This window comes from Stegastes partitus, unplaced genomic scaffold, assembly GCF_000690725.1.
Source record: "Stegastes partitus isolate 25-593 unplaced genomic scaffold, Stegastes_partitus-1.0.2 Scaffold1058, whole genome shotgun sequence".
NCBI classification, from domain to species: Eukaryota; Metazoa; Chordata; class Actinopteri; family Pomacentridae; genus Stegastes; species Stegastes partitus.
The window spans coordinates 13374-78718 of NW_007578789.1; the positions used below are offsets into that span (position 1 = coordinate 13374).

At 41.9% G+C, this 65345-nt stretch overlaps 1 protein-coding gene across 3 annotated transcripts; it reads left to right on the forward strand.

The window, feature by feature from the left end:
- The first annotated feature begins 5183 nt into the window (after window positions 1-5183).
- On the forward strand, window positions 5184-57453 carry slco3a1a (solute carrier organic anion transporter family member 3A1a). Of its 3 annotated transcripts, none has more exons than XM_008295549.1 (11): window positions 5184-5195; window positions 13874-14564; window positions 20000-20456; window positions 48554-48652; window positions 48741-49013; window positions 49956-50120; window positions 50215-50413; window positions 53767-53926; window positions 54414-54589; window positions 54703-54767; window positions 55641-57453. In XM_008295549.1, the coding sequence occupies exons 2-11, from the start codon at window positions 14403-14405 to the stop codon at window positions 55991-55993; spliced, it is 2109 nt and encodes a 702-aa protein (XP_008293771.1). In that variant the 5' UTR covers window positions 5184-5195; window positions 13874-14402; the 3' UTR covers window positions 55994-57453. The 3 variants fall into 3 exon arrangements, with proteins under 3 accessions (XP_008293771.1, XP_008293772.1, XP_008293769.1); XM_008295550.1 differs by having other exon boundaries at window positions 5188-5195; window positions 14394-14564; XM_008295547.1 differs by lacking the exon at window positions 5184-5195 and having other exon boundaries at window positions 13854-14564.
- The last annotated feature ends 7892 nt before the right edge of the window (window positions 57454-65345 follow it).

A 65345-nucleotide genomic window follows, 5' to 3' on the forward strand; every position in this document is an offset into this window, starting at 1 on the left:
TGACAATCAAAATGTCAGCGACTAAAATATCTCCTTTGCAAAATGAGCGATGAAAACTGCTGAGTGAAGGGATGAAGCCTGCAGAACTGCTTCACTGTTTACTATGGACTGCTTCATCCGCCGAGGCCATATTGCAGACTGCTGGTTACTGTTTCTCATAAGGGCGGCTGTCAGATCTCACCATGTGGATTACTCCACCCATCTTAAACAAAGCTTTGCTTTAACTTCCCCTCCAAGTCCAGAATGGTGACATCTGATTAATGCGTGTATTCCTCTGTAGTTACCAGTTGTCGCTGAGCTATAGCAAGAAGGCCTTAATTAAAGGGATTATAGGCTTGTGGTGATTCACATTTCAAAAAAAAAAAAAAAAACTGGTCACATGACAAAATGTATGAGGCCTGCACTCAAAGCTTTCCACCGCTACACTCTTAAAAATATCTCTCTGGTCATTGATTTAACCCCTAAAATGTTATTTATGTGCATCAAAGGTACACATTTAGAATTTGTTTCCATGAAAATATTCCTGTCCTGCCTTTAAATGTCTAAGCGGTAACTCTACACCATTGCTTTTTCTAGAATGAACAGATCTATGTAGACTCTTCCACCCCTCCCCACTCACACAGCTCAGCTCAAACACTAACGTTACTCTTCACAATGCAAAAAAACTACTTTATGCTACACAAGAGCAAGCTGGGATATTAGGGCTTATTCTACTCGTGATATGTCATCAAGCACATAAAAGACACCATATGTACAAGTTAATAATGCATAGTTGGTTTTTTTAACACAGCTGCTGATACGTGAGGTGTTTTCTCTGTGGTCACGATTCAGACGTTGGAACCACGTCAGTGCTGCAACTTTAAAGAAAGAAAGAGACTCCTAGTATGATGACATGCTCTAGTCGGTTATCAGTAGCTCCCAGTGAGGACAGCAGAGGTCATATCTCGTCATTTTCCTCCGTATTCTCCAGTAAAAACACACAGAGAGGTTATTTTTAGACTAAAGAGAGACACACAGAGAGAAACAGAGATGAGATTTTTGGAGTCCGACAAACAAAAATGCACTGCAGGTGCCAGCCGATGCAATGTTGATGATCTCACAATAATTTTTGGATATTTGTCATTCCAAGAGAATTACAAACTATTACACATATTCCTGTTATGAAGTTATTCCAGATACAGAGTGTGTGTGTATGTTGGCTGTGAAGTTACAAAAACTGCAGGACAATGTCTAACACACTGAAGTCATCAATCGCTGCTTTTGGAGGAGTTTATTTTTCAACTGTCAGGACAAACAGTATCGTTGTCACCGCTCATAAAAACTAATGTTATCCCTACTGAAAATACAGTAATCCTAGCATGATTGTTGTAATGTTTCAAATATCAAAATAGCGCTAATTCTTCTTGAGACGAAAATTAATTTTGAAATAGTTGTACACAAAAAAAAAAAAGCTGCCGTGTCAAAGTCCAAAAAATGAGTCTGAGGTGATGTTTGAGGCCCAGAAAGCCGATAATAAAGCAAATGTGAATGAACCCAAACAAAAAGCTGAGCACCGGCAAATGGGAAATAATATGATTATCACATACAAGCATGTGGACTTTGCACACAGTGAGGGTCTCCTCCGGGCTCAACGGTAGCAAACCGTGGTAAGAAACACATCCAGAGGCATGTGACTGCCGCTTAAGGTTACATAAGGTGTTTTTGCTAAACTTCTTAACATAAGCTACACACTATACAAATAATTCTTATGATAATCTCTTTAACGAGCTCTGCATTCAAGTGTTCTGATCTGTTTGCCCTTGCTCTCAGGACGTTTCGGTTCGAAACAGCAAACACACGAGATTATCCCGCGACAATAAAAAAAAAAAAAAAAAAGGCCGCTTTGGGGTATTTTTAGGCGACATTTGTACATTTCTTGCTCACATCATTATAAAGCTATAAAGTGAGGCTCATAGGGTCATGAAAGCTCGAAACGTGAGTCGAGTCATCAGTCGCTCCAGGTTGTACATGTCGGTGACGTCGCCGTGCCTCGACTGGGTGGTTTCTCGCTTTGGGAGTGAGTTGTTCGTGTTTGCAAATATTGTTTTGACAGACAAATGGAGGCCGACGTGGAAAAAAAAAAAAAACTAAACAAACTGTGACTAGTTGAGATCTGACTGAAACGTCCTCTCCAAGACTCCCCTGGGCGATCTATTCTGTCCTGCCATTGTTCCCATCTCGCTCCACTTGTAACTCAACACTTTTTATGTGCATTTTTTTTTTTTTTTTGTCCCCATGCTCTCAGCTGGCTCGCAGTGATTCTTCCTTCTTTGTGTGCATGCCATCCAACTCGCCCGTCTGGTTTTCGGCAGCATTGCATTTTGTCCTCTTGCATTCAAGGCACACCATGAACTATCCGTGACATTCTCATGAAGCAGGTTTGGCTGGTGTTCAAAGGATCCTCACGATGGTTTTGAGAATCCCATCTGGGGTGACTTTTTTTTGTGTTTTTAGCATCACATGTTCCAAAAAAACATAATTTGGAGTAAAGGTGAGACAGCAGCAGTCTCTTCAGGTCTGTAAATACGCACGTTGGCTTTATTTAGGGAGGAAACTGGACCATGTTGCTTTATACAGTATGTGAAACCCTCTCCAGAGAGATAACATTACGCTATTTTTAAAAAACCCCACACTGCCCTCTCTATTGATGTAAAAATAGAGAGCAGTGCAGCTAAATGTAAAGCTGGGTGCTATATTTAAAGAGGACACAATTAGAAAAAGTGCCTCAGCTCTTAATTGAATGGCATTTGACTGCAGTCCAAACATTCTCGCTGTATTTATGTGGCCTAAAGATCTCCTCTAAGGTCTGAAGAGAAATTCGATTTGAGGTATAAGTTTACTTCTGCTTACTAACTGTAGGCACACAGACTATGGCATTAGATACTGGTGGATAAATCTGCACTTCCTCTTGCATTCGATTACTCTTCCTTTTGTCAAGGTTGCAAGAAATATGGGATAAAATAGAGAGAACGGCATTTACAGTTTGGTATAAAGTGTATCAAGTGCCACGATATGAATCCAGTTAGAGGTAAATCAAACACCTAAACATGAGTCCTGCTTACAGGGTTTCACTTCAGCAGCTGAAGTTGTATCTTTAAGCTGTGCTTTTGTTGTTTCACTTGGCACATGATAAAATGTGAGAACGGCTGAAGCCACAAACAGGTTTGTGAACGCTGTCAAGTTACGTGAAGGAGACTTGATCCTGCAGGAAACATGTTGTTGGGGGGGCTTTCCACTGAAAATATTCCTCCAGTAACGTGTGTTTTAAGTGAGCCACGTCCTCTGCTGTGCCAAGTCCCTCCAGGTGAAATTCCAGCTCAGCTCCTCAGCGCTGATTGGCTGGACGCTGCAGCGCCTGAGGCCAGGCTGACAGGGCATCAGTCTGAAGCAGGCGGCTCTGGGTCCAGACTGGAGGAGGAAGCTGCTACAGGCTGCCTGAACATGCAGAAAAATTCATGACCGACTGGTTCCACTGATAGAAATGAAACACTGTGTAACATGTTTGCTCTTTGCATCATTTGGGTCCTGAAAGTTGTACATTTATAGATGAATGAAATGAAAGTAAGAGTCAACTTCAGTCATCCCACTCAATGTAGTAATACTGGTAGTTAGAATTTCTGTTCCTCAAGTTAGATTGTCAAAAGTTAAGGAATAAAGGAAGAAACAACACAGGGGCTACTAATAAATCATGAGAATGAATTATGTCAACTTAAAGGAATAGTTTAATATTTTGGGAAACATTTATTATCAAGAGTTTTGTGCATTATCTTGGGCCATGTAGTGAATAGTTTAGCTCAGCACTGGAGGAAACACTAAGTCTGCGTCTATCATTAAGCTGCCTATCATCTCCTCTTACGTTCACCACTTGCGACTATATCATGTTTGTTTACTCCTTATCAGAATCTAAATGTAAATATAACAATATAGGGATTTTCCTGACAACCTCGAAGTGACCAGAGGAATCTGGGAAGTCACTGCACTTGACCTGTTTTTGCTTAAGAAACAAAAAAAAACACAGCCACAGCTTGTAACTCCACAAAATACCTCAACTTACTATTTTTAAAGATTTTTTTTTATGATTATTTAACCTTTATTTACTCAGAAAAGGTCCACCAAGACAAAGAATGTTTTTTCAAGATCATATGGACCAGTAGCATCACAAATTGACGTGTTACAGGCGTAAAAAAAAACCCATCTTAAAGATTAAGAGTGCATAAAATTGCAAAAACATATGTCACAAGTCATAAAGCAGCGCCAGTAAGAGTCAGTCATAACACACACATTCAAATGTGTGTTCGTGAGATCAGTTCAGATAGATTCAGGCAATTTCGCGACTCATTCTGAGCAAAACCAGCACCATACTTAAACACATTTTTCCCCATTCAGCAACAAATAAGTCCAGGGAGCAAAAACAGAAAGAAATGAATCCATAGACATGATGGAAGCAGACCAGGAATAGCTTTACAAACAAGAACATGTCAATGACTGAGTCTACAGGTGAAGAAGTTGTGTTTATTTGGGAGCTTTAGAGGTGGTTATGGGCGTACTGTGTGCTTTAGACAGAACCAGGCCAGTGATTTTGAATCTTTATGGGAAGCCAAGCTAATTGCTAAGCTAATTGTCGTTTACTGCTGAACGTGAAAGACAGGATTGAAATATGCAGTTCAGACCATGACGTCATCTCTCGCCTCAAAGGAAACTCCTTTCCAAAGAACACTTACGAGGAACTGTTGAACTCGTAATCGGGTTCCCACGATAGAGATGCATTTATCAAAAGCTAGATAGCATCTCTGTGAAGCAGATGCAGCATCAGCAGTTACCCGTAATGACCACTGCATTTCACCGCATGTCACATCTCATTTCCAATTAATCTCTTGATAAGTTCACAACATAAGCACAAAGTCCCTCCGCATTGTGCCCGCTGTCCGTATCCGCCAGGAACTGTTTCCATGGCAACCAGCGTGGCACACAGGAAAGGCTGGGGGATTTTTTTAGATGAACGCCGAGAGCTAATGACGGCCGAAACGAGGGCCGTGAGATGATAGTTTGACTTTGTGCGCAAGCTGACCTGACGACGATCAGCCTTGGATCGAGCCGAACGAAGCCGGAGAGCTCCAGGTGTTCAGATGCAGCTCGTGTCTGAATTTGTGTTTGAGGTTTCGGTTGTAGCACTGAGACGAAAACTACTCCTGACAGCTGCAGGTAGCAGACAGACAAGAAGAGACTGTCCTGAGCCTTCCACTGGAGGTGAAACCTGTGTGGGACCAAAAGTGCAGTGAACCATGAAAAGTCAGAGAGCGTGTTGGTTTGTGAAAGTAATGGTTTATGGCTCTCTCTGCAGTGGATCTGTGTAAGAAAAAACACTGTTTGCAAAGGAAATAAACGCAGAGAAAAGATGTGTCCCAGCCAGAGCCTCCACAGTCTCACTACTGCTCCTGCTGCAAACTTTAATGTGAAAACAAATGGACAAATTCATGAATTTAATGTGTAAATAAGACCAAGTGCTGAAGGGATGGTTACAACTAAATACATCTGGAGAGAAAAGGAGTCAATATAGTTGGATCATTTTATTTAAAATGCTTGGTTGTGAATCTATATGTCCATATATTTGACCCCCAAACGTATACATTTATCACTCAACTCTTTGAATACACAGTAGATTCTTTATTTTGTAATTGTTACATGCGAGATGACATCATCTAAACTGTTGCTGTTTGTCAACTCAATGTAAATGTAGTTTTAACCTTTTTGTGTTTTTGCAACTTGAATACCATCCATTCATTATCTACACACCGCTTAATGCTGACTTAGGGTGAAGGCAGGGGACACCCTGGACAGGTCACCAGTCTATCACAGGGCTACACTTAGAGACAGACAACCAAGCACACTCACATTCACACCTACGGACAATTTAGAATCACCAGCATTTTTTTGGACTGTGTGGGAGGAAGCCAGAGAGCCCGGAGAGAACCCACGCTGCACGGGTAGAACATGCAAACTCCACGCAGAACGTGTCCTCACTGGGACGCGAACCTTCTAGCTGCGAGGCAACACTGCTAACCACTGAGCCACCTTGCAGCCCAACTTGAATACATGTCAGTAAATACTCGACTACTTTCCAGGTTTACTGTGCTCACGTCATGTTTCAAATGTAACATCTGGTTTCCTCGGCATGTCACAGATGCATAAATGCCATAATGCTGTAAAAAATGTAAAAGAAATCTAGAATATGGAATAAAACTTTGTCAGATAACATTTGTGATACTGTCCAGTCCAGTATATAACAACGAACCAGAGTTCATGTACATCATGATGGGTTTTCTGCAGAATGCATATAAAAACAAAAAGCTTTATTTTTAAAAGGTTGTATGACTAAAAAAAAGAGGCTGCTATAAATATTATTTTTGGCAAAGTTTAGCGTTTCTTTGATAAATACTATGAAATAACAGGTAGCGCAATCACTCTTCCACAAAAGTTTAAACAGGAAATGTTACAGTGCGGTATTGTTTGTACTCCCAGTCATTCCTTCGACTCCTCCAATTTTCCCAATGTCTCCCAGCAGATGGGTTGGGCTTCTTTTCCACAGTCTGCCCTATAAATAGCAGCTGTTTCAGAGGGCAGAACAATACTCTGCAGGCTTCTCCATTCATACATTCCTGGCGCCGGTCCGAGCTGTCTCCACCCTTCGCCTGCTACTACCTGACTCATGTCCCTGCACGTCTACTGTATGTAAACAGTGGTGCACACAGACGCGCACGTTTTATGATCTCACACACGCAGAGCGGTGAGGGATTTGACAAAAACACACACACACACACACACATTTCTGCATTACAATCTACTATTGTTGTTAAAGCTGATCTGACTCACGCAGTACAGACAGATTTGCTACAGCAATACCAGAACTGTGTATTTTTAAACAAGGTCCACTAACATTTAGCAGAATCCAACGTTATTTTTAATTTTAGTTTGTCCTGAAACACTTTTAGAACTCAACATTAGCTCAAATGTATCTCACTGATGTAAAGGAACTTCTACAATCCTCACTGAAACGCAGCATCACATCTAAAAAGCACATTTCTGTACTCCCTCGTTGTCCTGCACAGCTTGGACTGATGGCTATTCAAAGGTTAGAACAATCATTTCTAACCTGGGGGGTCAGAACAATCCTGGATGAGACCCAGGATGAATCTAAGGATCATAAAATGATTCAAACTTTTCTTTAAATCATATATTAATTTGATCATAACAGTAAAAGATAGGCCTTTCAAACACTAGTCGCCTCTAGAAAGTAAAAACATTTTCCTTTTTCACACCTCATGCAACACTTGACTACTCTCCAGTTTTGTTTTGTTTTTTATTTTGTCTTTTTTCTTGTCTAATTGTGTAATCGCCTCTAAAATCCTTCAATTAAAATGGAAATCTGAGACAGAAACTGTTTTCTTTCATGTGCACACATTAGGCCAAAGTGTCAGATTCAGATCACACAACACTGGCTTGAAAGTAGCCCAGTTGGATGAAGGCGCCGGGCCTGAAAATGAGCATTAATTGTTGTCTGGCACAATATACCATAGTCAGATGTAGTAAGTCTACCACTGTCTGAATATTTTTCACTTTCTTTTCCATTCTTTGACAACTTTCACAAAGCTTGCATGATAATAAATGGCCAATAGGAGCCAAAAGAGAAAGAACGGATACTGTTCTCTGGCAGGTCCACTGTAAACGTATCCAGAAGATCTCACAGAACAAGCAAGCTAGAACTAATCTGTAATAATCACAATAGCTGAGTTGCTGTATAGTATTGTACATGGCCTTTAATATATAGCATATTTCTTAGGAAACTCAAGCAACTGTGAGCATCTTGATGTCATGCAGGGCTTTGTTGGTGCACAACCTGAGCTCGTTCACTTTCTGTCTGCACTAACATTGTGGACTTTGGGGTTGCTACTAAATTACATGCAGCAGAGCAATGACATCACACAGAAACCTTCCTCCTCCTCCTCAGTAAAGTACAGCCTGCAGGATGGATTTCATGTCCCCCTGTTTGTTTTTATTGTGTGAAAATATCCAGTTGCTTGTCTTCCATTATGTCTAATTTATCTTTAATGCGCCACAACTCTAACTGAGCACTTTTGAATCAGCCATGCAGCAGTTGGCCAAGAGTGGCTTTAAAGCTCTGGTTAGCATTAATAATAAAACCTTAATATATTTGTGAAGGCAGTAATTGGCTAATTTTACCCAACATGTCATGCCATTTAAGGTCAAGCATTCCCCTCCTGTCTTGCCTGTGTCCTACTTTTTTTTTTTTAGTTTAACTTACTGTTTTGCTTTTATTATTACCCAGACAGATAACAAATCAGGTTTTATTGTGTCTTCTGTTTATCTGAGACCAAGACTGTGTATTTTTATGATGCTGCAATGACTTTCCCACCAATTCAAACCAGTGTTGTTATTATTAGTTCATAGATTTTGGTGAAATGATGCAGCATATCAGTACCCAACTTTTAAAATCTAGTCAGATAGAGAAATTGAAACTATCTGCGTAGGTGTGAAGGGTCTTTAAGGTTGGGGGGTAAACTGAAAACTGGTGTTGTGAAGAAAGAAAAAGAAAGAAGCTCCAATCCTGAACTATACATGAGTGGTGTGGGCATAAATGTTGTATTTTCGGTTTCAGAAACTTGCAGAAGTTGTGGCTCCAGCATCAGTAAGGTGTAACAGAGGGATGTTGTTAAGCCACCGACGGGCATATTGGTTGAAGCAAAGACAAGCTAATAAGGAACCGGGGTTAGAGATGCATTACTCTGCAGAGACAGTGGCGTGATGGTGTCTCTGCGGCTAAATGATTATAATATTCAGTCAACCTCACACACACAGAACCACAGGTTACTGCTGTGTAGGTCACCAGGTCCCTCAACCCTAATCTTTGGTTTTGAAACGAACGTGCGTCTCAAACCGCTCTACTGTACCATCTCTCAGTATTTACATGCTCTCAGTTCTGGCACGTCGCTGCTCAGTTGGAAGTTAACGCCGTAGCACAGCTTGTTTGATCGAGGCATCTGACACTACAACTGCCGGCCTGACAGTCAACGGTTTGCTTTTCCCAGCAGGCTGCACGTAGGAAGCGACGTTCAGAAGTGTGGGAAGGATCTCTGTGTGGGAGTGTGCTGCGCGGTCAAGAGTGAGGGAGCGTCTACGATTCATGATCATTTCGGTTTGGGCAGCTGCCAAAGCTGAGTCCGAGAATGAGGAGGCTGGCCTGAATCACAGTGGACTTTTAAATCTCGCAGTGATCATTTATAGTTTTCATTGTGCTTTTGCTCCTTGTTTGTGCTGAGAACGCCAGTTTCAGGTCCTCTGGGTTTTACAATAAGACTGGAGCTGTTTGTTAAATATAATGAATATTGTGAAAATTATAATTTTGATAGGTTAAATGTTTTTACGGCGTTCACTGCAACCAGTTTAAACTGTTTATTCATGCTCACTTTGCTGAGTTTAATAGTTTTGAATGTTTTAATAAAAATGCTTTTACATATTTATCACATCATGTCTCCAAACATCGAAACAAAATCTTCATATTAGCATTTTTTGATGATACAGAAACAGCAATATATACTTTGGTTCTACCCCACAAGATAGAGTTGTGATGATTAAGAACTTTGTGTCCGATGCCTCAATTAACCGTTCAAAAAAAAGACAATTTAACCCAGAAGTAGTTTATGTTCAGGCAGCAGCAACATTTAATTCTTCAACCAATACCTGTTTTCATTATCAGTTAATTTAACAATTGTTTGATTAATTAATCCGTTCGTCTATACATTCTAAAAATAAATAATGAAAGACATCCATCAGCAGTCAAAATACTAAAATATTCCACCTGAAATGTAATAAAACAGACACAAATGAGCAAATTCTTAAAGAAAATGTTGTACTAAATCTAATAACAACCCACTAAACCATTTGCATGTCACTGACTAGCTTTTACTTTTTTTTTTCCTTCAAAAACATCTTTCACAGTTCGTCAATTACCAGCTCATCTCCTTGACCTTTACATGTCCTCATGTCGCTGCTGCTGGATCCAAAACTGTGCATACAGCTGTGCAGAAAAAAACCCCCACACAGCCTTTACGCAACATTTGTGTATCACCCTGTTTAGTTCCACCCCATCATCATCACATTATGTGGTTACATTACATCATAGCCACTGCAATACCTCACGCCAGACATTATGACAACACGTTAATCCAATAATAAATGCTGGAAACACTGTGCAAACATCACGACTCCCGCTATACGTCTGGCAAGGTATTGTCAAAGAGAGAGAGCTGCGAGCAGTAGTCGGTTATTTTATTGGTCGAGCGACAGATTTAACTGGCAGCTCGGCTGTTTTGAAGGAACTGTTTTGAGAAATATGATAATTAATTTCTTGGTATGAGTTTGATGGGAAGATTGGTACCAGACACGTCAGTGCAAAAGGTATGAGACTGGAGACTGGAGCCAGCAGCTCGCAGTTAACTTAGTTTAACATGAAGACTGGAAACAGTTAGTCTGGTTCTGCTCAGTGGAAGCAAAATCTGCCGTCAGCGCCTCTAAATCTCACTAATTAACATTTTGTTTTTGTATATGATACAAAACTGAAGTGTAAAAACATTAAGCTGTGGTTTTATAGAAGGTTGTATGAGAGACTACTTCTTGGCTGGATGACAGTTTGGAGACGTCACCTTGACATTTTATAGAGTAAATGATTAGCCAAGAAAATAACCAGCAGATTAGCCTGTAATAGAAACCTTCTTCAGTTGCAGCTTTAAATGCTCTTGCTGTCTGAACACGAGCTATTTCATGGTTTCTTTCTTTCTTTTTTTTTTATCCATGTTTGACTTGTTTATGCAGACATGCAGTTAAAACAGACTAACTCACTAACATACAGATGATGCTGTACTCGTTAGATCTGTGCTCCAATCAGGTTTCAAGTTTCACTCTCTTGATTTAGCCCATGGATTTAAAGGCAAACTGGATATCAGATTACAAAATGTTACCTCATTCATTCAACAAGATTGCTCAGTGGTGTATAACAAATAAAAAAAAAAACTTCCTAAGTTTGTGCCATGATGTAGCCCATCTGGTTGTTCCAGCATCCTTCTCTAGAGTGTGGGACAATGTTATTGGACTGAAAGGATCAAACCGATATATATATATATATATATATATATATTTATTTATTTATTTTTTTAAACGTATTTTGTGAGGTTTGTATTGCTCAGAAAAATAGTCACTTTTTTACAGACAATAAAGCAGGGACTGACAGGGTCACTAACATATCGGCTAAGTCAGTTCTCAGTCATTTATCTCTCTTTCATTACGTCTAGTTTCAAAAGACCAACAAGGTGATGGGCAAATTCCAGACTTGAGCACCAATGTGTGAGACATCACAATCGCTACATCCATTTTTTTTTTTTCTTTTAAAGATTATTTTATTGGGCTTTTTCGCCTTTATTCGACGGGACAGTGTCGAATAACCACCTCAGAGATGCATCATGGGAAATATATAATATACTCTGTCCAAAATCATCCACTCACTCCCTACTCACTACATAGACACCTATGATAAGAACTATGTAGGGAGCACCTCGGCAAAGTAACATTTTGGACACTAGTTAAGCTATTAATTATGTCACTCGCTAGCTGCGATTTGTGCCGTAGTAGCGTAGTGCAAACACATTAAACTGATATAGGGAGTACATTTGCAACTTAACATTCAGACAGCACTACAACATGGCAAACACCCTCTATGTCGGGTATAGTGGGTGATTTAGGACATGAAAAGTAGTGTACAGGTGATGGTCAGTAACCGAGCAAAATGGATCATGCATTGCGCAAAAGGAAATGCGAATGAATGAGAGCGTGAAAACTTGTCATTAAAATGTTCGTAGTGTCCCGTTTATGTTTTGTTAAATTTTATTTTACCAATTTCTTAGCTATGCTGTGAATTTGCGTTTATACTAGCTGCTACGGCGCAAATTGTGGCTAGCGAGTGACGTATAGCTTGAGTAGTGTCCGAAATGTTACTTTGCTGAGGTGCTCACGACATAGTTCACTTTACAGTGGTCCCTATATAGTGAGTAGGGACTGAGTTGATCATTTCAGACACAACCAATAACTGGAAGGAAACTATCCATCCATTATCTATACACCGCTTAATCCTCACTAGGGTCATGGGGGGCTGGAGTCTATCCCAGTCGACTCAGGGTGAAGGTAGGGGACACCCTGGACAGGTCACCAGTCACACCAAGCACACTCACATTCACACCTACGGACAATTTACAATCACCAATTAACCTCAACATGTTTTTGGACTGTGTGGGAGGGAGTCGGAGAACCCGGAGAGAACCCACGCTGCACGGGTAGAACATGCAAACTCCGCACAGAAAGATCCCGGGTGTCCTCACAGGGACGCAAATCTGCGACCTTCTTGCTGTGAGGCAACGATGCTAACCACCTATCCACCTTGCAGCCCCTGGAAGAAAACAACTGGGATAAATTTGCTTTTATTTATATATTTATTTATTGTCTGCCAGCACGCTTCCAAACTATTCACCTATAGGTGGCGGTATTTCATCTGCAAGCTGCTTTTTTTATCAACAACGAAGAAGAAAAAAAAGCGCGTCCAATTAATAAACTGCTTGATTAGCCTGCTAGCTTTAGCTTAACTTTAAAAGAAACCTCAGCTGCAGCTTCCGTAGCACTAAAACCCGGGACATCACAATCGCTACATCCATTTATTTATTTTTTTTTAAAGATATTTTTATTGGGCTTTTTCACCTTTATTCAACGGGACAGTGTAGAGAGACAGAGAAACGTAGGGAAAGGACATGTAGCAAATGAGTCATTGGCCGGACTCGGACCATGGACACTGCGTCGGGAACTATAGCCCCTGTACATGGGTCGCCATCTTATCCAGTTGAGCTACCGAGGCGCCCAGCTACGTCCATCTTTTAAATGCAGTCCATGCGTGCAGCACATGATGAACACGGAAGTTGAACCAACACAGTTTGGCCACAATGCCGAGACCAGCGGTCTTGGCATCCCAGTCGACTCAGGGTGAAGGCAGGGGACACCCTGGACAGGTCACCAGTCTATCACAGGGCTACACTTAGAGACAGACAACCAAGCACACTCACATTCACACCTACAGACAATTTAGAATCACCAATTAACCTCAACATGTTTTTGGACTGTGTGGGAGGGAGTCGGAGAACCCGGAGAGAACCCACGCTGCACGGAGAGAACATGCACTCCGCACAGAAAGATCCCGGGTGTCCTCACCGGGACGCAAACCTGCGACCTTCTTGCTGCGAGGCAACGATGCTAACCACCTAGCCTCTGGAAGAAAACAAACTGGGATAAATTTGCTTTTATTTATATATTTATTTATTGTCTGCCAACAAGCTTCCAAACTATCCACCTATAGGTGGCGGTATTTCATCTGCAAGCTGCTTTTTTATCAACAACGAAGGAAAAAAAAAAAGCGCGTCCAATTAATAAACTGATTGATTAGCCTGCTAGCTTTAGCTCAACATTAAAAGAAACTTCAGCTGCAGCTTTCGTAGCACTAAAACCCCCCCAAAAGGCGGGTAAATGACAAGTGAGAAACAAGCAGTAAAGTCATCCTGAACTCCGTGTGAAGCTCCACACACACACACACACACACACACACGGAGCCCCACAGGACTAGTGGAGTGGTTTCTCCAAGTTGAGCGGAGTTGTGATGCTGCTGCCGCACAGCGCCTCTAAGGGCCGAGCAGCAGCTGACAGAGGAGGAGAGCCGCGGCGGGGAGAGGAGGGAGCGCAGAGGCACGGCGGACGGAGTGCGCGAAGGACCGTGACAGTCCGGAGTTTAACAAGAAGAAGAAGAAGAAGACACCAAAGTGGAACCTTCACCTGCCGCCGACAAAAAAACAAAACAAAACAAAACCCGCCGAAAGCTCCTCCGGTGCAAACATGCGATTTGCCAGACATTTGCGCGCCCGTGCTTCACTTGTGCCTTCGCTAACACCTTCAGGGAGTTCACATGTTCCTGCGCGTCGACGGGGAGGCGATGTTTAGAGCCGCACGGGAGTTTGGATGCGCGTTTCGTAGCTTTCTCTAAAACGGGGGGTAGGGGGGGAACAATTTTGTTGAATTCAAAACTGCGCCAAGGAGAGCAACCGCGAATGTAGCCTTCAGGGGGGCAAAGAGAGCGACAGAGACAGAGAGAGAGGAAGCGAAACGCGGCTACCTGGTTGTGTCCTCCTGCGGTTATCCTCCTGTGTTCGCCTTTCGCTTTCTCGCCTTGCCGTGTGGAGGAGCAGGAGGAGGAGGTGGGGGGGATGCAGGTGAAGAAGCACCGGGACTCGGACCGGAGCGGCGGCGGGGACATGCTGGAAGGAGACGGCCTCCGTAAAAACTCCTCATGCTTCTCAAATATCAAGATATTCTTGATATCGGAATGCGCCCTCATGTTGGCACAGGGCACCGTCGGAGCATACCTGGTGAGTACGACACAACAGCGAGGACTCTTGTTGCTGCACACTTGTGTTTCACCGGCTTGGAGTCGAAGAGGGGTTTGCTGCTAAATTAGACGCAGTGACAGGACACACAGAAAGCTTCAGGAAAGTGCAGCCTGCAGGACGGAGTCAGTGCTGCTGTCTCCTGTTTGTGTTTATTGTGAGGGGAAATATCTTCATTTAACTTTTAATGCATCACAGTTCAGCCACTCTCCACCAGCCATGCAGCACTTCCCAGAAAAGTGCCTCTGGTTGACATTATTGCTAATACTATATTTAGGAAGGCAGTAATTGGCTAATTTTACCCCAAATGTCATCCAAGGTCAAGAATCCCCATCCCTCCTCCTCACTGTTTCCCAGTTTTACTCACTCTTTCACTTTTACAATTACTCGCTGGTATCACAACTCGTATCTTCTTCTCACAACTTCTCTCCCCCCCCACAAAAGTGTGTGGTTTTGTGACGCCCTTGCAATGAAAAATGTCAAAACACAGCAACGTTTGAAAGCGCACAGGAACTCCTAATATAGATTTTGTGGAACAAAGCTCCCCGAAGTGCTCCGAAATCTTCCTCAAAGCGTCCCAGAGGAGCTCCAAGCAGCCTCAGGCAACCACTGTGAACATTTATGTCTCCACGTTGGCCGTGTTTATTCTCCAAGAATCGCACTTGATTCCTCAGCACCGCTCCCAATTAATGGACTGAACCCTTAAATGCCTCAGCCATATTTGGAGTGGAACATCTTATCTCCGCTGCTAGTGGACCTGCTGAGCATCAAGCATCCTGCAGCTCGGGGCAGCGACAGAGCACAGCAGTGCCCTGTGTGAACCAGTTAGGATAAAAAAAAAAGAAAAGAGGATCTACTTCTTTGTTGTTTATTTCAGGTAAAACAGACATTACAGGGTTTTTTTTTCTCATGGTTTGGACACCTGATCAAACAGTATATGAATCATATGCTGGAGGCGACGTTCCAAATCACTGACTTAGACAAACACATGCGGCTTTTTGGCCTTTGATTCGTCAGACCAGCAGAGCTAATTTACACGGAGCTTTATTTACACGGGCAGGACATCAGGTACCTGGCTCAGTGACAGCCTGATGAACTGGTGTCCACCTACATGAGCCGCTGTGGTTTCACTAATTGGATGACGCTACTTAAGAGTGTTTGCTGGAAGCGGAGGGGCCAGAACTCGACTATCATGGCCCCCTTTTTTTTCTGTGAGCTGCTTCCTGAAAAAGACACTTGCTGCGTGTCCTTATTTTGCAGCTCGACCTCAAGCGCACAAGCGCAGCAGAGATAAATCAGCGCTCTCTGATTGACTTGGCCGTTTTTCGATTCTCAGGAATTGCATTTTGTGTTAGTAATGAGAGCGAATTACCGGCTCCTTGTGATTTTAGATGTACATCAGATTGGATTGGATTCAGTGGCACTTGGACTGCAACTAACTTATATTGTCATGAATAGGGATGTCGCCATAGTAGGGTCCACACATCAAAATCCCAAAGGTATTCAGTTTAAAGTGATATTTTGCAAAGAAAAGCAGCATTGGAGAAGCTAGAACCTGATTGATGATACTAATTCTCTCTGCTTTTGTTTGACAAATAGCTGAGCTGAAATAATTCGTCTGCCAATGCGTTAATCGACACGTCATTTCAACTATAATGGGCATAGATTTGTCATTATAGAACCAGAAAGCATCACATGAGAGGTCAAGTGAAGCCTCATCTGAAGTATGTGAACACATTAAGTCGGTCAAGAGACAGAAGTATAGCTGCAGATGTTTCGGGTCGGTTCTTTTTTATTAAATCTCTATACCAAACAAGCATCTTGTTGCCCGACTCCCACCTTTGTGCACATCACTGTTTCCATTTGTGAGGCGAGGATGCTATATATTAATCCATGGGAAGTGCTGTTTGTGACTTGTGTGTTTGCGACACCTGAGGGTCTGAGATTTGTCGGTTGTGGTAACACCTTTCTGATAACGAGTAAATCCGACACTTCGGAGCTCGAGCTGCAAAGTGCAACCAACACCTGAACCTGAACTATGTCGCACCGAAGAGTCGGCTGCACGTTGCAAAGAGAAAGAAACTATTCCACTGAGCCTTAAAATCTCAGTCGATATGTTTCATTTTGGCACGGATATGGGGTCAAATATAATATATGTTGAGTCATTTTGTTCACTTTGCCAGATCATTTTTCACTCCTTTCAACACCTGGGTTATTTTTCATCGGTGTCAGTCAGCCCTTGGGCCTTTTTTGTTAATTAGTGAATAGGAGTAGCCTTTAACAGAGTACCTGACGTCATGATGTTTGAAGAAAAGCTACAGGGAAAAGTGCTTTGGTTTAGGTGTCGGTTAAAAATACACGTTTTTAAAAATTTACGGTTTTGCAACACACATATGCAGTCGCTAAAAAGGTAAAATATGAATGGCTGTTAAAGCAGTAAGCAATAAAGTGTGTGGCCGTGACTGGATGTAGCTTCTTTTAGACTCCAATAACACTTACAAAAAGCTCATTCAGTGCAGTTAAAGTACCTTTAGCTAACCTTCAGTCAACCTTCAGTAAGTTACACCTCATAAAACAGAGTGGAAATTATTCTAAATAGCCGAGACTTCAGTTATAAACAGCTGCTGTGCCATCACAAATAGCACCATTTCAGCACTTTCACGTTAGTGCTAAACCTTAATGTGCTGAAGTGAATGTCAGCAGTGAGTAGCTTTTTTTTTTTTTCTTTTCCCCCTGCGTGCTGATAATACAGCCCCGTCTGTACGTCCTGGAAAACGTCTGTGGAAGTTGCGATGTCTTCGCTCAGACAAGATGTGCTCTACTGTTCGGTGACGGCACGTCATGCAGCGTGATGGGGTTTGTTTTGTTGCCGTGCAACAGATTAAACATTTCCACAGCGTGAGTTGTGAGCCGGACAAAATGTGGCTGTGACTACTGACCAGTGTGTACTCCACTAAGTTTTTCCTATATAATTTACGCTGCTTTGAGTCCTTCTGGAAAGCTGCCTGTTCAAATCAGAGTGGAAGAGCACATTCATGTTGAACCTGCAGATGAGAGCATAACTCATGCAGAGGATTTCTGCTGCAGAAGCTGTCGGTCACACGCACTCGCTCAGGCTTCCCATAACGGGATGGGACCTGATTGGATTGGATAAGGGCTTCGATTTCTCTGGTGCAGTGTTGATGTCTGTGTAGGGCTAAAGCTGTGGCGTCTACAGGTTGTTGGGGCTCGCTATTGTTTCTCAGAGCACTATGAGACATTGTTGTGATCGGATCCCAGCCGGGCGGAGCCAGCCAGGCGTAAATGCAGCCCGTCCAGTGTGTTCGCATTTAGGAGAAAGAGCCACCCAAGGGGCAGAAACGTCATGACTCATTCTGAAGTTTTCCATCCACTGAACTCCGCTGAAGGACTCGGGCACGAACCGCTCCCAACAATCATCCTCCCTGAGCTTTGATCTGTAGTGAAGGAGTCGCCGCAGTTGTGTTGAGAGCAGCTGCAAGAATGAGCTGCTGTCACTTGTGACTCCTAAAAGTCACAGGAGACAACTTATTTTAGACTCATGACAAACCAAATAGATGATGCAATATTTGCTTTTGTGGACAATGACAATCGACTCACCTGTTCTGTATTAAAGAGCCCATATTTTGTTTTTGGGATTCCCTTTAGTGTTGAGTGACTTTTTGTGCATGTGAAAACTTACGAAACCCAAAGTCCACACCAAAGGGAGTCACTCTGTCCCACACAAAGCGTTGCTCTATACCTTTTTAGGAGGCGGGCCTTAAAGAGACAGGAGCTAAAACGGAGCGTCTTAGTTACTGGGTGAGAAGAGGCGTGGCAGCAATGTACAGTATGAGAGAGTTTTCTGAACATTAAAGCATCTAAACATATTCTAGTGGACCCCAAAAATAAAAGTGTAAACCTGTGAATGTGCATCATATGGGCTCTTTAAGTCTGGTGTGTCAGAGGAAAGTACAGATGAAGCTCATTAATATCTGGTGAAGAGGTACGGGGTTGCTTTTGTGGCATAAAATGTCATTATCAAAAAATATATCATTTTTGATATCCTTCATTGCATTTTAAAATACTGAGCGGGTTTCTTAAAGCAAAATAGCCTCTCCCTAAACTGCTTCTAATGAGATTTAGTGCGTAGAAAGTATGACTCCTAATGACAAGTAAAAGGGAGGATTCAAGTGTATTTGAATGGAAAAAAGCAGTCAGTTCCACATTTGACCCCTAAAGCACTGAGCCTCATGGAAACACAAAGGTCACCGCTATGTTCAAACAACCACCAAATCCAAATCAGCTGTGTATGTACATTAAACTACTATAATTGAGAATTCAATGGAAAACTGTGCCAAAGGCAAAACCACAAGCTGGCTGGCGTTGCCCTCTTTTTTTAGAAGAGGATGTTTGTGCTGGTGGGATCCTTTTTTTTTTTCATTTTAGGGCTCAATCAAAACAGAGCCAGTTGGGAAATGGAAAATTGTGATGCCCTTTCAAGGACAGTTTGGGCCAAATATATAAATAGCATTTTTACTGTTTAAATGTGACATTGTGCTTCACGCCGCACACAGACACACTGTTCCCACATATCACGAGCAACGGAGCAAACGTATCCTTGCTCCACTTTTACAACAAATTCAGCATGATTTAATAAAGTCATTGCTTTGAAATGTCATAACATACAAGTGTCTGACTAAATATATAGTCTTACTATCTGTGTTTGAATATCCTGAGAATAAATGCGGCCTCGCTGCGTTTAATCACAGACCTCTGAGTCACATCTGGCAAACTGCGTTGCAAACAAACTGGCCCAAACAACCATTCTGCTGTGTTTGCTTCGGCTCGAAGTTACTGGTAGGCTCTAACTCTTGTGTGGATGACAGCTGGTGAAAGAGAGAAGCTCGTGATGAGCCGCGCTCACTAAAGGCATGGAAGTAAACGTTGCTGTGCCCGACTAATAGGAAACAGAGGCCCGTTGGCAGGGAGGAGCCACAGTGTGGAACATCTGAACAGCTCGTTATTCGGGATATTCCGATGGAAAGGCACAGTTTAAAACAGCGTGACTAGTGATGATGAAAACACACCATTTGGCCAAAAGCATATCTGACAGAATCACATGTAGGCCCTGTTTACCCAGCGCTAATGTGTGATCTGTGTTTGAATACAGTATCCGGATAGTGACATATGATGCCTTTTTGTTTACAGCTGGTATTAATTCATGCTGTCTCCATTATGTCCCTTGTTTTTCCTTCTATGGATTCAGTAACCAGATGTTATACACACATCAATTATTCATACGCTGAATTGGCGACATTACATACCCACATACTTGGTTTTATATTTGTGCCACATTTTTCGCTCCATTCCACACATTCTTCCCCTGACCTTTCATTTTTCTTGCTGCTGTTTTTCAGGTGAGTGTGCTGACCACCCTGGAGCGGCGGTTCAACCTGCAAAGCGCTGACGTCGGAGTGATAGCCAGCAGCTTCGAGATAGGCAACCTGGCGCTGATCCTGTTCGTCAGCTACTTCGGGGCCAAAGCGCATCGGCCCCGTCTGATCGGCTGCGGGGGCATCGTGATGGCGCTCGGCGCTCTCCTTTCCGCCTTGCCCGAGTTTCTCACGAAGCAGTACGAGATCGGGGAAATGTGGAGGACTGACGCGGGTCGGGACGTTTGCGCCAACACCAGCAGCAAGGAGGCTCAGCTGGCCGAGGACGCTGTGTGCGCCAACAAGGCCAGCACCAACATGATGTACCTGCTGCTGATCGGTGCCCAGGTCCTGCTGGGGATCGGAGCCACGCCGGTGCAGCCTCTGGGGGTTTCCTACATCGATGATCACGTGAAGAAGAAGGACTCCTCACTCTATATAGGTGAGTCATATTTGTAAGACTGCAACGGATGAAATGCTAAAAATAAGCATTTCACCCTCTTTAATCAAAGATAGGTTACATGAAGGAAAGCTGATAAAAAAATGACTGTTAAAAATAAACAGTGTGCAGGAAACAGATGATTATCACAGTGGAAATTAAAAATCCATTTGCCGCAACACACTGATTTCCCAAGGCAACCGAAACTAGTCCAGCGGAAAGTCAACCACAAACGTGTTCATCGCCATCAGGTGCGATGTTTGCATAGTCTGAGTCAACACAGCAGACGTGTGTGCTCTTCTGCCGCACACCATTTCCCTTTTGTTCCGAGCGTGCTCACGTGAGTGCCAGGTGAGCACATCTTGGAGCTTTTTTAATCTCCATTACGGCGGTTTAAGAGGGGAAGAGGCCAGATATGGCTGAAATGTGTCTGCTCAGTGCTCTCTCAAAGGCATGATGCTGCTGATGTGGCTCTTCGAGGGTTTCAAGGCGCATTCAAAGTGCTTTCTGGGCAAAATTCTGAATGCACAGTGGCTGTTTAGGGATGTGTATTAGCAGAGACACGTATATTTTTGCCGTATTGATATATAGAATGCAATTTAATGCTTTGCTGTGCCTGAAGGTAAAAAAAAAAAATCAACCCACTAGCACATTTAAAACTCTTTTATTTACATGTTGCGTCTTGTTTGTGTCGCTGGTGCTAAAACTGAAGTGCAGCATCAACAATTTCACCGAGATGATAGCGGCATTGATGTGCTCGTATATCTCAGCAGGAAAGTCATTAGAACATATGCCAAAATGTCAAAGTATTCCTTAAGGAAAAAAGAACTTCCATAAACTAATGCTTCTACGTGTTCAATCTTTCCTCTTTACCTGTGAACCACAGCCACATATCATATAATCGTATGCTTCCTAGTTGTGGCTGTGCCTGTAATTTGTCGTCCAGTCTGCCACATCAACCTTTTATGGACTGGATGAGATGTGTCTGCGTAGTGCGTGATGTTTGTTATCAGTGTGGAGCAGAGACAATGAGAGGCTGAATGTAGGATGAGTTCAGGCTGGCACACACCCTTCCTGATACATTCGCACAGCAGCAAGCTGTGTGGCTGCCTTTTGTCACTCACATACAGATGTGACCCGCGAACAAAGGCAGCAGTGTGCTCCGTAATCTCAAGCCCAGAGCTGATTTTCTTAATTGCCAGTCATTGTGTTTATTTGTCCTGAACACGAGCTGTTTTTACACACAAAAAAAAAAGCACCTCGAGCTTTGTTTGAAACAATAAAGATCCTGACAAAGTACCACAAAAGCCTTTGACATTTTCGCACCACCGTGCAGTGGCTTGTTAGCGGTTTATGGTGGGAAGTGGACTGTGAATGATTGAAGTTTGGCAGGCATAAGAGGGAGAGATTTGGTTCTGTCCTCCTCTGATAAGCTGCAAGGAGAGTTGGAGGAAAAACAAGCGGTGAGCAGCGAGGAACAATGTGGTATTGAGTCGTGCTCAGCTGATCGTCCTAATCCTTCTGCTGCAGGCATGTCATGTGCCCTCAGCTGCATGAATGGCGTAGATTGTCTGAAATTCTGTGAGATTTCCTTTCATATACTGTTATGTATTTGGATTATTCATCAGTTTACGTCAGCATTAACATTGTTACAGCGCAGACGCCGAGTTGTGCTTTGAAACGCTTTGTTGTTGTTGCCAAGAATTTGCTTATTTCCTGCAAGTTTTGAACAGGTTCTGTTTGCTTTGTCCTCACTTCAGGCTCATATTTCATTTTTAACTCCCCGTAGACACGCTCGTGAATAAATCCCATAGTGTTATCAAGTCCACATCATGAGTTTATTTAATTTGCAATATTCAGCACATGAAAGTAATTCAACTCATCACCCCTGCAGAAACGTTTGAGGTTTTGTGAAAGGTTCTGCAGGGCATTTTTGCAGCGGTGTTGGAAAAGCCGTTAGAGAGAAATTAGAGAGGAAGCACCTTTACAGACTGAAAACAGAAACTTTACTCTGACGCGTGCCTCTCACAACAGATGCCAGCAGACGTGCCGTATTAGCACGTAGAGTAAAACTTCCTCCGGTGTCGTTCTGCCAGATTAGTGTGTATCAACATGCGGTGCGGCATGTGGACTCTTCCACACCTTCAAGTGTCGAAATGTACTAAATGCAAAACGGGGATTTAAAGCAAAAGCATTATTTAATTCACTTTAGTCATTCACTATCGCGTGATTAGAAGTTCAGCGCGAGGTTAAAGTTGTCAAGATTAAGCCCGGTTAATGATACGCGACACCAAGTGAAACTGATGCTGTTTTTTTTTTTTTCTTAGCAGGACTGTTGCCCGATGCTGTTGTCAAAGCACATTTTTACCCGGCGATGAGTTATTGTTTAAATTAAAGCCCGAGCTACAGTCTGAGCATCCAGGTGAAGAGTGTACGCCTTCTGAGGGAGGCAGGTCCCACCCTGTAACATTACGGCGGTGCAGGCAGAGCATAGCACAGAGGCCTGGAGAAGAGCCATAATTACAGAGTGAGGCAGGAATGCCAACCAGCCAGCCATGAGGTGGGTCTGAGTGGGCCGGGACGCACATGCATACCACACAGGCCTGTGAAAAACAACTCCTCCAGAGGCTCCGACTGCCTGCTTTTACTGTGTATACTGCAGCAGACATGTCTCCCCGCTGTTTGAACAACTGTAAAACACACTCAGGCGAGGTCTGCTGCGACTCTCCAGAGAGCTTTTTGTCTCTCTCTGGTTCACTGTCATTGTTTGGGGTTTTTCGGAGCTTGTATTGTTAAGTGCTACACGTTCTCGTTAAAAGGAAGCACTTCTTTCAGCGTTCTCAAGAAACCGACTCGAGTGCCACCGCCGCCGCCGTCGCACTTTAAGAGCAGAGTGGAACATCAGCGCGCATTATTTGGGATGGTGTTGTTTTGGTTTCCCTGAGTCTAGACGTAGGCACTCATCGCTGGCCAAAGGAAATAAATATGATTGGACAAATTGCGTCAACAGGATCTCCATTCCCACTGCTCTATGACCTTTCACTATCCACTGCTAATTCTGGCTCTTCCCACAGGACCCCCGACTGCATAAATATACTGTACAGGACACTCATAGAGGGACTCGGAGCTGACGTTGTGTATCATTCAGCACAAACTTAACCCAGCTGCCTCTCTTGGTTTGAGAAGCTTTTAAACAGCCTGGGATTTCTTCATTAAACTGTAATGCAAAGTAGGTAGTGCCTGCAGTACTGTACATACAGAGGTAGACTGAAAGTATGGCATTAATTAATCAGGGTCAAGACTTGTTATGTAAAAACCCACAGATTTTCACATGTGGATGTTTCTTTTTGCAAAATAAATATACCATATAACTGCACAGATACAAAAGGGTTGAGGGACTGGAAGCTTTTCAAAGCACTTCCTGCTGCAATAAAATGTTCGCATCATCGGTACAGACAAGTTCAAAGTCTAAATTGCATTTTTTTTTTCCATGTTGAAACAATATTGTATCTGCTATGCAAATTATATTGCAGGACTAAGTCTGCAACGAGGGCAAAGCGATAGAGCTGAAACATTTCTTATGATGAAATGTTATAATAATTTCAGGGTATATTGATAGTTACTGATTTTTTTTTTTAACAACTCGTTGTTTATGAATACCTGGAATAAAATGGTTTAATTTGAATTAACCACTTTAGTCGCTACATGCTGCTTTTATCTCATTTCTCTATTCCCCATGCTAACATGGCCACAGTGACAATACCAGCATGCTGATGATTTTGACATATAATCATGACCATGTCCCCCATCTTAGTTAAGTGTGTAAGGATGCCAACATTTGCTTATTATTATTATTGCAAAAACATTTTGCAGGTGTTTGGTCATAAACATAGACTAGATAAATAAGATGTAGCTTACAGATCTTAGAAATCACGGCAACGCAGAAGTGCTGTGAACTTGCATTCTCTCTAATGACCAGCAGGGGGGTGAATCTGCTGCTTGCAAGACAAGTCCAATTTTATACAAGTCTATGACCAAATGACACTACTTCTCACTTGATCTGTCACCTCAGTGAACATTTTTGTAGTCAATTTGTGGTCTCAATTGATAGTTTTACGTCTCCTGCAACACGGTGTGATGTTCAGTTTGTAAATCGTGGTAGCATTTAGAGTAAAATAGACGATAAAACAACCAAATTCCACTTCATACCAATGACTAATGCCACGATTGCGGGGTTCATCTTTTATATACAGACTAGGATCATAAACCAAAGTGTTGGACGAAGTCTAGTTTTGACCTCCTGGTGGCGCTACAGAAAAAGTCATTTATGAAGTTAGTAGAATTTCTCCTGTGAGCACCATGGAACTCATACTGATGGTTGTTGAGATATTATAAGTAGTTGACTGATCAGCCAGCGCTGCAGTGCCTGGAGCTGGACATCTAACGTGGCAGGTAAAATTCTCCACCTAAGGGAGGAAATTATTATTTCATGTTTAATGACTTCATGTCAGTGCCTCTTATATAATGTCTCCATCTACACAGTCAGTCTTTATACGCCCGATCGCTTGTGTCATGTTTCTGTCACTGACTCACAAACCACTTACACAACAACAACAAAAAAACAGCTGACTTGGAACAGCCCACATAAGCTTTTTAGCTAATATCTCCTTCTTGTATGCAAACATGGGCATGTCTTGCATTCCACCTTGGCTCGTCGGACGGGCTGCCGAACAAACATCCACAGGGAGTAGTGGATGTTTGTTTGCCTGCTAGCTGTGGCCCATTAAACAGCTTCAAAACATATCTGTCAAGATCAGAGCGAAAAGCGAACAAAACCTGTCTTTGATTCGTCAGCTGCATTTATGAGCACGTATTTGTTCTCCAGCTCAGCTGCCAATCAAACGCGTGCACCAGTTCACCCACTCAAAGGCTCCACTGCTGCAGGAGCATTTCCAATTTATTTTTTATTTATTTAATAAACGCATATTAACAACACATATTATTAACACTTTCCTGTGGTTTTTGACAAATAATGATTGGAGTTGGCCTTCACAGCTTCACTCAGCAGCGACAGACAGCAGTCACAGCGTGCATCAGCACAAACAGCAGAGTTAGAAATACCTCAGATTTTATAGGTGAGCACAAGCCTGTCTGAGCGACTGCAGCAGACGTGTGCTCTTTAGCTCGCTCGCTCTCTCTTGCTCTTTCAGCCAAACTACCAAACTAGGAGCTGTGGGTAACTTTTTAAAAGAGACCTCCAACTGCAGAGCGAAAGAAAAAAGCAAAATCATGTCCAATCTGTGCGTTTTTGCTGCCACTCCCTGTCCTGTGTTTTATTTCCAGGCCTGCATTTAACCACAAGTCCTGTGTGTTTTTCCTCAAACCTACACATTCAGCGATTTCTCTAATGATCTATTTCATGATTTCGTGTTCACCTTAAGCTCTGCGAGGATAAATTTAGCTCCAGGACTGTTAGTTGCGGTGACAAAGGTCTCAGAGGGATCCTCGAGAGACTTGTCAACATTCCTGCTAAAATGCTCCCGACTCCAAACAGTTGCTGCAGTAGGGCGTTTATATAAGCTACTTAAACTCAGCGCATGTTAATGTCATCTTGAAGGATTAGATTCTAAATGGGTTTTTCCATCCCTGCCATAAGCTGCATGCTGAGTTTGCCTAGCAACACCAGTTCGGTTTATCTCAAGATGATAAATGGCGTTGCAGGAAACTTTCATCAAGCAGCCGCTGCTCGTCTGCATCGCCGTAATGAGCCGCGTGGGCTTCTCTTTCCGCCACGTGTGACCGAAACGCAACCGTTTTATGAGCTGGGGCGTTTACGTTGAGCTGCAGAGGCCACCCCCTGCTCAGTTACTCTCAGTCTGGTCCTAGAAGGTAGAGAGGGCAGCGAACACGAGATTATCTGGTATCCAACTGGTCAACAACATGCTGTCTGAGAGTTAATCAGTAATTATCCCCGAATACTCCGAGTATCACATCGTCGGAGGCGAAGCAAGACGACATAATGCCGAGCAGAGGGAGACTGCACACTTCACAGTGCTCCCGTTTTGGTAAATGCGAAGCCATTGTGATTGATTAGCAACTTGCCCCAAGTGAAAGGTTCATTAAATTCGAGCAGACAGATTTGATGCGAGTCTGCTGTCCTTCCTTGAATCTAATTAGGTCATCTCTCAGTCCTGTGCAGTGATGAGGAAAACACACTGAGCAAATTTGTCTACTGTTAATAATTTTAGATTTTTCAGGAGCCGCTGTTTGCAGATGACAAGAGCTGATTAAAGAGTTGTTTGTTTACGTGCGGGTCGGATAGGAATCGTATGGGGCGGGTTTGAGAGATCATTTGATAACGTTAAATTAACCCCAGACTGGTGTGGACTTGGCACAAGGTTGATTTCTCACAATGCCAGATTTCTTCTGCGTGTCAGGCCGAGTAGTAGTCTCAGAGCGACTTGTCATCCGGCTGCTCATCTGAAGTGAATCACCCCCCTCTGACAATCTGCTGTTTTTGTGGGATACTATTGCAGCGATGCTGTAATCATGCAACTGTTTTTGCTGCCGTCCATCCAGTCAAACCCGTCGTACCTCTGGTTGGTCAAATCAGATGGTTCACTAAAACCCCCCACTTGCTTGCTTTCGTTTTTTTTCATTTGGCAACACAAAGGGAAACAGCTGAACCACTGTTCATCTTCATTGTTCCGTGTAACAAAGATTCAGTAGATTAAAAACATTTGTTTCGCTTTCTGATATTCTCCATGTGTTTGCAGAATACTCTGCAGCCTTCACACAGGCCTCACCTGACGAGAAGTCTGTAGAGCTGAACCCTGCATTTCTGCAAAACACAGAATTGTTAAGATTATTGCTGCAGTGTGGAAATGATTCAGTGTTGATGGTGGCATTAGTGATGACAGGCTATTGTTACGTGACCTTTTTGAAAGAATCAGATGAAAAAAATCTTATAGACTACATGTGAGACAGACGGGAAATTAAAGAACTGTTCACTATAATTATATATTACCATTTAGTTTAATTAAAGTTAATGAGAGAACGCAGTGAAACAATTAAGTTAATAAGCATCAATTGACAGGAATAGAATTTCTATAATAATTGGTTGTTTATTAAGTAAAAATGTCAAATATTTGCTGGTTTAAGGTTTTCGAAAGTCATTAAAATAAAAACAACTTTTGGATCCGTTTTGTTGTACATAAAATTAAATATCTTTAAGTTTTAATTTTATGTACAACACAACAATCATGTCAAATATTCCTCCTTTGATGTAAGAGATGCAAAATTCCTGCTTTGACTCAAATGTCTTTAGTTTTATAAAAACTCAATTACTGATTATTTTCGCTTTAACACAACTTGTCTACAGTTACCACAATAATATTAATTATACACACAGACAATTACTGTACGAGGTGCGCCTAAAAAGTTCGGATTCTGCACATATTAAATGTGAAAGATTTAAATCTGACTGCCACCCCCTTCGAGATATTCTCCTCGTGCAGCAATAAACCGCTCCAAGTGCTCCTGCACATTTGAAACACTCCCGGAAAGACCTGCGTTGAATCTCCTTCACTGTGTCAAAATGGTGACGCTTGAGCTTGTGTTTCATTTTCAAGAAGAGGAAGAAGTCACAGGAAAAATCTGTTGAGTAGGACAGATAGAAAGCGACAATTGTGGTGGTCCAGCCAAAAAGCGTTCAATGTGCAGTAAGTGGGTGTGTTGTCATGATGGAGCGCCGCCGTGCAGGTCGTGTGCATTAATAATATCCCTCAGACGCCTCAGGATGTAACATAGCATCAACAGTCTGACCCTGGAGGAGAAATTCTCGGGTCACAACCCTGTGAACGTCGAAGAAAACAATGCCTGAATGCTTCTGACCTGACGTGCCTTCTTTGGTGTCGGACACCGCAGGACTTCTCGCTGCAGCAACTGCTGTTTGGTCTCCGGGTCGTAGCCGTAGACTCTACTTTCATTACCCGTGACTATCCTTGACATGAAGCTTGGGTCATCCTGAGCCTCCTGACTGAGATCCTCACAGAATTGGACAGGGTGACGCTTCTGCAGCTCCACGATAAAACCGTAAACGCACACCACCGAGCGATGCAAATGCGTGTAACACAGGAACCAATGTTGTGCAATGTCACATGAAATCCTGATTCACACGAGTTCATGTTGCATGCACATGACCACACCACGCTCCATGTGTTAGCAACAGAAACAGAATCTGAACTTTCCTGCACGTTTGCAGAGCAGCTGCACCTCAACACAGTGAGTCAAATGTTTTACCTTCAGAAGTCCGATTCTAATGCACAGACTTCATCTGTAATGTCAAAGCTTCACATTTTTACGCAGAGAAATGAATTAAAAGATGCAATAACGCTGCCATTCAGCTGCAGGGACTCAGGGGAGTTCTTGACTGATGATTCAAATAATTTTCATCTAGAGGTTACCCCTAATAGCATCTTGTTCCCCTCGAGCAGGGAAGAGCAGCTTTAATCATGCTGCTTTATGTCAGTCCAGCTCTATGTGTCTGGAGAGTTTGACCCCTTCAGGACAGTTTTTATAGTTCCACTGATGATGGAGGCCAACTTTTCTGGTCTGATGAATCTTTGATCCCTCGGTTGCACCATCAGGGGAGTGCAAAAGTGTGAGTTTGGCCTGTAAATAGGTCAGACCTCTGTATGCTATGGATCATGACTGGATGACAGATACGAGACCCTCAGGCTGCATCACCAGAGCCCGCTGAGCCGTATGCCCAAGCTTCTGGCCATTGCCAAAAGCATTTTTATGTTCTTTTTTTTTTTCTCTATCAGATTGCCATCAGCTCAATCGCCCGAAAGGTGCTACATCCATCCCGCTTCAAACACGGCCAGCTTTTTGGCCTCGACGTCCTTGTGACACCTTTTCCTCCATCACGAGTCCCTGCAGCCTCTGTAAACCTCACCATGCCGCGAGGCGCTCTTCTTGAGGCAATCTGGGTCAGGCTCTGTCACTGCTGATTAAAAAGGGGATTTTTTGTCATCCATTGAGGGAGGAGCGCAGGGATAAGAGGTGGGAGGAGACAGATCATAAACACAGCAGCATCAGCAAGCTGTTGCCACAGAAACGGCCGGTTGTTAGGCTGGTTTTTTTTTTTTGTTGGTTGTTTGTTTTTTTTTTCTTTCTTTCTTACTATGGGATTGAGATGCTCAGTCCTTCCTGTGCTGTCGAGGATGTCGCTGCCACTCTGCTGGTGTGATTTTCAAAGATTACACAGTTTAAAAATCACAAATGGAGACACTGATGGTCAGCTCCTGCCTTGGACTTACTGCACACTTAACTGCTCATTTTTGTGCGTGGCGAGTCCTGACCTTGGACAAGGACTTTGCTTGGGAATATAGACTCGCACTGCACTCGTGGCTTTGCCACAAATCCCAAGCCTCATTGATTGAGTGGTGTGTAAGTGGTTGCTCTGTGGGCTCCTACGATTACTCAGAAGCATGTTCAGCACTTAATCCCCATATCAGCGATGGCAGAGGGTGAAGGATAACGGTGCCTAATTAAATGGACTCTGATCAATAGGCAGGCAGTAATTATAAATAACTGTTTGATTCAGTCAACTTGTATTTACTCAGCAGGCAAACAGAAACGAGTCTGTTTCTCTGCAGTCCTGCCACATTATGCTCCATTTGATGAACGTTGAGTCAGAAGTTTTTCCTGCCACACTGCAGTTTGATTTGATTTTAAAAAGCTCAAGCTGTAAATTTAAATGTGATTCAGGTTGAATGTTTAGTTGCATGACATGAATTACCAGTTCATGGATGATGACACTGTGGGGCTGAGCAATAATTATGTTGATAGAAATTATGCTGATGTGGTCAAATCCAGTCATCGAGTTCTGTTCTCCAAAGATTCACAAGTTCATTGATGCATTATCGTTGTTTCACACATGTGAAAAGTTCAGAATGAATATGGGGATAGTTTGATTGACTTGTGTCACTGCTGTGTGGCATTTGACAAACCAGATTAATCAGTTGTTCCAGAACATAATCAACAGAATTATTAATAATGGAAAAAGTTAGTTGCACCCCTGGTTTCAGGCATGGCAGTGGGTAGATTTGGGTTCTTCTTTGGGTTTAGAATCTGACAGATATACTGAGAATGTTTTAACTGATTCTAACTATATATATATTTTTGAACAGTTTACCTATTTTACAGATTGATATTGAACAAATGGGAATTTGTTCTTTTACAACATTCATTACAACATTACAATGATACTCTCTTTTTTTTTTTAAACTGTAAATAAATCAGCTCACAATATTGCTGTTTTACAGATATTTGTTGTTATTTGAAAGAAAAAATATGCATAATAAAGATTAAAATATGGTAACTTATCTAGTAATCTAGCAAAACCACAGGAAAAAAAAATTACCTGTTACCTGTAAAAAAAAAAACAAAAAAACTAAACTCCCCAAAAATGTAAATAATGTCCTTGTCCAAAATATGTATTTTTTTTACAAATAATAATTTGTTCATTCACAGTGTGTGACTGTAAAATTACCGTTTTCTTGTATTTAAATCTGCCAAAAATATCATTTACCAGATATTTGTGGTGGGCTGTAAGGTGGCTAGGTGGTTAGCACCGTCGCCTCGCAGCAAGAAGGTCGCCGGTTTGCGTCACGGTGAGGACACCCGGGATCTTTCTGTGTGGAGTATCCATGTTTTCCCCGTGCAGTGTGGGTTCTCTCCGGGTTCTCTCCGGGTTCTCGGACTTCCTCCCACACAGTCCAAAAACATGTTGAGGTTAATTGGTGATTCTAAATTGTCCGTAGGTGTGAATGTGAGTGTGCTTGGTTGTCTGTCTCTAAGTGTAGCCCTGTGATAGACTGGTGACCTGTCCAGGGTGTCCCCTGCCTTCACCCTAAATCAGCTGGGATAGACTCCAGCCCCCCACGACCCTAGTGAGGATTAGGTGGTGTACAGATGATGGATGGATGGATATTTGTGGTTATTTCACAGTTTTTACAGTTGTTAAACATCATGCACTTGCACGGTTTTGTACCATCTTTCTTTTTGCCCCTTTGCTGCCACACAGTCTTGTTTTTGTTTAACAGTGCACACGGGGTATCGGATTTTGTATTTTTTAGAAAAACTGCCACATTACAACACATCTGTATTCGTCTTCATATCCTGTTTGATTCTGATTTCAGCCATCGCCCAATCCTATCTCGTTTTTTTTCCTCCTCCAAACACCTCCCTCGTCACTCTTCCCCATCAGTTCTCCTCTTCCTCAGGATGTTAGCACAATTAGTCCTCCATTTTAATTGGTGGCAGACATGATGTTGTACAATCGGGCTGCGTGTCATGCGCCTGCTTCTCCCCTGTTGGAGAAAAAGGGGGGAAACAAGCTGTTGGCATCTCTATCCTGATAATTAGGCTAAACCACCTGCTGAAGAAGCTGTTAGCAGCTGCTGTCAAAGAGTCCCAAACCTCTCTCTGCTCCTCGTCTTCAATAGAGCAGCTGCAGCTCTTCAGCAGAGAGTCGTGCAGCCTCTGGTCTCTTTGGCCTTTGCCTTCACGCAACCACCCCACTGCCCCAACAATGGAGACTGTGTGTCAGAGTCGTCTCGGCTCCCGACATCTGAGGCTGATTACAAACAGATCACTGTACGGCATGGCTTTGCTCTGTTACATTAACTCCTACACACCGTCTCTCCGCCGTTCTCTGTCTCTTTGTGTCTCTCCTCCTCTGCTGACCCGGTGTTCACAGAGCCGGCGGTCTGGCCAAGTCCTCTGAGCTCCCAGCATCACATCACTACCCCGTTTGAAAACGTGCCCGGCCTGTTTATGTAATCTTACGCCACAGAAAGACTCGCATTTGAAAATCGTCACAGAAAAAGACCAGCAGGTTCACAGAAATGACGAAATATTGATCATTAAGTGTCGGGTTACTAACGGTGACGATTGTTTCATTAATTAGCAGCGTGCATTTAAATCTATAGGACATTAAACCAAAACAAATGGAGCTGAGTGAGAGCCATCTAATACTGGTGCCATTTAGGTTAATGAGGGCTTTTACTGCTTCCTGGAATAGTTTGATGACACAAGGTTAATTGGACTCAAAGATTAAGTTACTGCATGTCAGGTTAAAGTAGCCTAATGCCATTGACCTACAAGGTGGAGGAAGAAACTGATTACACGGAGACTGAGCACAACATAGATGCGGACAAGAAGGTATTTAGCACTTGTTCCGACACATCAACATATATTCAAGGCAACTATCCTGAGAGCCACCGAATAATATAAGAGAAGCAATTAAAGCTATTTAAAAAAATAAAAAAAAGATGGCTGCCACGATGTCATCACTTGATATAGAAGATTCGAATGCTAATATGTTAAAGTGTTTAAGCTTCCAGTTGGTTACAGGCGAGTAAATATTACAACACAGAGCTGTTTCTTCACCGCTCGAAAAAGAAAAAAGATGCATCTCGCAAACTCATGGTCAGAGTGACGGTGAAGGTTACGAACAGAAAAGCTCTTCACAAAGGTTAGCCTTGTCCTCCTCAGTCACAGCTGACGGTATGATTTCACCACAAGGTCCATTTAGTAGGCAGCTTTTAATCATCACATGAAATTCATCAGTAGAGAGGTTGCTCATTTGTGAATGTGTTCACCTGCTTTAAGGATGAAAAATGAATGTTTTCAAAGCTTAAAAAAAAACCTGCAGTGTACTAAAGTGCACACAGCTGTTAGCAACACTAGAAAACATGGTGACTCTACATACTATAGGTGTTTCCCTACTTACATTTTTAATTTGTTTCCATACTCGTCTCCTCTTTGCTTTGCGCACCAAAATGTTTGTCACCGCTGAGTTAGTTTACAGTTGTATGTGGGCATTATGGTAGCAAAACTATTTGTCCATGCGTATGGAGAGTTGTCCATCTGTATCTCAGTCCGTTCGCCTAAAATGAGATTTGTCAAGTGGTCAATGCGAACTGGAATCTAAAAAACAAATCAGCTCATCTGTATTAAAATTCAGACATGTAGTAACTACTGAGGTGCAGGGCCACAATGGACGATCCTGTGAGCCTGAGCTCAGGGAACAGAAACCCTGATTTTCAGATACTCTTCAGTTTCAGATCTCTCACGGCAGAAGTGTAGCAAAAGTCATGTGTGAAAAGACAGTCAATGGGGAAGCCGCTCGACTCGAATATGTGGACTTTTCAACTACGAATACCTCTGTACAAACTCTTATTATGTGTCTGAATTTTAATACAGATGAGCAGATTTTTTTATACATTTGAAAACCTGATTACAGACAAATTGTGAGATGACTTTTGTAGATTCCGCTTCGCATTGACCACTTCTTTTACACATTGACAAATCTCACTTCGGACAAACGGATTGAGATACAGACAGACATCTCTTCAAACGCATGGACAAATAGTTTTGCTACAATAATGCCCCCATACAGTTGCACCAAGTAGCGCAGAATATTTTTTTTTTTGTGCAGAATCTGTGCATTGCAAACACTTTATTTTTGTTAAATCCGAATGGGACACACAGATTAAAGGGATTGTGATGAAATGTTACGATTTTAAGCTCTGATTCGGTCAAGTTTTCCTCACAGAACTGCCTGTCACAGATGAGCAGTTCAAAGACTGCTGGGAAGTTGATAATCTGACAATTCTTTCCATTTTTGTAGCTCTGATAAATGTTTTTGGTGATTTTTTAAAAAGACAACACGCCTTCCAGAACTGCAGGTGGTGATTTGGGGTTCAGACAGGTAATGCAAATAGTGAAGTCTCATTTTCACACAGCTAAATTGGATTCAACACAAAACAATAAACCTGATCCATGATTGTGTGAATTCCGTTGAACTAGTCGGATAATAAACTTGTAGAATCAAAAACTGCATCAGATCTTAGTTGGGAGCGATATGTGTTGACAAGTTACTTAAACAAATGCAATTAGACACTGAGCACCAGTCATTTTGATGCTACAGAATCAGAAAACCTGCTTTTTTGAACACTTCCATCTCGGTTTTTGTGTATAAAAAGGTGTTAGCACCGAGCTGGCAGGTCTTCATTCTGTAAACCTGTTTCACATCCGTGTCACTTTAGACCAAATGCAGCAGATGCTTTTCAACGTTCCTTCCCATTTATGATTTCCCTCACGTCTGTCTGTTGACTTGGCTTTTTCTAAGCATTTAATATCAGAATTTGGTATTTATCTGTAAGGAGACGCACACAGGATATGAACACACTCGAACAGAGAGTGTTCTTCTCCAAAACTTTAATATGATGGCTTCTCTCTGTCTTATATAATATATGAGGGTCAGATGTGGATTTTTTTAGATTAAAAAAGCATTTATTTCCATGACAGGCCTTCACTGTTCCGGCTCTGTCTTGTATCTCACTCGATAAAACCTTTTTCTTTTTCCATCCCGCTGCAGAGTGTTTTACTAAAGTGATTTTTCTCTGTATTGTCATCCAAAGGGATGTGGCAGCTCAGCTGTCGCAGCCTCTGAATTATAAAATAGGACAGAGATCTGTCGGGCACAGATGATCTTTTTTTACCTCTTAGACAAACAGTTGGTTTGGATATGATAAAACAATATGAAATATAAACAGCTCCACGGTAAGTAAGGATTATTTTGGTTGTGGATTTGTGGACAAAGCATCTAAGAATAGTAATGATAAAAAATAAAAACAAACTATTCTTAGTCTGTGTGATCAGCAGCCTAAAACCCAGTGATACTCAGTTTAATATGTAACAGAACAGCAGCATGTTTGGTGTTTTTTTTCCTTAAAAATAAATTAAACTATGAATGTATTGTCAAAACAATGATTCATTTATAATAATGATGATTAATCAAGTCAGATATGTTATTTGTAATTTAGAGCAATATAGAAATAAATATTTATGCTGAATCTGCTTTTCTTTTTGTGATCAACTTTTTATTTAAATTTAACAGATTAACAAAATAGAACAGACAAAAAAAAAAAAAAAAAGATGGAGCTTGGGGGCAAAAATGTTTGCGTACCAAAGTGCAGAAGTCCACAGCTGACAGGTCCAGGCCACATAGAACAACCTGTAAGGATGTCTGTTTATTCAAGCATTTCTGGAGGTTGCTTATTACCGTAGCCCATGTCTCAATGACAGAGTCTTTTGCACCATGGATACAGGCAATGGAGCTCTCTAAATAAGCAGCGTCTAAGTAAATAAGAAGCCAGGCCCAAACAGGGGGTTTCCAACGAGCAGCCACCAACTTTTTTGCCGCCGTGAGTCTGGCCTATGCTCTAGATTTTTATGTTTTACTGTACCTTGAGTTTTATCCTTTTTTTCCAACCTTGGTTAAGAAAATGCTCACATATTTTCAAGAATATATACTTAGTAGGAATAAATATGTAATTTACAATGCATGAATCAAATATTTTTGCTGTAAATGTTGATTTGCACCCTGAAAGTAATATTTACAGTCACAACAAGCTTCTCTGACTGAACAGGCGTCGTCTGCATAAAACAGCGTGTTTTGTGTTGCATTACATAAGACGATTAAATAGTAAAACGCTACTGTACGGCTGCGTGTACAGTAAACTCAGAGAAAGTCAGCTGGCTACGTAACAATATCTCGTCATCAGCAGTCTAGACTCATATCTGCAGTCTGATACAGCGGGCTGCTGATTTGAGGCAGCCAAGCGTTCAGCGAGGCCCGCCGCTGACCTCCGATGTCAGGCCGCGACCTCTCCAGGGCTTAAATTGAGCCAGAGTTGGGCTTAACGTGACAGGGTGTTGAGGCAAAAGGGACCTGGTGAAAAGCTGGTGTCGCAGGCCGGACGTCCCTCTGCAGAAAACCCCCACCGCTCATCCTCTGGGTCAAAAAGCTAATGGTATTAAACGTGTCCTCAAGCTGTAGTTTCTTTTTTTTTAAATGCATCCTCAAGCTGTAGTGTTTTTTTTTTTAAATATACAGCAGCCATATGGCATCAGGGAAAGCGTTTAAACATCCACTCAAGTGAAAGGTTAGACGAATAAGAAGCCGTTTTGACATCAGATCAAGGCTGGGCGTGTGCGAAGGGCCGGTTTCAGATTGTACATGATTTGACGTAAGCGGAAGTTAAAGCGGGATGATCCTGATGTAATGGCATTTGAATGTGAGTTGAGAGCCGACTTTAAGCTTCGGCTTGTTATGTAGGTCATGGCTGTCTAGAATCAACAGGGTTACCATAGGATACAGCTGACCAGCAGAACGCCTATTTACTCATTAATTTACAGCTGAAATAGTTTTCAAAACGGTTGATAGACGTAGAAATTATCCAGGATGGTACAAACTTTTATATTTTCTGTGCTAAAAAAAAAAAATTCTCGGGGCGTTTTTTGCTCTCATCTCAGTGTCGGCTCGTTTTTCTTGTCCAGCATCTGTACGGAAACAACTCAGTGATGAGTCCAGAGAAATCACAAATGTCAGTATAAAGTTAAAGTTAAAATGCCATGAATCTTTTTTTTTCCTTTTTTTTTAAAGGAGGAAAAAAACGAAAGTTGAATTTCCTTCATCATTAATTTAGAAAATTATTAAACCCGGAATCAACGTGTGCAACATTTGTGCTCACAGCTGTTACTAGAAAAGAAGCCTGGCTCTACATACTGTACATGTTTTACTTACGTTTTTAATTTGTTTCCATACTTATTATTATTATTATTATTATTAAGAATAATAATAATAAAACTAATAGAAATAGAGCCGATCTACACACCCAGAGACGACACACACAAACACGCTTTAAACCACAAACAATCAATCCACACACAGTAACTACGATGGTAGCAACAACGAAGACAGACACAGGCAAGACTGCCATTCTGCACATACAGCCCCTCTGACCACCTCAACAATCCATTCATACACCAGGCAAGGTGGGTGAAGTGTCTTGCCATGACACAGGTTAGCGGGCGGAATCGAACCTTCCGATCATTGACCGACCCGCTCTACCACCTGAGCCACAGCCGCCCCTACTTGTCTCCTATCTACTCTATGAAAACATTCCTTCCACCCAGTTTATGTGTGTATTAGTCATACTGACTTCACACTTTTTCTTTTTGGAGCTGTTGTAACGGTGAACTTTCCCCACTGTGGGATCAATAAAGTTTATCTATATCTTTACCTATATCTTCATCTTTATCTTTATCTTTATCTTTATCTTTAGCCTTAGCCTGAAATGTCCCTGAGTTGTTGTCACTTGACTTGGTTGGGCTGGGTAGCTCAGATATTTGTTTGTTTATTTTCCAGAATCTGTTTGTTGCAAATATTCTTTTTGCCAAATTTGTAATGACACATAAAGATTAAAGTGATTTTGAAGAAATATTAAGCTTTTATGTTCAGACATGGTTACATTTTACAGAAACTAAAAGCCACACGATGAGTTCAAGAAACGTCAGAAAGTTGAAAGTCTGATAAATTTCAGTGTCATTCTTTCTCTGTTATTTTGAATTTCATGCCTTTTAGCCCAGTTTTGGGTGGGTTCAGGGTGTTGATTGTTAATCTAAAAACCTGTTTGATAAAATGTTCATGCATAGTCGACACTTTGGAACTCTTTCACAGGACAGAGAATCATCTTAAGGTATTTTTAAAAAAGCAAAACACACTGACACTTCCTGCTTTCAATGTGAATAATGTCCTCGTTGACAAGTGATGTTGACGTTGATACTAAAAGCCACTCAAGTGGGTTGAGGCTTTGCTTCCTGTGGTGCAAGCTGCTGTCTAATGCTGTTAGTACTTACTTATGGATCACTGAAGATTTGGTGGCCATTAATCTGCTCTGTACCTCATCAAAATAGACTTCACCTTAGGAGCGCCTTTAGCATGACTTTTACCTGTTTGTAGTAATCCTATTGGCACCAAGTGGAGCCCAGTTTACATAACAACCATCTGTATGAACTGACATTTGGCTTTTTGTGTCGCAACAACGGCGTTTATTCTGCCTAAATGAGCTCATTTGCTGTCGGCGAGTTTGTCTTTGCGGCTGTTCAAAAGTTTACATGTTAGACCAAATATCACGGAGACGCCGAGCGACAGTCTGCAGGATTAGAGCGTTAGTGGTATCATTCAAAGACAGAAGTGGAAGTGGGGCTTCAGATGGATGTTCTTTCAGAAATGTAAGATAAGAATTTTTGTCAGTTCCCCTCAGACTGCCTGAAGACAAATAACTTTAAGATTGAGATCAGATGTGACAGCAGAAAAAAAAAAAAGTACAAAAAAGAAACCGAAAGACAAAACTTTCCTGGACAAGCAGATAAGATCCGCTGCGTTTTGCAGAGTCCCTGAGTATTTAGAGTTTCATTGAATTCAATCTTTTTTTTTTTTTCTGTTTCTTTTTTTTTAAGTTTTGTATCGGTAAATTGATCACTATGATCATAACTGATAACATCCTGCAGGCAAAGTATGTTTATCTCTGTGTGTTATTAGCAGATTTAAATGAGAATCAGAAAGATTAGCACGCAGAAGTGCAGGAATCGCTTTTTACCCATGGATGACGCAAGACCTGATATCTAAATGCCCTTCTTGACAAAATACTACAACTAAATTGCAGCAGGTTGCCACTTGTTTAAAATGGGACTCATCTGATTTTAACAGTTTGTGTAAAAGTCTAGCAGGTAATATGTGCTGACAAAAGCCACGGACGAACAACAGGATGCATGATCACTCTAATGTCTATTTACAGGTCTGATTTAACGCAGCACACATTTATCTAGAGATAAACAATACATATGGGTCATAGGTTCTGTTTAACATTTATGGTTTTGGTCTTTAGTGTTGCAAAAGATGATGCATGTAAGCAAGAACAGCTCGGCTCATGCAGGCTCATAAATGCTGACGGCTGAACTGTGTCCTTTCTCACAGCCAATCATTCTGATTGCATGTGGACGCTGTAAATCCTGAACATTTAGTGGTTTGAAAGGTTTTCACCTGCAATAAATTAGCGAGGAAGATAAAACGTGATGGTTTCTTTAACATTGTGCTCGTTTGAACTGACTCACTAAATGACATGAGCAGATTGTATGAGGTGGGAAGGTCTCCATATAGTTCCTGTTGGTACGTTTACACTCTTCATCTCACAATGACAACTATGTAGAGTCCTCAAGTCCAGGACTACTAACCTATGAGCTGTTTAGCTTGTGGTCAGTCGTGTGCATGAAGGGCCAAGAAGAAGACTGATGGACTTATTAGAAAGTACACCAGTTATCAGTGCATATGCAGAAATGTGCCAAACTCACAGCCCTCCAGAGCAAGCTTTTTGCTGATCAGCTGATCAGTTAACAGTCTAGCTCAGCTACAACACCTTAGTAAGCAACCAAACACACTCCGCTGTGTGTAACTCCATGAGCTATCAACAACCACTGACTGCAACAATGAGGATGTAGTTTAAGAAATAAATGCCTGACTTTACAATGGCACCCAGTCACTTGATAAAGATAAAGATAAACTTTATTCGTCACGAACACAATTATGTGCAGTACAATAGTGAAATGTGCTTAGTACCTGCATCCAGTTGCAATAAAAGAAAATCTAAAATAACAATAAAATAAAACAGGATACGATACCTAAAGTGTTCAAGAAATATATATACATAGATAAATAAAATAAAATAAAAGCATTGCTAGACTTGTGTGTAAGTCAAAAAAGTTTAAGTTTTTTAGTCTGTTTTCAGTTTTACATGTCAACCCTTAGCTAATGTCTTTTTTATAATTTGGGCAACATGAGATCTTGTTGCTGCAGTACCATGAGTGGCCACAAGGACAAACTAGCTGCAAGACTGAAAGGCAGCGATGCATCCACCTCTTTTAGTACATGCTAAAAACAAGCTCAGCTAACGGACACGTTGTACCTACCAAGCAGCAGCGACCAGAGCTACTTCCATGTTGGCAAGCAGAGAGCATTGTGGGAGTTTAGCCAGTAATGGAGCACCATGACAAAGTTTTCTCTGAGGCTTTATGACCCCTGGCTAGGGCATCAGTGACAAATCCAGCTGGAATTAACTGTGTATGTGCCAGTGGCATACAGAATTATAGTTTTTGTGGCTTGATTTGTGTGCCGCTTGGATTTAAACAACAAGTCGGGCTTTGCTTCCTGCCAATACCAGACAATTAAAAATGGCTACGATTGGCCCCAATTCTAATCCCAGGATCAAGTGGTAAAGCTCAGGTCTGAACCTGAGGAGGGCTGTTGTGTGTCTACAAATTGTGACTGTGTGACAGCTCAGTGTGATTGGCCATTAGATTAATAGCTAATATACAACTTTCCGTTTACCAACAATTTCAGAAATGCAGACCAAAGCATCAGACTTTTGATTTTTCTCTTTATATGAGTGATGACTGCAATTGTGCAGTTCCGGTTTGTTGTGGACCACAGTAGTAAGTTGCTCTTCCATTTTTTAGGGGTTGAGGTGGTCGAAACCGAAGCTGTGTAGGTGGTATCCTTGTGGTATACATTTCAGGAACCCAGTGAGGGCATCATAGGTCAATCAATATTATCCTTCACTCCCACTAGGAGTCATCTTAATTGTGTTCCCTCAAAGCTGAGATTAGTTTAACTCGGTACTTGCCCACTTTGCAGCACCACATGTCGCCAAATTTCATTGACTTTCCACAATCTCTGGGTGCAACATGACTACCAGTTCCTGTGCACTCACCCCAGTCGCAGTTTAAGATCATGCAGCGATGCTCTGTGAGTCGAATTTCACTCTTCAAACTACACTGATGTGTGCCGGAATTTACCAGGTTAAGGTTTTGGTCAGTAAATGTTAGCGTAAAATGTCATGAACTCTGATTTTCAATATTGATTCTTAAGAATTTGCAGACCAAGTGGCGTTAAAACCACAGACTGTGAAGCTGTTTCATTTGAATGAAAAGGTGCTTTTAACCTTTTGTATTTGGCCCACTGCATTTCTGCAACTTATTTCACAAACAATTTGCTGATATTATAAATATCTGCATGCTGTTTTTGTGCGGTAGAGGAAGCTGGTTGTTAGGTGTAGCGTGAGTTATCTGCATAAAGGTGTCTTGTATGTGTGTGAATCTTTTGCCGGCTTACTTCAGTGGACATGCAGGAAACGGCCTGTGCTCGGCCTGACACCTCCGGCCTATTTGAGAGATTCCCCAGAGGCTCTTCAATCTTAAAAATGTCCTCACACTTTTACACTGAGGATTTCATGACCTGCTGTACGACAGAGGAGCAGGAGAGGGCTTTGTTGAAAAGCTCTTTAAATCTTATTGTACGTAAACTTTATCGTCGCTAACCTTGAAATCTTGGAAATCAGGCCTTCTGTCCCAAGACTTTCTCAGTTGATCTTCTCACATTGGAAGTAGGGAGAGTTGAGACACTGACTCTTGGCTTTATCGTTGGTGATCATTTAGCTCACTCTCAGTTTCAGTCTGGCCCCTCGTGAAAGTGGCACAAGCTGTTGTTTGGCCTCCTACACTGCAGCGTCCCTCTGCTCTTATTTAGCTCAGGGGATTACTGAGCCAACTTGAGCTGGATTAATGGAGGACGAGAAGGAATTCCCTTTGTACAGTGAGAGCAGGAGGATGGCGAGGCGTTTCTGTTTCACCTCACACTGTGCTGCCTTATCATTTTAGCCCCTCTGCTCGGATGGTCTCAGGGAACCGAACCTCGCAACCGGGGGCTGTTTAAACGCCTCGTGTTTGCGTCGACGGCTTTAAATCGGCCTCTGTCTGGGTTTCACCTGCCTGTTAATCTCAGGAGGGATTTCACGAAGAGCACAGCCCAGCAGCCTGTCACTCTTACCATCTTTTCTGTTGAGGCTTAATCTCTGCATAGTGTTTTGGCTACATCATTGTGAAAGCTATAAGATGGAGCTGCTCGTATATGCAGTCACGTACTTATGTGGAAATGCTGCCTAAGTTTAAAGATAAATAGCACGCGGTCAAGGACTGTGCTAAACCACAGGCTGCGCATGAAATACTGACTCATATATAGAGTTTGCACAAGAACTGCTGTCTGTGTTCTTTAAGGAAGCGCGTGGATAATTTCATATTCAGCATTTGTATTAAATTAACTTTCCAAATGTAGTCCACAGGTAATCGGATGCATCTGCGGGTTAATTAATATCTGAGTAAGAACAAGCCTCATGAACAGTGGCTTTCCCGGCTTTTTTTTCTTTTTTTTTTTTTATTCTGTTGCTCTCTAAATAAATTAGAGGGAGACAAAAACACACGAACAGAGCTTTGTTATTGAATTACATCTGACATGCTCCCCTGAGAGTATAATTCGCAGGGTACTAAAAGGCTCGAGTGAAGTACAACATGAACAAATTAGTTTGTTTTGTACTTATCTTGTAACGGGACCGCTGGAAGGGAAAAGGGATTTAGAGGCAATTTGGAAAAGTAGTGTATTACAAAGATTAAGCGCGGCTGTGGTCGTGTATTGTCCTTCATGGAGATTTAATGGGCTTAACTTAGGTTTGCTTTTTTTTTTTTTTCTTCTTCTTCTTCTTCCTAATCCTGTCGTGAAAAACATGAAATATGTCGCTTCACAGCTCGCACAGGCCCGGTTGTCTTTATATGTTTGACCCGAGAGCGAGGGTCTCCAGTCACAGTTGGTTATTTGGAATAACTTCAGGAGGAAGAATCGCTGCTGCTCAGCCGAGAAAAGTTTGTAAAAAATGCGACTAAGTTGTCTGCACGACTAAATCCGCATTGATTTACGGCCGTGTGTTATTTATGTCTTCTGCTATTGAACAATGTGCCTTTAAAGAAACTATTTGTTGAGCTCAGAGAGTTCAGACCCCCTTACACTGCAATTTTCAACGTTTGCGGGATGAAAATTTACAACGTGAGAGACATTTAGTTGTCAGTTCGAAACTGCGGTCCAAGATCACACTGTCAAAAAAATGTTCCCAAACCCCTGAATTACAGCTTTGGCAACCTGCGACAAAGATGGTGTCAAAAAATTTCGAAGCAAATTATTCAAGCGTGACAGCTGCTACATCCAACGTCTGCACACCGACCAATCATGTTGTAGGGTTTTATTTTGTTTATCCCAATTAAATTTAATGAAAGTATAGCGCACGCACAGAAACCAAAACGATGGAGTCATAAAACGTTTATGTGACCTATGCACATGGATGACGGTGTGTCTCTGCTTTAATGTGCTGTTTTCTGTTGACGTCGTTTCGCTACAGTTTACCAGAAGTTAGCTGCACAGTCGCCTTTACAGGACAAGATTGAGACCACAGATATCTGTTATCGTAGGTTAGCGTGTAGACTGAAAATGCGGAAACAAGTGACTTGTGTCTAAAAGTAAGAAAAGTTACCAAACAGCTTCTCTAAATCTTGTTAAGTAACATGTTCATTGTCTCATTTGTTAAAAACACAAGCATAGAAATGACAATTTTCCATTTTATGTGGACTATGAGCCAGATTTTCTGAGCTGAGAGCAGTTATGACTCCATTAAGTTACGACGCCTGGTCGTGAAATAAGCCAACAACAACCCTGTAAAACTACCAATTGTTGTTTCAAGGAGGTTCAAGGTTCAAGGAGTCTTTATTGTCCCTGTGGGGGTAATTTGCTATGCAGCCAGCAGTAAAACAATAACAATCGCACAGAAACAACAATACATAGCAAAGAGATGATGATAAATAAATAAAACAGAAAGTAGATCTACTTGTTCAGCAGAGCAATGGCAGCAGGGACGCCAGAACACTTGTGTCTGTTAGTTCTGCACTTTGACAGGATGTACCTGACGGAAGCAGCAGGAACTCACAAGCCAGGGGGTGGCTCTGATCCGTAAGAGGTGGCTCTGATCCGTAAGGGGTGGCTCTGAGCCATAAGCATTGAACGGACCTTAATTAAAGGTCTGTTTTGATACAGATCATTCAGGTTGATCCTTGCAATTTTGCTTACGATGTCCTGCAATCTGTTTTTATTTTTGAGGGAAAGGGAGCAACAAATAAAAGAGAAAATTAAGATGGATTCAATAAAACAAGAGTAAATACAAGTGCTGTCAACATTAACGCTATGAAGCTTCCGATATAAATACATGCACTGATGAGCCTTCTAGCATCAACATGGACGTGCTTTTACACTTACAACATGTTACAACAAACTACATAAAACGTGTTCATTAGTGGTACCGGTAGTATTTTGTCTGGAGCCAAAATCAATTGTCCGTATGTTCTTCATGCTAAACAAATCAAAGCCGTAGAAGACTGCTTCGTATTTAGTATACAAACATGATAGTGGCATCAGTCTTCTCGTGTAAATAAAAGTTTGCTTCCCGAAATATCCCTCTGTTCCCTTGAAGCTGGATCTAGAAGGCAATTAGCAAAGATGAGCATAAACAGCGAGCCTAGATGACAGTTTGCGGCTTTAGGGGAAGTTACGTCTTTATCTATTTCTTGGCAAACAGCAGTTCATCGTAGGGACTTCCCAGGGTGTTGTTGTCACCATTAGGTTGCTAGGCAACCAGGTGCGATGTTCTACAGAAGTAAAGAGACAAATAAAGCTGCACCACATAACTATCCACAAAGCCACAGCCACTTTTCTGGTTGTGCAATGTTTGAACATGATATTGCTTTACAGGGGCTGATAGACATTTTTTTGGTTTGTAGTTTTAACTTTGGACTGAGCCATGCTCGATGCTTTTTATGCTAAGCTACGCTAACCACAGGTTGACCACACCCATAAAAGTAGAATAATTCTTTGGAACTAAGTCTGTGGGAAAAAAAAAAAAAAGGAAAGTATTTTTCAAAATGACAACAAGTGAAGACAGACAGCTGGTGTTTGGTCTTTTGCCAGCTTTCCGTGTAGCTGTTGCCAAAGAGGTTAAGAAAATTAGTTATCATCTTGAGCAGGCCACTTTTCGCTGGCTCGGCTTGGTGGAGGAGGGAACAAAAACTATACTGAAACAATGTTGGATGTGATACTTTGCTTATGTTTTGACTACAAGATCCAGTTGATTTTCATACCAGCTTTAATCCCACTGCGAGAGACTCGGCTCACTGCATGCTCTTCCTCTGCTGACCTTAAGACAACAAAGGAAAAAAAAAATCTTTCCTGTGAAAATTATCACCAACTTCAAAATGGCATTCCTCTTGTTTCTTCCTCCGAAGCAGCAGATTGATAAGGAGGCACGCTCCCTCGCCGTTCACTGATCTTTTCCACATGCAAAGCTCGTGCTGCGGCTCAATGTTATCATCAAGCAGACAGTGTTTCTGAGAGCAGCCAGGGGTAGGCACAGAGCTCAGTGGAAACATTTATCCTCTCAGTGGTCGTGGACTTGTGGGCAGGCCGAGCCATCATCTCTTGGAAGGTGATTTCGCTAACTGAATTTCCTCTTTGAGGTTTCCTGTGGTGAAAGCAATTGTGATGTTGTTGCTATGAGGAGACAACACTCAGTTTCTAAGGAAACACCAGAAACAGAGTGCACAGGCCTCATTTGCAACACCACAGGCAAATTCGGTCGTCACATCGTGACTGCAGCCCTCTGGTTTTATGAAAGTGCTGTTAAACTACACACTTTGGTATCTAGTAAACACTCCCTGATGTGCTGCACCGACTCCTTCCTGTGTCTATATGTGTTTGAGGCTGTGTGAATACCTCAGTCTGTGCATGTGATAGAAGCCACTGAGCTTTGTTTTTCAAACTTTTGATTTCATATTTGGCATTCTTGCATTCAGACTTTCAGCAGAGGAAATTAGACTTTGCCTACTATTTGACTTCTTTTTCCTCCAATAAAACCTCAGAAGCTGCCAGAAGGAAGAGGTAACAAACCTGTCACGCTCTGGCGCCTCATGGACACATCTGTACCTCTGTTCATTTCCGTGCTGGTCTGACTGTCAACCGCAAAGTCGTTTTACTTGCATGCTTTTGAAAAAAAAAAAAGAATGTTCCCATCTCAACATAAAAGAGCCTTTTCTTTTGTTTCGCACCTCGTCTAGCACAAACGAGCCCGTTCGTACTCACATTATAGGTGCTGAGCCACACCTAACAAATCTGTGAGCTATTTCCTTTATGTGAAAAATAAGCTGTGATGTGAATGAGGCCGCATTTATGTGAATATGTCGACTCCCTTCCTATGTGGGTGGTCAAGGCAGGAAGCAGACCGTGCATTCACTCTCAGCACCAGCAGAGACGCACAAAGCTTAGTCACAGTTTCCATGCTTGTTCATTAAGTGGCTGCTCCTGGCATCTGAACAACATCTTACTGGAGATGCCACGCTGATAGCAGCAACGCTCAGGCCGGCCCGCAGCCAATAAACACACTCTACTAATGCCACATGACCAGTTAGCAGAGATGATTTCATTTTATTTAGCTGGTAATCGGAAACTAGCGTTGCAGATCCTTTATGTAACAGTAGGCAAACTTAGACCGGGATCTGGTTTGTCGCCGTGCGCCAGATACGGTCCAGCTCTCCACACTCCTCGGTCTAATAATACCCCACCACAGATCACAGGACATACAGCCAGGGAGAAATTTGTCTCCCAAATTGAGCTTTGAGTCTTCATTATCTGCCTGCAGTCTGACTCACAGTGCCGGAGTCTCACCCCGCTGACGGCGCTCTAATGAGGATTGCGGATCACTTTTTTTTATCTCCAGCTGCCCACTAGAGCAGATTGGGACAAAACAACTGGTTTCTGTTGTCAGGTGTCTTCCTCACAGTTTTCTGTTTGCTTGCTGGCGTTTTCTACCCCTGCGAGTTTTGCAGAGAGCTGAAGCCGTGTGAGCATAACTGGCACAGTCACTGTGTGTGTGTGCAGCCACCACTGCTGCACTTGCCTTGTGGTTTGAACCGGCTGATTTGATCTTCTGTGACAGCCGAAATACTTCCTCGTTTGCTGTCATGCTTCACACTGTACCTTCTGGAAAAGGACACTTAAAAGTAAAGCTGAAATGAGGGAGGGAAATGGCAAATATTCTGTGAAAGATGTGCAGCTTTATGTGTCTTAATTTTAAACCAAACATCTCAGTAGGCAACACCAGACATTTAAATTTGTTTTGTAATGGATATTTTGTCCCATTTTCAAGTTATGTATGCACTGTAAAAAGATATGATCAGTTCATAAAAAAAGAATTAATGAAAAAATATTCTGTAAAGTTAAAACATGTTTTTTTTTCAGCTACATTTTTACATATTTCATGATTTCACTGACTTACTCTTCTGAACTTCAAGCACTTTCTGGATGTTTTTTTTTGCTCCTGTCATATTTTAACTCGCTGTAGGTTCATTTTTCAGTATTACATATTTTATACAGTATAAAGTCCTGCATCTCTACGGAAATGACACAAATGTACCAGAAGTAGAGCGAACTCAAAGCTGTATTTTGTGCACTATGAAAGTTGCCATAAATTATAGGAAAAGTTGCAATTAAAATACTAAAACACTTTTCCAAATGCCTCCATGTGTTGCCAACACTGGGAAAATGTTAACTCTACATATTATAGATATTTTGCTGCTTACATTTATAATTTACTCCGATACTTGTCTCCTGGCTGCTCTGTGTAAACACAACCTGCAGTTCAACCCAGTGACAGTTTGTCGCCAGTTGCAGGTTCGCGCAACCCGAGTGAGGATTAAGCGGTGTATAGATAATGGATGGATGGATGTAGAACAAAGTGATAATTTTAAGTGATTTTTCATGATCTTAAACTGGTTTTCTGAAGGTGTGTCACAGGTACAGAGTACTTCAAGGACTCTCAGAAAGTTGAAAATAAAAAAATATTCCTTCTGGGTTGTTTTTTTTTCCCAGTTTCCAGCTGTGATAAATGATGTTTCTTTGGAGATCACTTGTTTTTTTGTTTTTTTTTTAGATAACATGATTCTCAAACCCGCTGGGGGATTTGGAGATTCAGGCGGTTAATACTATTTTAGAGCACTATAAAACTTTATTGAAGACATTTGTCCATGTCATTCTGGTTGGTACAGAGGATCCTTTTTCCATGTCTTTTTTTTTCAATCAGAGGCGTTTAGCACCATCTAGGAGTCAAAAACAGCACTACACACAACTTCTCATGATTTACTATTTCTACTGTTTTTGTCAGAAAGTGTCACATGAATAAAAACTCAATCTTGTCTCTGTGCAGGAATCCTTTTCTCCACGCTGGTGTTTGGACCCGCCTGCGGCTTCATCCTCGGCTCAGTCTGCACTAAATTCTACGTGGACGCTATCTTCATCGACACCAGTGAGTTGAATATTCCTCCACTTCTGTTTCTTTCATGTGCCTCTCTGTGTATGAGCTTTATTTATTTATTTACTCTTCCCCTGCGCAGGTAAGCTGGGCATCACTCCGGACGACCCGCGGTGGATCGGGGCCTGGTGGGCAGGCTTCCTCCTCTGTGGCGCCTTACTCTTTTGCTCAGCTCTCCTGATGTTCGGCTTCCCTCAGTCGCTGCCAACAAAGGAGAGAGAGGAAGGAGCAGACAGCGAGCAGGTCATGCTTCCTCCCTCTCTGAGCCCAGAGTATGAGACTCCAAAGCCCAGCAACGGCGTGATGCCGAACCATGAGCCTGCCAACAGCCCCACCTGCTGTCAGCAGCTCAGGGGTGAGCATCCAGCGCAGTGCTGCAGTGTGTTTATGCAAAGGAACAGACATTCATTTAAAATTTGTAAAATATATTTCATATATATATTAATGTATTTTTTATATTGAAAAACACTTCTAATGAAATTGTTAAACTATGAGTTTATTGCTGTTTATGATGTTAAACCTGCTTAGTAGTATTATTCAAATGCTTTTAAAGTAAAACTAACAACAAAAGCTTCGAGGATAAATCAATTAGTTGTCAGTTAGTAATTATTTCCCAACTGTTTTAATAATGGCTGATCAGTTTGGTTAATTTTTTTAAGAAATCAAAGGTTAAATTTCTTCTTAAATTCCAACATTTTCTAGTTTCTCTCCTCCTCAATGACAGTAAATCTAATATCTACTGATTATTCAACATTATCTGACATTTTACAGCCCAAACAACGAATCAGTTTTTCAAAAGAAAAATATTGTGAGATTAATCAATAATAAAATAATTGTTAGTTTGTAGTCATGGCAGCAATCCCTCTCCATCACATGTAAATATACTAAAGTAAAATTACCAAAGTTTCAAAAGTCTCAAGAGTTGTCACATATTTATATTTAAACTTTATCTCTTTGGGTTTATAAAGTGCCTCAAAAGTGTGCCTAAGTGCACGACTTGAAGCAGCTGCAGCATATTTCACCACCGCAGCTGCTTTCAAGTTTAAGAAGCTTCTCTTCCAAAGACACTTAATGAACCTAAATGCTGGTTTCACTCATTGCAATTATCTCAGATGTGTCTGTTTTGCACTGCTGTGACTCTAAGTAAAGATTCTGGAAGTTTATAATTGATGTTGTTTGACTGCTAGACACATGTAATCAAGTGAGATCAGAACAGGCAACAATACCGTCCTGTCTGTCCTGCTCAGCAGCATGCCACCATGTCAATGCTCATCTCTCCTCATGTCTTCATCACCAGTGATCCCCAAGGTGACCAAGCACCTCCTGTCCAACCCAGTGTTCACCTGCATCATCCTGGCGGCCTGCATGGAGATCGCCGTCGTGGCCGGCTTTGCCGCCTTTCTGGGGAAATACCTCGAGCAGCAGTTCAACCTCACCACCACCTCAGCAAACCAGCTGTTAGGTCAGAGCAAACGCCACACAAGCAACGTCACACACACACTCATTGGAATACGTACCAGTGTTATAAATGTGTTTTGGCCATCTTTGTGTTGAAGGTATGACAGCCATCCCATGCGCTTGTCTGGGGATCTTCATGGGCGGTCTGCTGGTGAAGAAGCTCAACCTGTCGGCGCTGGGGGCCATCCGCATGGCCATGCTGGTCAACCTGATCTCCACCGCCTGCTACGTCTCCTTCCTCTTCCTCGGTTGTGACACGGGTCCTGTCGCTGGAGTGACGGCCACATATGGCAACGAGTAAGACACAACATCAATCTATTTCACAGGGAATACAGGTCAGGGCAGTAGCTGCTAGATCAGATAAACTGGAGGTGCTGCAAGGTGAGAAAATGAAGTTCCCCCACTAAGTATTGCTTTTATTATTGACTGAATTGTTCAAATAAAACTAGAAATGACTTTGATTAAACTAGTGATAACTTGTTTATATACAGAAAAGTCACTAGTACACGTTTCTTCATTGTAAAGAGTTAACAAGCCAAAAAGGTAAAAGCTTAGAGCTCTGCTACTCAGGATATCTTGTCTGATCATGATGGTGTCTCTAGATGCCGCTCACACGAGGTTATCTCACAGTTATCTTGTCTTTCAAAGTTTAACTTCCTGAATAACTGGTCTTATGACTCAACCAACTTACTCTGTTCTCACGATGTAACTTTTAACCAATCACATGCAGCTTCAGCAGATCAGGAACAGCGTATTTTATGTAAGATAAGATGAGCTATATACGGGCTGCACATGAACAATAAACAATAGGTATTGTATAATTCAATATTTTTGTGCTCTTCACGTCCTCGATTGTGAAAGAAGTTCACCGCTAACACGTGTCCCAGTTATTCTCCTGAATGAAAAGAGCATAAACAAAATGATAAATAATAAACTAACACTGCTGCCAAGGCCAGAGGTTTTTTATTGGAGGTGGAGTGCAGCGAGTCTAAATGTGTGAACAGAAACTCTTATTAGTCATTGAGGCGTAGTGGATTCAGTTTTTATTCAAACAACTTTGTATCATCAAGTCCTTAAAAAGATTCGGTATTCAGACAGCGGCCTTGTGTTACTGACGGTCACGTACACTGAATATGAATGCAGCTGACTTCATTGAGTCAGACTGGGGGACATGTCATTCACTCTCATACTGATGCATTGATCGACTCTAATTGTGTTGTAAGAAACGCCTTCTGTATATGTTTCAATCATAAGTTTAGATGAGTCACAGTGAGTCTACTCGCACCCACTTTATCACTGACTGTTAATTCATCGTAGCCTGTTGTTGTCTAGGCAACTTTCATCGTGTAACAGAGTTCAGAGTCAGTTTCAGGTTCTTTACACAAGCTGAAGAATACATTAGAAAAGCCATCCATCCACCCATTACCTATACATATATTATCTATATAGCTGGGATAGTGAGGATTAAGCGGTGTATAGATTATATAAATATATTATCTATACACCGCTTAATCCTCACTAGGGTCTCGGGGGGCTGGAGTCTATCCCAGCTGACTTAGGGCGAAGGCAGGGGACACCTTGGACAGGTGTCTATCACAGGGCTACACTTAGAGACAGACAACCAAGCACACTCACATTCACACCTACGGACAATTTAGAATCACCAATTAACCTCAACATGTTTTTGGACTGTGGGAGGAAGCTGGAGAACCCAGAGAGAACCCACACTGCACGGGGAGAACATGCAAACTCCACGCAGAAAGATCCCAGGTGTCTTCACTGGGACGCAAACCGGTGACCTTCTTGCTGCGAGGCAACGATGCTAACCATCGAGCCACCTTGCAGCCCTTAAAAAAGCCAATAAAAGGAAAATTAAATAGATTAACCCTCTACACCAGTGGGCTTGAAAGGCGATTAATCTTTTAAAATCAGTAAGATATCACTATTTGTTGAGCCAGACATTGTCATGTTTCACATGCCATTCCACTGGAAAAAACTTTAAATATTTTAACTAAATGCAACCTCACAATCATGATATTTTGTCAAACACGCTTTTTCTGCATAAGTCACTCAATAATTCCCCCAAAAAATCCCTTTGCAGTAACCAGATTCTGTAAGAAAACAAACACTTCTGCACAACCAGGATACTGTTAGTGACTCCACTGCAGCCAACAGTCTTGTGAGAACTATTTGGTGACTTTTTACTGAACTCGCCTGAACTGCAGGATTTGTTTATACAGAGGACGACAGAGACACTAATTAAAAATGTAAATAGTAAAATGTCTACAGTATGTACTATGAGTTTAGAAACAGACAAGCATTACATTTTTAGAAAGTAAATAGAAATAAATCAAACACGGACAAAAGTCCTAATAGGCCATAAACACAATACAGTCACGCTAATGCAATGCCTACATTGTAGTATAGATAATAAAATGTCACTTTTTGTATAAGTTGCTTTGAGGACAAATGAAAGAGACCAAACTTCCCAAATTACACAACGTCCTTTTAAAGTCAAAGAGGCTAGAATTGATAAAAGTCTTGTTTCAATCAGTAAATATCTAATTCAAAAATAAGTAAAAATGACTAATGTCAGCTTTCAGTGCTGGACTGATACTTTATAATTAAATCTTTTCATTGTTTCATAACGAGAGCTGCAACAACATGAATTATTCACTTTGTTGCCAAAAAAATTAATCGGCAACAATTTTGCTCCTCAGTTAATTGTTCGTGTAACATTTTACGCAACATTCATGACTTCCAGTTCCTGGAATCACTAAATATGACTCTTCTGAAATAATATTTTATAGATCACAAAATGATTTAATCAGGTAATCGAGACGATAGTCGGCAGATGAATCCGTAATTAAAATATTCATTAGTTGCAGCCATTTTCATCACAACAACATCGTAAGCACGTGTCGCATGGGAGAGGAAAACGTTGAATTACGAGGAGAATAATTGGTTCTGTTCACAGTAAACACTTTAGAAGGAACAGATTTTCTTCATGTGCTCAGTTAAAGTTTTTGCACAAATCCGCCTGTGTTTTGTGTTGTACAGACGTGTCAGAAGCCTTTTTTTTTTTCTTTTTTGTTTTGACGTTTTCATATTTGAAAGATGCAAAACGTTTTTCTTTACCGCTGCGTTAGTGGGAGGAAGTGATGCATCAAATGCTATTTACTTCCTTTCTTTCCTAACACTTTAGATCTTCATAAGTCCAGGGTTCCTTTCTTTATGTGACAGCTTTAGTATCAAATCCTTGACAGATTCTGTTTCTACATTTTGGTTTGTACTACAAAAAAAAGAAAAATTCTATTTGGGTTCAGTACCCAGCTTTACTGTGGACTTTTTATTTCTCCTCATTTCAGTGTGAAAGCAATATTTTTATCTGTACAGTGGCCCTGTAGAAATACTGACTTTGGGGCTTTACTACTCTTTGATTTGGTACCCTGAACCCATTCTGCTCCGGAGCAGGTTAGCTGTGCAGTGCAGTTTCCATGGAGATGTTAAAAGTGAACCAGAGATCCATAGTATCACGGATAAAGGGCTGAGGGTGCTTGTTCGATTTTTGTTTGTGCCTCGTACGGATGCAGTCGGTACTTGTGGAGTGGAGAAAGGTGTTGAGATTCCTCTTCTGTGTCTCTGTTCAGGACGCTAACGGTGGGAAAGAAACCGGAGGCTCCGTGCATCAATCACTGCAACTGCTTCACCTCCTCCATCAGCCCGGTGTGCGGCTCCAACGGCGTCACCTACTTGTCGGCCTGCTTCGCCGGCTGCAGCCCGAGGGGAAGCGCGTCCAACACGTCTCAGGTCCTTCCCCCCTTATTACTGCTCAGCCGTCAGTGACCAACAGAAAACTACCAAACCGATCGCTGTTCTCTGAACTTATTAAAAATATAACACACTTTGTATTTTATAGTGTGTTTAGTTCAAAGCAGACAGAGTCCCAGTGTTTCGTAGCTCTGTCATCAGCAAGCGCATGCTGGGCAATCAAGTGCTACTGTGGTTGTTTCAAGATCAGATGCTGACTGCAGATTAATGCTTTCTGTATTCAAATCACATGTAGAGAGAATTGCTCTCAGCTCGGCAGCACAAAATATCAGTTGCTGCTGCTTCACTGCCGCAGTTTTCGCCGCAACTCTTGTGTTTTGAAGTGCAGATAGAACGTTCAGATGACTTGTTTTCACTGTTTTGGCACCAAATGTCACAGCCAGATGTTACATATGTTCCCTGTGATGTACTTGTTATTGTACAAATGGCTCACGATTGAACCATTTCATCTCTTTTTGCTTCACAGAACCTGAGGGGATGTTCTTGTATATCAGCCGCCGAGGGCGAACTGGGCACGGCGCTTCCAGGGAAGTGTCCGATGCCGGGCTGCCAGGAGGCTTTCCTCATCTTCCTGTGTGTGATCTGTGCCTGCAGCCTGGTTGGAGCCATGGCCCAGACTCCCTCCGTCATCATCCTAATCAGGTATTGTTGTGGCTTCACTCGAGGAGGGTTTTTTTTTTTTTCGAAAATCTCATTCACAGAATAAATTTGCAAGATTAAACAATGTCATTCGTCTCTATCTGCTTCCTCTGAAGGACCGTGAGCCCTGAACTGAAATCCTACGCGCTCGGAGTGTTGTTCCTGCTGCTACGACTGCTTGGTAAGAGCCGCTATCAGATAACATTAATTTTCAGATTCTATCGGTCTGTCTCATTACTCACGCTTGGAGTATTTTGCCACAGTTCCCGTAAAGACTGCGAGCGTGCGGAGGTCTTACCAGAGCTCGCCGTGACTTTCGGTTAATGAGGCCACACTGTCACTCAAACAAATGCTTGTCTCCTTCGACCTCAGATGTTTCTGTTGGTTTTATTTATTTCTACATAGCGAGCAAATAAATCAGACAATTGCAGCAGTGGAAAAACTGCTTCACATTCAGGAGGTGGGAGAAGTAATGGAATTATAAAAATCTAAATCGAGTTATATAGAAGCACGCAGGCGTACTGTACAGAACAGAGACATGACGTGATGCCGTTTGAATAATTTCTGGGTTAAGGAAGGGAAGGTCTTTGATAGAGTGTAGCTACATTGTTAGCTTAGCTTAGCATAAAGACAGAAAACAGGGTTTGGCGTGGACCAAGAACTTAGTGTGCTCAGGAAGTGTTTCTGTTTTCCGTTCTGGTAGATTAATTGTAGCAACAGGACTTTGCTTGAGTTCCGTGAAGACGTGTCACCTCTCATCCAAGAGGCTTCATCAGTTCTGACTGACTAGTTGGGAGGTCCAGATACTTATACCCTCGAAGAGCCATGAGAGGAGTAACTACCCCCCAATTGAAACCGAAACTCAGGTGTTAATGGCTCTTCAAGGATAGAAGTATCTGGAACTCCCAACTAGTCAGTCAGAACTGATGAAGCCTCTTGGATGAGAGGTGACACATCTTCAAGGAACTCAAAGTCCAGTTGCTACGATTAATCTACCAGAACAACCATGACCTGCATGACTGAGAATCTTCACAGACGTCTTTCTGTTTTCCAGGATTCATCCCCCCTCCTCTGATCTTCGGTGCTGGGATCGACTCCACTTGCCTTTTCTGGAGCACGGACTGCGGCGACCGAGGCGCCTGCCTGCTGTACGACAACGTGGCCTACAGGCATCTGTACGTGAGCCTCGCCATCATCCTCAAGGGCGTCGCCTTCCTCCTCTACACCACCACGTGGTATTGCTTGCGCAGGAACTACAAGAAGTACATCAAAGGCCACGAGGGACACCTGACGCCGACCGAGTTTTACCCGTCTCTCAACGACGGCCCCAAACTGGTGGACAGGACAAAGTTTATATATAACCTAGAGGACCACGAGTTTTGTGAAAATATGGAGTCCGTTTTATAGTTCGTAAAGCAAAAAAAAATTTCCAAAAAAAAAAAAAAAAAAAGGACAATGTGGACATTTATATTTCTCTCAAAGGAATATTTTATGATTTTATTGTTCTTTTCTTGAAAGGATAAAAGAGTTTTTTTTGATAAAGGCCATCGGTTCAGGTCACAGGAGACGTCGCTCTCCGGCTCCACGTCCTCGGTAAACTTTATCGAAAGGGTCCATTGTAGTCGTTTACGTATCAGCGAGGTGTCGTCAAGTGTTGCCAGTGAATTCCTGTGTTGACTCGGTGGTAGAAGACGACTACAGCACCGCGTGGCTCAGTCCTAGTTGTTCGTTTAGCGAGTGGACGCGACGCCACTCCGACTATAGATGCCATATGATTTTTATTAGGTCTGTCATGATTCCAGTGATCCGTGTGAAAAATGACAGCTTCCTTTCAGTCAGCACTGTGTGTTCTGTCTGTCACTCTCAAAAAAAATGAGATTTTTATGGTTAATTGAGAAGAAAAAAAAAAAGAAAGAAAAAAAAAAAAGAGTTTGGGTGGTTCTTCAGTTATTTAAAAGTTGCCAAGTGTTTACAGACTAATAGTTCATCAGTCAATGCATTTTATTTCAATGCAGGAAGGATTTCCTACAAAAAGAGAACAGAAACACCCTGACTGGGTTATTATAGTGGCCTACTAGATGTTCTAACTGTTCAGTTTCTTGTTCTCTTGCTGGATCGTAGACACTGTTCTTTTTTTTGATACTGCTTAGACTAGACTGTGAGGTCTCGTCTCATAGGTGCAAACGTGCAATTCATATCGGAGATGTTTATTACTAGTCTCGTGTCAGACTGCAGGTTTGTTCGTTTTTTGTTTTTTCATTCTAGCAGTTTGTTTCACTTCCATGTTTGTTTTTACATCTGCAGAGTTTATTCAGCCTAATATGTCTTAATAAGGGATTAATTAATTAAGAATGTTAATTATATTTTCTCGTGGCACCTAGTGGAAGAGCAAAGAAGAAACTCTAAAGTCATATTTTTATGTGTTTCGACATTCGAGTAAAGGAGATTAGGAGTAATATATTTGTTTCATTAGGCCCAGAATGTTTTATTAGGTTGTGTTTGAAAGGACAGTATAAATTATATATAATCTAATTATCTGGGATGTGTGCGTCTGATGTCACGGAAGATTTGGGACAATTCGTAGTGATGAAAGTAGGATGTTGCGTTAGTGTGGGGGGCAAAAAGAAAAACGTGTGTCTTCGAACTAGGCCTGTAATAGTTGACGTGAAGCTTATAGACGGCGTGCGCAAGGTCGAAGCGAACAGCACTGAATTTATTCCTGGACGACGTGACTCGGCACACGCGACCTGTTACTCTACTGATCTCTCTGCAGTTACAGTTTTGACATTGTCCCTTTTCTTACACTTTTTGTATGGCAACATATGGTTTATTTTACTCTGGAAATAAATTATTTTTCAGAAAATTAATTCAAACTTTTTGTCGTGTTTTGTTTGTTTGTTGACAGTGTTTTCTCGCAGTGCATTCGACTTTATTTGTGTATGCAGCACAGGAAATAGGCCAAAGAAAAAAGAAATAGAATAAGACCACAACACGGTGCAGGAAAGCTGATGTAATCTCCACGGGGGCCATCTTCCTGTCCTGATATAGAGATTGAATTATACGCTTTATGTGTTTTCTATACATAATTGTATATATAGTCTCTGCTTGCACACAATGAGAGGATTTCAAGCCCAATACAAAACATACATTTTATGATAAATACACTGAAGATCTGTCTGAATTATATAAAAGGCACATCATCCCTCCAGTACCGGATTCCTAAGTGTGGCATTAAAAATTGAATCTGAGCTCCTTTAAACCCCGGCTTTGATATACTGCATACATTGTGTAGAATTACATTATTTTCTTTCACCAAGTCTCTTCAAACATTCTCATTAAAGTGTTGAAGCAGCATTAAGATAAAAGCCTGAAGTTCTCAGCTGCCAGGTTACATTCACGGCTCAGCACACTTTCACAATATTCTGCTAAGCGCTCGCTCGCTGAGATGTTTTGTGTGGACTTGAGAAAATTAAAAAGACCGCATGAGCTCAGAGGCTTCCCAGATTTTGATCTGCAGAGTAGATTCGAAGCGTCCGCTGGTAGATTTTTAGAAACCACTTACTATTCACAAGGACAAAGGAGCCACTAAGTAATTGAGAAGCTGTGAAATATGCTGCTGGATATTAACCTCTTCCACACCGGAGGTCTGTGTCTGTTTTATAATGGTTATCAAGCGCGGCACATTCACTGCCTCTGTGGGTGCAATCAAACTTGTTGTGCTTCATTTCTTCTACGTCAAATTTGGTGGAGGTGCAGCTGAGGATTTATAGAACAGATCCAATAACATCAGTGTCACTGACTCATTGCTACAAAGCTGTTATTTACCATCTAATTAGTAGAAATGGCAACTTTTGCAGGAGTTGTTTGAAGTTAACTTTTAAGGATAAGAAGATTTATTGTATTTCAAAATTCTTCAAGTGTATGTTATCAAGAGAGCATTAGGATTCTCCTGAAATAAAGCACAAGGCATATAATTTTGATAGGTGTTAGTGACTAGATGTGGGAATTTAAAAAGGGGTGATTTCAAAAAATAGTCTAGAGCATGATGGGTAAATAGCTGTAAGGTGGCTCAGTGGTTAGCATCGTTGCCTCGCAGCGAGATGGTCGCCGGTTCGCGTCCCGGTGAGGACACCCGGGATCTTTCTGCGTGGAGTCTCCATGTTCTCCCCGTGCAGTGTGGGTTCTCTCCGGGTTCTCCGGCTTCCTCCCACAAGGTCCAAAAACATGTTGAGGTTAATTGGTGATTCTAAATTGTCTGTAGGTGTGAATGTCTGTCTCTAAGTGTAGCCCTGTGATAGACTGGTGACCTGTCCAGGGTGTCCCCTGCCTTCACCCTGAGTCAGCTGGGCTAGACTCCAGCCCCCCATGACCCTGGTGAGGATTAAGTGGTGTATAGATGATGGATGGATGGATGATGGGTAAATAAGTTACTGAACACATTATCAATTAAAATGGTAAATATGAATGTTTCTGCTTTTTAATGCGTCTTGCTTAATGCTTTGTTACCTTTTTTTTTTTTTAAATACATTTTATCACCTTTCAAAGTCGATCAGGATGACTATTGTTAGTGTATTTGCAATATATATGTATATTTCTGTGATATTTCTCTCTAGCTGCTAAGACAAGAAGGACAGAAGATAAGCAAAGTTAATTGTAGTATAAGAAGCTTTCAAAAACTCTTTACTCAAGAAGTTAAAGGTCATTAGAACAAGAAGTAAAATGAAAAAATAAAGCAAAAGAAAAAGATTTTAAAACAGTTTCATTAAACACTAAAATCTGACTTTGCACTTGTTGACTTGAGCTTTAACATTTTTTTATTTTTTAAAGCAATTTCTTCATTTTCTTCCGCTCGACAGTTGTGTGAAATTATTCAAGGTCACGGTGACCTTTGACGGCCAAAAATCGACCATCCTTGGAATTAAAGTAAATGCCCTTTGCCAAAATTGAAGAGGAAATTCCCTCAAGAGACCCGTTGGAGATAGACGGAAAATACGAAATAAAAACCTAATGCCGCTGACCTCGGCTGTCACCGACACAAGGGCAAAATGAAACAGCAACATTTAAAGGCTAATTTAAAATAACTGGGAGTTGGATCAGAGTTCAGCTTTTATAAGACTTGCTTCTTGATATGTGGCGCATAACAACTAAATGCAGCCAAGTTTGGTTTTGACTCTGTAGGCAGCGAGCAGAAGGTCTGAGAGGTCAGGATGTTTCAGAACATCGCAGCCCTCTGCGTCTCATAAAGCAGCAGCAGACATTTATAGTCAGTTCACTGATACTCTGGGAGCCTGTGCAATTTCTGATGAGTGGACTGATGCAAACCTCGCTGCTGGTCGTGAATCAAGTGCAGCTGTTTGACCAGTCCTTGAATTCTTCACCTTATTAAGATATTGATCATCCTAATATAAGGTGAGGCAGTGGTTAGCACCGTTGCCTCGCAGCAAGAAGGTCGCCAGTTCACGTTCCAGTGAGGACATCTGGGATCTATCTGCAGGGAGTTTACATGTTCTCCCCGTGCAGCGTGGGTCCTAAAACATGTTGAGGTTAATTGGTGATTCTAGGTGTGAATGTGAGTGTGCTTGGTTGTCTGTCTCTAAGTGTAGCCCTGTGATAGACTGGCAGATGTCCCCTGTCTTCACCCTGAGTCAGCTGGGATAGACTCCAGCCCCCCCGCGACCCTAGTGAGGATTAAGCGGTGTATAGATAATGGATGGATGGAATACTAATTGTTCCGGCTCCTTCATCTTCACCAGAGTCTGAGGAAACATCAGCATGAAGACCTGCGAGTTCCTGCTTTCAACCTTAACAAACACATTAAGATGTAATATCTGATCGTACTGTAACAACTCAAACAGCAACAAAAAATAAAAAATAAAAGGCAGAATGTCTTTGCAGACATTCCCAAAATACTTCCCCAGGTCACGCTCCAGGACTCAAACAAAGACTGTGCAACACCTGCATCCAGCCAATTAGAGGCTGACCGGAGTGTGTCGCAGCAGCCGGAGTCAAAGGGCGGTTTGATGTTTTGTCAGCGCGCCGTCGCTCTGCTGCTTTTACAGTTTGTGTGCTGTGAATTTGAACACTGATCAGAGAACCTTGAGCGTGGATTTTGATATAAAAAAAAAAAATCACAATAACAACATTGCGCCACATCTGAAGCCCCCTCTGCGGTTCAAAAACAACTGAGGCAAAACTAAGCTTGTTACTGCGCGCGAGACATCCACAAAGGCGGCACAGACATCTATGGAGGCTTGCATTTCCTTGTCTCTTTAGGCGTTTTTTTTTAAATCCGACAGAACACATTCTGCCGGACGGGCGTACGCAGATGTCACCGGGCCAAAATAAATCATTGATACGGTGTAAATAATACATCAACGCTTTGTTCAAACTTGTTTGGCTCCTGTACCGAAGTAGCCGCAGCAGCTAGACGGTGAAAACAACTCAATTACTATCATTTCTAAGCAGCTGGGGATGCAAATACAAGTTGCTTTGAAAAATGAGGCAGAGTGAAATGTGCTTGTGTTTGTGTCTTTGTGTGTGTGCTTGTCAGGTGGTTGTAAAGTCTAATAATAGCTCAATGACACTCTTCAACTAGACAGAAAGGCTCGCGCATGACAACGGTATCAGCAGCATCTGCCTCGCCGAACGCTACCTCAATCCTGACACGACGAAGACACACAAAATACGTCTCCTCCTTGAGAGTGTCCTTGATGAAAGTCACAACACCACCAAAAAAAAAAAAAGGCCAACAGAAGCTGCTGCAGACAGGAGTTTTCTCTTTCAATCAAGAGGTGTCAATTAGCCTAATGGGTGCTGTAGCGAGACGAACTGTTACGCAACAACTCGAGCAGAGAAAATAAAGCAGTAAATCCTCACTGGGGGTGCTCTGACTTATGCCTCTCTCACACTATTGATATACTGGATATGTGTCAGTGACTATTAATCTAGTCGAGTGACTCAGTTCAAGCTGCTGGCATTTCGATTTTCATGCTTGGACACCAACAGAGAGATCACAAGACGAAACGCAAGAGTTTTAAGAATGAATTAGTGCTATTTGCTATCAGATATTATCACCTCGGTGCATATCATTACCAGTCTTGTCATTACGCGCTCTCTCAAGGCTCCAGCTGTACTGTTCAGTTTATGTAAATTAGACCTTTATTGGCGTCTACGAAACACAATCCGCCGGATAATGTATGCGTGAAATTCGAAAACAGACTGCGCTATCACTTTAGATTTGCTTTGACTACATAATCCTTAATTTCCTTTCGTTAAACACCAACCAAACACCACCGCCTGCTACCCAGTGTGTGTGTGTTTTTAAAACAGTATGTGACTCCGGACATCTCCAGGATGAGCAGCACTAAAGGGTGATGAAGATGCTAATGATGAAGAAATGCTGAATGTAATCTGCAGCCACTTTAATTATGGCTTACACTTAATTTTAATTATGAAGAAAGTGCTGACAGCCACCGAATACTGTGGCTAAAATATTCACACATAGTCCAATTAAAACATGCAGTCAATCTAGGCGTCGTGAATAAATAGCGCTCGAATATTTGTGAATTACAGATAATTTAAGTGTTAACACGTGTTTATTAAAGGAAGAATCAACTGTTAACTGAGCAGTAATTGGTGAAGGATAATGTAAGTTGCTGCCCTACATAAAAAACGTGCAACTTATCTGCTAAAGAGGCTGCAAGGAAACACAAACATGCTCAGTTGGCTGTTTTTTTTCCCCTTTTTCTTTAGGACAAACATGAGTTTTCAAAAACTATATATTCAAAGAAAAATCTAGACGCAGCATAGCTGGTGGTGGAAGCGGTAGTATTAAGATATATGGTCTGCTGCGTTTATATTTTTCTGAGCTCAGCACTCTCACCATTTTACAAATGAAAAAAAAAAAAGCTGAAATTCACTGAGCAAAGCAAAAGAAGAAGTGAGAAATGTAAAGTTCAAAAACAGTTTGGGAAATGATATCACGGTTCAACATCAATCACTTTGTGGAAGTAGCTCGCTGTGAAAATGAAAAGAAAGAAAATCGTGTCAGTTCGGTGTCAGACTTCATCCCACAGACTGAAGATAACAGGTTTTGTTTGTCGAAGCTTAAATCTGTCCTCAGACCTCCAGAGGTTTGCAGCTACGTGTCTCTTGCTTCAGGTAAATTTAAGCAAAAGTAATATTGATGTTGTAGCGATACTTTGTTAGAAGTAAAAGCTAGTGGGCCAAAAGTATCGAAGCATCACCAGGAAGTTACTTCAGGTATTGCATCAAGTGCAGAAAATGCCCCCTCTGACTGATATATGATATTATTAGATCACTAACAGGCTGCAGTTAGTAGCACTGTTGCCTCGCAGCAAGAAGGTTGCCGGTTCGCGTCCTGGTGGGGGCACTGAAATCTTTCTGCATGGAGTTTGCATGTTCTCCCCGTGCAGCGTGGGTTCTCTCTGGGTTCTCCGGCTTCCTCCCACACAGGTCCAAAAACATGTTGAGGTTAATTGGTGATTCTAAATTGTCCGTAGGTGTGAATGTGAGTGTGCTTGGTTGTCTGTCTCTAAGTGTGGCCCTGTGATAGACTGGTGACCTGTCCAGGGTGTCCCCTGCCTTCACCCTAAGTCAGCTGGGATAGACTCCAGCCCCCCACGACCCTAATGAGGATTAAGCAGTGTATAGATAATGGATGGATGGATAGATCACTAACACCTATAAATGAATGTGTAAGCAGCATTTTACTGTCAGTATTCAGACAACATAGTTTTTGCTCAATATACAGTCAGGTGCAAAAGCATTTTAGACAGTGGAACTAATTTTGTAATTTTCCCTCAGTGCACCACCATAATGGATTGGAAAGGAAGCCATAAACATGTGACTGTCGACTTTCAGCTTCTATCCAAGCAGTTTGAGAAATCCTGCATTTGCTGTTTTCCAGATTCCCTCCATTTTCACAGGTTCACAGCTGACTGAAAGGCAGTTTCATGTTGAGGAAGTTCAGGAGATTCAAAGGTCTGGAGTTGATTCCAAGAGTTGCATTTGCAGTTGGAAAGTACTCATCGGAACTCTTTATTTGCTGTACAAAGAGTTATTGATGCATGTGGAGGAGACGCTTTTTAGGCAAACCATTCAGAGACAGCAGAAGAGTGGCCAGATCAACAACTTGGGAGTTTCTTAAAAAAGAAGCACTGGAGAGCTCAGCAACACCAAAAAGCCTGGAAGAGAACTAAAGTGGATGCTGACAGAATTACTTCCTTTGTGAAGGGATGAAAAAAAACTATTCAGAAGTGGGGAGAACACTCTGGAGGAGCATCATCGTCAAAGTCTTCAGTCAAGAATATAGAGGGGTTTAACTCAAGGTGCAGGCCGCTGACACTCAAGGCCCAAGAAGACTTGCCCAGAAAACATCTAAAAAAAAAACCTGCCCAAGATTCTTTAGAGCAATAAAACCCAGATAGACGTGATGATTTGAAGAGAAGAGTGTGGGGAAGAAAAAGAAGGCCTCTCAATCCGTGGCGTAGCACATCATTTGTCAGACACGGAGGAGGCAGTATCATGTCATGCTCTGTATGGCTCCAGGTCACTGGTGTTTATTGATGATATGATCGCTGATAACAGGATTAACCCGAAAGTAAACAGAGCTTTACTTTCTGCTCAGATGCTTCTCACCTCATAGTGCAGCTGGATAAAGATCTAAAACATACCGCGAAGGCAACTCGAGAGCTTCTTAAGGCAAAGAAGCAGACTGTCGTTATCTAGCCGAGTCAGACACCTGACCTCAACCCGACTGAGCTGCCTTTCACTTACTGAAGACAAAACCGAGGGCAGAAAGACCCACAAATAAGCAGCAAGGGAAGGTGGGTGCAGTAAAGGTTTGGCAAAGTGTCTCAAGGGAGGAAACTCAATATTTGGTGATGTGTGTGGGCTCCAGGCTTCAGGCAGTCATTGGCTGCAAAGGATTTCCTTCCAAGTATTAAAAATAATCCTTATATAAATCTTATGTTTGTTTGTCCAATTAGTTTTGAGCCTGAGAAGATGACGTGAGTGTGGAAAAACTGGCTAAACAGTAAATGCTCTATTTTTGTAAAACCCCTTCAATTCAAGCTGAAAGTTTGCACTTTTAATACATCTTGATTGGTTCATTTCAAATCAGTTATGCTGGTGTACAGAAGTAAAACTAGAAAACTGTGTCTCTGTTCCAAAACCCTACGGACTAGATTGTGTACAATTTGGTAATTTTGTGGTCCCCACCTGAGAGGTCAGATCTCTTCCAAAGGGTCACGACATAAATCTGAAGAGCTGTAAGATTATTATTGTTGAAAAGAAGACAGAATTCTTCTACGCATTTATATTTTCAGACTTTTCTTAATTTTTTTATTGCTTTTATGTGAAATAATTGGCTCATTTTAAAGTTTTTGGCCATCCATGAAGTAGATGTCGACTGATTATCGATACTGTTATTTATGAAATGAATGAATCTGTTTCTGGGCTGCAAGGTGGATCAGTGGTTAGCATCGTTGCCTCGCAGCAAGAAGGTCGCCGGTTTGCGTCCCGGTGAGGACACCCGGGATCTTTCTGCGTGGAGTTCGCATGTTCTCCCCGTGCAGCGTGGGTTCTCTCCGGGTTCTCCAGCTTCCTCCCACAAGGTCCAAAAACATGTTGAGGTTAGTTGGTGATTCTAAATTGTCTGTAGGTGTGAATGTGAGTGTGCTTGGTTGTAGTTTAGCCCTGTGATAGACTGGTGACCTGTCCAGGGTGTCCCCTGCCT

Coding starts and splice junctions, on each gene's coding strand:
- slco3a1a (XM_008295549.1), top strand. CDS start 14,403: ATGCAGGTGAAGAAGCACCGGGACTCGGACCGGAGCGGCGGCGGGGAC. Junction 54,590..54,702: donor TCCGTCATCATCCTAATCAG/GTATTGTTGTGG, acceptor CTTCCTCTGAAG/GACCGTGAGCCCTGAACTGA. Junction 54,768..55,640: donor CCTGCTGCTACGACTGCTTG/GTAAGAGCCGCT, acceptor TCTGTTTTCCAG/GATTCATCCCCCCTCCTCTG.